The 72089-nt window shown below is 40.4% G+C and overlaps 1 protein-coding gene across 1 annotated transcript; it reads left to right on the top strand.

Annotated features, from left to right (window-relative positions):
* Positions 1-12509: 12509 nt before the first annotated feature.
* Positions 12510-32306, top strand: LOC148140639 (putative G protein-coupled receptor 139). Its single transcript, XM_087978978.1, has 2 exons — positions 12510-12570; positions 31402-32306. Exons 1-2 carry the CDS (start codon positions 12510-12512, stop codon positions 32304-32306), a joined length of 966 nt encoding a protein of 321 aa, XP_087835104.1.
* Positions 32307-72089: the final 39783 nt, after the last annotated feature.

Raw genomic sequence — 72089 nt, 5'->3', positions numbered from 1 at the left:
CTTAATCACTGAAAGTACAGATGCTGTAAGGACCATCTGTGTTCAAAGTTTAGTAACAAACAACCTTAGGCATTGAAAATAAGTACATCAGTGCACCATAAATCCGCCTCTAATTTCTCCCTTTAAAAACAAAATTTCAGCATTTTAGATGGATCATTCGCCTCAATATCTGAGAACAAGTTTAAAATGCTTTGGACACCAACAGCTCGGCTTGTGTCAATACACCACCCTCTCTTCGCAGTAGCCAGAGTGCCTAGTGAGTTATTAGATTAGATTACTTACAGTGTGGAAACAGGCCCTTTGGCCTAACAAGTCCACACCTATCCACTGAAGCGCAACCCACCCAGACCCATTCCCCTACATTTATCCCTTCACCTAACACTACGGACAATTTAGCATGGCCAATTCACAAAACCTGCACATTTGTGGATTGTGGGAGGAAACCGGAGCTGCCAGAGGAAACCCACGCAGACACGGGGAGAATGTGCAAATTCCACACAGAGAGTCGCCTGAGGCGGGACTTGAACCCGGGTCTCTGGCGCTGTGAGGCAGCAGTGCTAACCAGTGTGCCACAGTGCCACCCCCACATGGCATGCATCACCTTTTTTAAAAATTGGTACAGCTGCTTGCGCCTTTGGCCTGTTAAATCAGTTATGTTGACCTTCAACTTTCGAAACATTCATTTCGCAAAAGTCCATCTTCGACGGACTGTTCTCTAAATGTCTTATTTTTCGTGTTGTGTCTGCTTCAAAACTTGCAATATTTGCTACTCACGTTATCCAATACTCAACTGTCATCACCTTGTCCCTCCCTTCTATTCCTATTCAGTCTAAATGATCTCTTTTTGATCTGAACATTAGTAAAATTCGTATATGCCTATTGAGTTGTGATGCATGCATTGTTTATTTTTCAGTTTAATTGAGGTCGAAAATATACTTCTTTTCCAGAGCAATTCTGAAATATTTTATTTTATCCCAGGAATTGTTTTCTCTCGTATTGTCAATTACTTTCATCTTTGTATTCTAAGACATAGAACATGGAACATTGCAGCACAGTACAGCCCTTCAGACCATAGCCTTACTCCTGTCATTCTTTTATTCTGATATACCTATAGAAAGCCTTCGTGGTTTCCTTGATCTTATCGGCCAATGACTTCTCATGTCCCCACCTGGGTCTTCATAACTCTTTCATTAGGATTTTCCTGGCTAACTTGTAACTCTCAAGCACCCTAACTGAGGCTTCCCATCTCATCCTGAAGTAACCCTTCGTCTTCCACTTGACAAGGCATTCAACTTCCTTAATAAAACACAGCTCCATGGCTCGACAACTTCTTCCCTGACTGACAGGTACATACTTATCAAGGACACTCAGTAGCTGTTCCTTGAATAAGGTCCACGTTTCAATTGGGCCCATCTCCCACAGTTTTCTTTTCACCTTATGCATCTTTAGTCTTGCCTATTCGCAACATCATTGCCTTTTCCCAGATATAACATTTGCACTGGGGTATATACCGTTCCTTTTCCAACGTCAAAGTAAAAATAAGCAAATTGTGGTCACTATCACCAAAGTGCTCACCACCTTCAAATCTAATACCTGGTCGGGTTCATTACCCAGTACAAAATGTAATGTGGCCTCACTCATTGTTGGCCTGTCTACCGGCTGTGTAAGGAAACTCTCCTGCACACATTGGACAAAAATAACCCATCTAAATTGTTTGAACTAGAGCATTCCCAGTCAATGTTGGGAAAGTTAACGTCCCCATAAAACTGCCATGTCACTCGCTCCTATCGAAAATTATCTTTACTCTCCTTTCCTCTATATCTCGGGAACTATTTGGTGGCCGATTTCAAACTTCCAACAGGATGACCTCTCCTTTCCTGCTTCTAACCTCAGCTCATAATAACTCAGTAGATGAGTTCTGAAACTACTTTCTGCAACCATAATATTGTCTTTGACTTGCAATGACACCCTCTTTGCCATTCATTTACAACCTTCTCTCTTCCTTCTGAAACATGTAAATCACAAAAAAAAAAACTGCAACCATCATTTCGGTCCCTGTCCCTCCTGTCTCCCTGAAATGGCCACGACATCGAAATTACAGGTGGTCTTTAACAGCTTTTTCTCCCCTTTCTCTACAATACTTTACAATGTTGGATAAGTATTGGTAATGTTTGTGTTTCTTCCTTGAATTATTTATTTGTGCACCCTTTATTTCTAAAATAACATCTTTGCTGTCATCTAACTTTACCTGATGCATTATTTTGCGATGGACTCTAGATTCATGAAGAAAGATATATGACATGAATGAGAAATTCATCAACACAACCTTCAGAAGATGACAGGTTAAAGTAGCTGATGCATGTTAAATTTATATTTCGCACAGTTCCCTTTTGCCATTAATTCTTATCTACTGCTTATCTTTTGCTTGTTGTTTACCCCCCCTCCCCCACCCACACACACACCCCACGCACCCCCCCCCCCCCACGTTAATCTGTTAGCAATTTTCATTCTATGTAAAAGAAAATGAGGTCTATCTTAATGTATCACGCAATATCTATTGCCCTATGGCAACAGTGGATTTCAAAGTGATCTTTTGCAATGTGATTCTACACAGGATTGCTGCATTATGTTTCTTGATTTTTTTTTCCGATTTACACTTCTGTCTGCAGACTCATTCTATTCCTATCGCCAACTGCCATAGACATTTCTCTCTGGTTCAGTGTTGCTTTTACCTTTGCTCGTTTTGAAGCCATTTGCTGTCAGAGGCTGAAAGCAAAATATTGCACCAAAAAACGGCTACTCGAGTTATCATCACAATGAATATTTTCTTTTGCATAAAAACATATCATGGGCTTCTTGTATATTCCTAATATAACAATTGACAATATACCACGGAGCTGTGTCGAGTCCACTGGGTGCTCCGGTTTCCTCCCACAGTCCAGAGATGAGCAGGTTAGGTGAATTGGCCATGCTAAATTGCCCATAGTGTTAGGTGTAGGGGCATGGGTCTTGGTGGGTTGCTCTTCAGAGGGTCAGTGTGGACTTGTTGGGCCGAAGTGCCTGTCTCCACACTGTAAATAAGTAATCTAATCTTTATTCAATTTTCCAGGATAGCATTTTCTTGGTGAGAACAGCTCTTAAACCCGATTCTTCCATTTGTTTTGATTTTAGACTTTAACGTTCTTGCAGTCAGGTGCATTTTAGTGGCTAATCATGCTTGAAGGAAGCTCCATATCCAAAACAGCAATGGGCAAAAAGAGGGTGACCTTGAAATAAAGAAGCGGAGAAGGTTCGTTCGATTACTTTTTGGAACATCCATTAGTTTGCTCCTCCTGTGGATAACAACAGTTGCATATTTCTTCCATTTTCAAAGACACGATTTTTAAAATCTCCGATTCATATTCAACCCTTTGGAAATTTTTAAAACTGTGGGCACCATGCTACACCTTCTGAGCTCCTGCACAAACAGTGCCATTTATGCTGTGACCCAGAATAGGTTCAGAGAGGAACTCTGGATCAGTGGTGCTGGAAAAGCACAGCAGTTCAGGCAGCATCCGAGAACAGGCAAAATCCGAGGACAGGCAAAATCGACGTTTTGGGCAAAAGCCCTTCATCAGGAATAAAGGCAGAGAGCCTGAAGCGTGCAGGGATAAGCTAGAGGAGGGTGGGGGTGGGGAGAGAGTAGCATAGAGTACAATAGGTGAGTGGGGGAGGAGATGAAGGTGATAGATCAGGGAGGAGAGGGTGGAGTGGGGGCGGAAAAGGAGCTAGGCAGGTCGGACAAGTCCGGACAAGTCAAGGAGACAGTGTTGAGCTGGAGGTTAGAAACTAGAATGAGGTGGGGGAAGAGGAAATGAGGAAGCTGTTGAAGTCCAAAATAATGCCCTGGGGTTGAAATGTTCCGAGGCGGAAGATGAGGCGTTCTTCTTCCATGCGTCTGGTGGTGAGGGAGCGGCGGTGGAGGAGGCCCAGCACCTCCATATCCTCGGCAGAGTGGGAGGGGGGGGGTTGAAATGTTGGGCCACGGGGTGGTTTGGTTGATTTGTACGGATGTCTCGGAGATGTTCCCTAAAGCACTATGCTAGGAGGTGCCCAGTCTCCCCGATGTAGAGGAGACCGCAACGGGAGCAACGGATACAATAAATGATATTAGTGGATGTGCAGGTAAAACTTTGATGGATGTGGAAGGCTCCTTTAGGGCCTTGGATGGAGGTGAGGGAGGAGGTGTGGGCACAGGTTTTACAGTTCCTGCGGTGGCAGGGGAAAGTGCCAGGATGGGAGGGTGGGTCATAGGGGGGCGTGGACCTGACCAGGTAGTCACGGAGGGAGCGGTCTTTGCGGAAGGTGGAGAGGGGTGGGGAGGGAAATATATCCCTGGTGGTGGGGTCTGTTAGGAGGTGGCAGAAATGTCGGCGGATGATTTGGTTTATGCGAAGGTTGGTAGGGTCGAAGGTGAGCACCGGGGCATTCTGTCCTTGTTGCCGTTGGAGGGGTTGGGTCTGAGAGCGGAGGTGCGGGATGTGGACGAGATGCATTGGGGGGCAACTTTAACCACGTGGGAAGGGAAATTGTGGTCTCTAAAGAAGGAGGCCATCTGGTGTGTTCTGTGGTGGAACTCATCCCCCTGGGCGCAGATACGGCGGAGGCAGAGGAATTGGGAATACGGATGGCATTTTTGCAAGAGAAAGGGTGGGAAGAGGTGTAATCCAGGTAGCTGTGGGAGTCGGTGGGTTTATAGAAAATGTCAGTGTCGAGTCGGTCGTCACTGATGGAAATGGAGAGGTCCAGGAAGGGGAGGGAGGTGTCAGAGATGGTCCAGGTAAATTTAAGGTCAGGGTGGAATGTGTTGGTGAAGTTGATGAATTGCTCAACCTCCTCGCGGGAGCACGAGGTGGCGCCAATGCTGACATCAATGTAGCAGAGGAAGAGGTGGGGAGTGATGCCGGTGTAATTACGGAAGATCAACTGTTCTATGTAGCCAACAAAGAGACAGGCATAGCTGGGGCCCATACGTGTCCCACCCTATCTCTTGCAAAAATGCCATCCCGTATTCCCAATCCCTCTGCCTCCGCCGTATCTGCTCCCAGGAGGACCAGTTGCACCACAGAACACACCAGATAGCCTCCTTCTTTCGAGACCGCAATTTCCCTTCCCACGTGGTTAAAGATGCCCTCCAACGCATCTCGTCCACATCCCGCACCTCCGCTCTCAGACCCAACCCCTCCAACTGCAACAAGGACAGAACGCCCCTGGTGCTCACCTTCCACCCTACCAACTGTCGCATAAACCAAATCATCCGCCGACATTTCCGCCACCTCCAAACAGACCCCACCACCAGGGATATATTTCCCTCCCCACCCCTCTCCGCCTTCCGCAAAGACTGCTCCCTCCGTGACTACTTGGTCAGGTCCACGCCCCCCTACGACCCACCCTCCCATCCTGGCACTTCCCATGCCACCGCAAGAAATGTAAAACTTGTGCCCACACCTCCTCCCTCACCTCCATCCAATGCCCTAAAGGAGCCTTCCACATCCATCAAAGTTTTACTTGCACATCCACTAATATCATTTATTGTATCCGTTGCTCCCGATGAGGTCTCCTCTACATTGGGGAGACTGGGCGCCTCCTAGCAGAGCGCTGTAGGGAACATCTCCGAGACATCCGCACCAATCAACCAAACCGCCCCGTGGTCCAACATTTCAACTCCCCCCCCCACTCTGCCGAGGATATGGAGGTGCTGGGCCTCCTCCACCGCCGCTCCCTCACCACCAAACGCATGGAAGAAGAACACATCATCTTCCGCCTCAGAACATTTCAACCCCAGGGCATCAGTGTGGACTTCAACAGCTTCCTCATTTCCCCTTCCCCCACCTCATCCTCGTTTCTAACCTCCAGCTCAACACTGTCTCCTTGGCTTGTCCGGACTTGTCCGACCTGCCTAGCTCCTTTTCCACCTATCCACTCCACCCTCTCCTCCCTGATCTATCACCTTCATCTCCTCCCCCACTCACCTATTGTACTCTATGCTACTCTCTCCCCACCCCCACCATCCTCTAGCTTATCTCTGCACGCTTCAGGCTCTCTGCCTTTATTCCTGATGAAGGGCTTTTGCCCGAAACATCGATTTTGCCTGTCCTCGGATTTTGCCTGTCCTCGGATGCTGCCTGAACTGCTGTGCTTTTCCAGCACCACTGATCCAGAATCTGGTTTCCAGCATCTGCAGTCATTGTTTTTACCTCAATGTCCTGAACTGTCAATTTACTGTGGTTAGTAAAAAAACATCACTGAGAAAAAGTGCTCGAATTAAAATTGAACGGCTCCCCTTAGTTTATCAAACCAATGCCATTTAATATCTATGATGTAATTTTATTAAATGAGTTCCGCTTTCATTATTGCCAAAGAAAACAATCAATTTGCTGTCGCAAAGCAAAAGTAAACATCTGTGCTGAGCACATTACTATTAAAAAAAACACGTTCCTAAACTCTGTACGTATGCAATCATGTTCTCAGCATCTGTGGAGATATTTTTTGTACTAAACTATTTAGGAATCCACAGTAAGTAATATTGTATTTACCTGTAAATGCTATTCAAGCAACTTTTTCAATTGTTTCTAATTGCTGACACAGATCAGAACAAGGATATATTTGCACTTTCAAAAAATTGGAAAGCTATTATAATCCAATTATTCAGTCTGGCATTTTTTTTAAAAAGTGTGCGACGGGGTAAGCCAAAAAAGAGAAATTTCATAGTTGTATCAAGTTACATGACACAGCAATTGTATTTAAACGTTTAAAGAGGAGAACTGAAAGTATCTTCCAGAAAAGAGGAAACAAAACTAAGTTCAGGAGAGTAAATTAAGTTTGGTTGAGCATAAAAGAACACAAAGAACAAAAGTGAAATACATTGCAGGAACAAGCCATTCACCTCACTCAGCCTCTGTCAATCATCATGCTCTAACTAAACTAAAAAAAAACTTCTGACTTATTCTGTCCATGTCCCTCCATTCCTTCCCTGTGCACGGTGGCACAGTGGTTAGCACTGCTGCCTCGCAGCGCCAGAGACCCGGGTTCAATTCCCGACTCATGCGACTGACTGTGTGGAGTTTGCACGTTCTCCCCGTGTCTGCGTGGGTTTCCTCCGGGGGCTCCGGTTTCCTCCCACAGTCCAAAGATGTGCAGGTCAGGTGCACATGCTAAATTGCCCGTAGTGTTAGGTAAAGGGGTAAATGTAGCGGTATGGGTGGGTTACGCTTCGGCGGGTCGGTGTGGACTTGTTGGGCCGAAGGGCCTGTTTCCACACTGTAAGTAATCTAATCTAATATCTCTTAAATGTCGCCAACGGATGTCTCTTAAATGTCGCCAACGTGTCTGCTTCCACCATCCCTTCTGACAGTACATTCCAGCCTCCTACCACTTTCTGGGTGGAAAAATTCCCTCACATTTTCCAACTTGCAGCTTGAGTATCAGAGTTGAACAGCTGACAAAGCAGTAGAAAGAAGTTGATTACTTCTTCGTATCTGTTCAATCAAGGCTGATCTGCTACTTAACTCTTTGCCAGCAAATATTCCAACCTGTATTGGCTAACGTTAGCAAAGTTAACTTTGCAATATTCATTTGATAACTATTATTTGCCACTTCCAGTCGTCTGCCACATTTTCGTGAAGAATATGTGACACTGTAGATTCAGAATTAATAGCTACTCATGAACTGAATGGATCAACAATGATAAAATGTGACACACGAAGGAAGCAGCAATGACTTTGGTTGGAATAATTTATTCTGGAACTAATATAAGTCTTAGGCAGAAGAATTTAATAATGCAATCATTGGAAAGCCGTGTTTTCAAATAGACATCTAACACTGATTGCAACAAGGAACAGATGAGTTACTTGTGATAAGGAAGCAGGCTGCTGACTGAAGGATTCCAGGACAGTATTCAACATGTTAAGTGAATGAATGTAAATGTCAATAGTATCACACCATAAACCTCAAAGAGGAAATTCTGTGTAAAATTTCAATGCGAGAAAAAAATCAGCATAAAAAAAATTTGAAGAATAATATGCACAAGGATCGAACACTGAACATTTGCAGAAATGACATCTTAGCTTGGAAGTGTGGTTAAATTCCTTAGTTCATTGGATAACTACCAAGTTGAGTTATGAGGCTGAACTTGCGAACTTGAGGGGCCTCATTTTGGTTATTACATGTAAGCAGGTAATCAGTACTATTGTCTGGGGTGCTTTGGCTCATTGGTTAACACTGCTGCCTTACAGCACCAGAGACCCAGGTTTGATTTCAACCTCGGGTGACTGTCTGTGTGGAGTTTATACATTCTTGCCGTGTTTGCATGCTGTGTTTCGGTTTCCTCCCACAAACTAAAGATGCACAGGGTCGGTGTATTGACCATGATAAATTGTTCATGGTGTTCAGGGATGTGTGGGTTAGGTGCTTTCGTCAGGGGTGAATGTAGGGTCGGGTTCTGTGTGGCTCACTCTTCAGAGGGGCATTGTGGACGTGTTGGGCCAAAGAGCCTTTCTCCACACTTTCGGGACTCTTCCATGATTTCTCAAGAAGTAGCCAAGTTAAAGGTAACACACGTAGATTTACCACAATAAGCCATTTTGCAGTTTCCCATTGAAAGCTCTGACTCCAGATTTCCACCGATCGTCATGAGTCCTGGAGTCCCCAACAACAGAAATAAAGACACTCTTTCATCCTTCTTATTCTCCTGAATACTTGGAAAGAGATAAGGCCAAGAGATGTAACAGGAGGTTTAAAGTAATCAAGGAGCTGCATAAGTCGCCAGGGAGCAAATGTTCCCACTCTTTAAAGTGTTAAGATCAGAAAGTTACTGATTTCAAATGATTTGCAAAGGATGCACGCGGGAAGTGAGAAATAAAAATCAAGCAAATTGACATATGGACCTGGAACACACCACCTGAAATTGAATGCAGCCAGCTTCAACCAAGTCACTCAAGAGGTCACTGATTGATCGTTTCAATAGATGTTCACTGTTGATCTTGGGAAAACACAAAAAACTGAATGCTCTCTGTCTGCGTCATAACACACTGTGTTAATTAATTTAAAATTGTGTTCTATATTCCATGTACCGTGAGAAAATAGAAACTGCTAATTTAGATTTGACTTAAATGGATGTTGTAAATATGTACACTTCCAATAAATCTCCCTCGTGACTTTCATAACATTCCTCTTCGCATTGTCAACTCCAGAGAATTCACACCATTTCATTAATCTCTGATTACAACGTGAACACTGGTGTTCAAGTCTCATCTCGTAAATAGAGGCAGCCCGAACTGAAAGGCATATTTTTGATAATGTATGGTGCACATAACTGCCCTCATGACTCCAAGTGTCATCTCACCGAGAATTTATACAGCTGTATTATTGTATACCTGGCAAGCAGATATGAGCCAGTTTTGATTATCATGATTGACTTTTCAAGACACTTTGATAATTTATGTATTTTTTTCCACCAGTCTGAGAACCTCTATTATTGTAAGTTTTATAAATATTTAGAATGTAGTCTATTTAACATTCGTTTTATAAAATGTGCTGCACTCTGTATTTGCCTACATTGAAGTTCTTTTTAACAGTAATGTCCATTTCACAAATTGTATTCATAAAAATTTCAATGTAGGTCTACACTCCTTATAATATTGCTGATGTTGTTGTTACATTTATATCTAGCTATTATCTTTCAATCCCAGTAACCAAAGTCATTAATTAACACTATAAAGTTTTCAGCTAATACAGCAGCAGCAATTTCAGCAACAGTTTAAGAACAACTGACCCATACATTTCCTGCAGAGCATATTGATATTGGCTTGCAGAGTAATCGGTTTACCTTATTGTGCAAACAAAAAAAAAACAACTGTGGATGTTGGAAATTAGAAACGGAAACAGAAATTCTTACAAACATTTGGCGTGTCTTGAGGCAGCTGTGGCCAGAAATCAGAGTTAATGGATTCAGTTTCTCTTTTTAAGTTGTACAGAAAAAATGACGGTGTAAAGATCAGTTTGGGGAATGAATAGCTAATAATGGCGATGATTTGCAGCTGACAATAGCGTCTGTGTGTTAGCAGTCAATGTGATGACAAGGCCTAGCCCATGTGATGACAAGGCCTAGTCCATGTGATGACAAGGCCTTGGTTCAGAGCACACGAGTACGTGACACATGTCATAAAGTTCTTCAACTCAATATTCAGTCCGGAAGACTGCAGAGTTGCCAAGAAGAAAATAAGGTGGTTTTCTTCCAGATCGTGTTGGCTGGGTAACACGGTTATGTGTTGGAATTAGATTCAACTGGAAGCTCAAGATCTTCTTTTTTGCGGATACACCAAAAGTGTTCTGCAAAATATTCGCACGTTATTCCCCAGTGTGAGGAGACCATAATGTGAGCATTGAATACAGCAGAGTGCATTGAGTGGAGTTTCTGTCCAAATGTTTTATTTTGGGTTTTATCCCCACTTCCCATTTATCCTATCCCCTTCCCCCACTTCATCTTCTGCAAGGAAATGTTTCTACCTCCTCTTATTTTTGAAAAAGGTTCTCTGGATCCGAAATGTTGACTCTGACTTTTCTTCTCAGATGTTGCCACATCTGCTGAGACTTTTCCAATATTTTCTCCTTCTCTCCTTTGCTTCTTTACTCTTCTTTATCTTCTTCTCTTTTCTCTTTTTTCCCCATAACAAACACATCAGGTCAACTGTTCTGATACTTGATTCCCATCAAATTGTGTCCTCTTGATATCGCATTTATAACAGGCCACCAGAGCTGTTTATCTGAAAGAAAAACTTTCAATGGTGCTTGTACATTGCTTGGTGTTTGTACCATTCTCTGAGTGGTCTCATCGAGTACAAGACAGTGTTCAAAGTATTTGTATTTAGTCCACCAGTTGATCTCGGAGAACAATTCCCAAGGAAGAAAGAAAGTAACTCAGATCGGACACATTTATAGACAGACAAGAAATGTATGATTTCTACAAATTTCAATCCCTTTTACCTGACATGAGCTGTCTTCTAACATTCTGGTCAGTTCAGACTTAGATGTGTATTCAACGCTTACTTAATTGTAGACTGTTAGTTTTCGGGCAGCATACATTGGTCCAATTATTCTAATTCCCTCTGTCATCTATTTCAATGAATGGAATGCTGCAGACCTATGGCAGCGTTGAAAAAGGCCGTTCATAATATGGAATTTGATTCACATGCGTATACTTTGAAGACATCTAATCAGTCATGTTGCTGGGTTGTGTTCTTGTAGACTTGCGAGTTTTTTTCACCCAAATGAATATCCGTTTGAAATTATTAATATTCGACCAGACATAGGCAGATAATTTCAGCTCGATGTTTCACTGCATAAAAAAACTTTCTTGCTTCAATATCACCCACTCACAAACCGTCATTACTTAAACAGTACTTCCAAATGGTGTTTCCCTTGTTCATGTACTATCGTTTGATGGAAGCTGCCAATCCGTATTTATCATTTCTGAATATTATAGGCGTGTACACTTTCATCGAATTTCCCATCAAACACCGTTTCTCCACAAGAATAATAGTAGTTTCCCAAAGATACTTTTTCTGTCATAATTCCCCTGTACCTGAATTTATTCCAGTTGGTATTTTCTTAAAACCTCAATATCCCTCTGAAGGATGTTGTGAAGAATGGAACAGAGCATTTGAGCTTGGAAGAACTTTTATGCACTAAGTTATCACTGAAACATTAAAGTTATAGCAAATCAAATAGACCCCAATACAGAATTAAAAACCATGCATAGAAACGATCCAGTCCTGGGGACCACTCATTCTTTTGTGCCGTTTATTTTTTCATTACTATGGTCTGACTGATGTAAATTTTATTTAATCTCCACCACTATTTAGTACCAATCTTTTGGACGTCTGATATGCTGACTTATTTCTCAACTGGAAATATACTGATGGAATGCATTGCTTTGGCATATGTCCTGTTTTCATGTGAAATGTTTTGAAGGCGCTCACTGCTTATGACCATACTTTCTTCTTACATAATCCGAGTACACATTACACATTGACTTTAATGCACGCAGCAATCTTGCCTGTACTTTGCTTTTTTTGTGGCATTTGTTATATCCAGCGGCGAGCTCTCCATGAGGACATGTAAAGATCTTCTGCACTCAGTGTCTTTGTCTATAAACGAATGTCAAATAGACAAAATGTTCTCCACTATAAGAAAGGAGCTTCTTTTCTGAAGGATGAAAATCTCATGGATCTAAGATAGAAAGAAGATTTTCAACAAACTTTAAAGCATGAATACATTGTGGATGCTGGTGCTCTCAGGCTTTACCCCACTATGATGCAGTGGAAACCATGGAACAACTGCTACCAGGGGAACAACTGCGAAACAGCAACAAAAAAATGAAAAACACAAATCGCTGAACTGATACCATTCCAGTATAACTATTCAGAAATTATATCTGATATCAAAAATCTGTCCCATAACCATATGGTGAAATGGGATCCTCCAAAACCGACGTCAGGAATTTGACTATCGTAATTGTCTTCCAGAAAGACGGTAAGTATTGCTATGGAAACCATCCTCTCTTCCACAGGAGAAAACTTTCAGGACTTTAATCTTCCTGCCGTGTTTACATTTCATGCCTTAATAAAACCATCAAGAGACACGGTATGTATTATCCTTTAAGTTTGTGTAAATCTGGAACTAAAAGATAATTTAATTGCAATTATCTTCAATTGTCAGGAAATAAAAACGTGTCTGTTTCACTGATGTCGTTTACGGAATGAAGTCGATTGTTCATTTCTGGTTGGCCTTACATATGAATCCAAGCGCAAGGAATATTGTTAATTCATAACTGCCTTCTGCAGAAGCTAGCAAAGTCACCAAGTTGCAACAAAGCACTGGAAGTCTAATAAAAGGAATGAAATCACACAGACCACAGAAATTGACCGTGAAACCTTAAATACAATGGCGTTCACAGTCCTCTGACCCTGCAATATCCTCTTTATGATCATTTCTTTCAAAATATTGATAGCTGGCCTCCAGACGTGTTAAGGAACAACAACCTTAAATAATGCTTCTTACGATATTATAACTTGTAGCCACTGTTCCAAGCAGTGTCATCATCATAAATGGGTAAATCCTGACCAAAGTGTGACTGCATGTCGAGATGGAGTTACCCTGAGAGTCCTGAAAATTTCCCACGATTCAATGAAATATCACAGATACAGATGCAACAAACAAGGATTCCCGACCTTGAATTTCACGATCACTCCAATCTCTGCACTCCTTGTTGGAGCGTGTACTAAAATCCACATTAAAACATAAGCTTTTCAGGGATCCAACAAAAGATGTGGTTTCGAAAAAAAATATATAAATCGATTTGGATATGACCTGGACTGGATTCAATTAGTTCCAAGTGTTGATTTATTCAACAAAAGGAAGAACGCATTCTGACTTGAAATCACCAACACAAGCAACAGATGCTTCTGCAAGTGACGGTATCAATATGAAGGTCCACTCGTGGCGACATATCAGCACGCTAAATTGGATAGATTTTGAACTTATCAGGCACCTCACAACTGGGTGTCCATAAGGCCCTGTGGATAATCAGCGTTGGCTGTGAGATACTTTGCCATAATCAGTGACTAATGTGCCCATATGACAACATTCTAACTTGAACAGGGAATCAAGCCCATGGAATCAACCTTGGTTCAATGAGAAATTTACAACTGCATCTGAGGAATATAACCAGGTATTCCTCACAAAAGAGTGACCTCTAATTAAACTACAACACGGGAAGACTTCAATCAAAATGTAGAATGAGTAAGATGTAATGCACAGACACAAGTAATGAATCATGCAGTTGTCTCCTGCTTTCTATTTATATCTTTCGCCTGGATGGGGTTCCTGGGGTTTATGGTGATGTCATTTCCTGTTCGTTTTTGAGGGGTTGATAGATGGCATCTAGATCTATGTGTTTGTTTATGGCGTTGTGGTTGGAGTGCGAGGCCACTAGGAATTCTCTGGTATGTCTTTGCTTAGCCTGTCTCAGGATAGATGTGTTGTCAACCTGAGCTACAAACTTCACAAACCATGCCCTATTTTGTCTTAAGTAACGCTGTGACTATTTTGCTGTTGAATGGTAGTTAATATCGCCAACAGATAGCGCAGCCTCAAATATAAATTAGTATTACTTTCGGGTTCCAAGTGTCTCGTCAGAGACAATGGGAAAACAGGCCCAGAATTTGGTGAGGTTGCATAATGTCATCCGATGTATTGCTTTCAATAGCTGAAGAAGTCAATCCGACGAAGACAATGCATATATCAAACATGATTAATGATCTTGACCGTTGATAGGCTGCGTTGATATTGTTTTCTGGGCTGAGATCTCACTTGAAGTGTCTGAAACCGCGTGTCAAGGAATGAGATGCATTAATGATCACCAAATTCTGGCATTTACTTCTATTGCACAAAGTGCATTTTTCTTAACACAAATTCAGATTTCCAGTCAGATTTCCACTTTACCCCTTTGGCCGAGTGAACCAATGTCACAGTGGTCAGAGCAGAATCTCCAACCGCCTGCCGATCAATGGCTAAAATATAGGGCAGAGAATTTATCCCTGTGAGCCAAACAAATACCATCGCCAAAAGATTACGAGGTAATTCGCTTAATATTAAAATACCCATGGGTAAAACAACCACAGAGAGAGAGGCGAAATGTGGAGGCAAGACATTATAGCACATACTGTCACGTGCAATGAAGAGAAACTAAACTTTGGACTTTGAAACTAACAATTTTTTTTTTTAAAGCAGCATGTTCAGCCAAACATCTATTAACGTCATCCATCAACTCTGAGCATTTCGACATGTTTTGCTGTGCTATAATTGGTGTAATAAACGTTTTTAATCATGCTAAAATGATACATTACGTCAATAGAGTATGACTCGATCGACTGATTAACAATATTAATGAGAAGCCAATCTGATTAACATTCGCAGTGCTTGGTTATGAAGCAGAGGTCATTGGTAAATTGGATGATTTTCAGTTTGGAAGGATATTCTAAAATTATTGCTCCAAGAATTTTATATTCAGAAACTACTCTTTCTAATGTATTACTAGCCTGCAGTTTTGTTAACAAAGAATATTCGATGCTAACAACGACACAGTAGTCAGCCTTAATAAATTATCACAATTTTAATATCAGGTAACGACGGGTACAAGTACAACAACTCGCCTGATTAAACCTAACCGCATGATTAGAAAACAATATACTCTTTTTTGGAATAATGCGCAAAAGCAAAATAAACCAAGTCAAACCGTGAGAGGCTAGTAATACAGATTCATTTAAACTCATGGACATTAGCAACAGAAGTCCATGATTGGATGCTGATCAACAGTTGCCCACCATCCCCATGATAAATAGCCACTGAAATGGGATCAGTCTCTCTTGAGGTGGATGGAGGACGAAGCCATGAAAGGCAAAAAGGTAAAGCAGTATTTGAAGATAAACCAAGTAAGTTCGATAAACTTTGATATTCATGCTCGTTATATATGGCACATTTGAATACAGTGATGCATTTATTTGTCAATTTTCATGTCCATAATGCTTCGAATACTCTACTCAGTCTTTCAGTAATTGTTTGAAACGTTGCTGTTTCTTCCTGAAGTGCTGGTGCAGGTTAGAAAAACGCAATGCAACATTGTAGAACAGATTTTTGCCCATTTCGATCAGAATTGAGGGCTGGTTGCATTGTCAGAGCGTCAGCAGAATCAGCAGTAAAAAGAGTTCTGAACGGTTTGTGGAGCAGTACGAAAAAAAATGAATTGTCCGGGATTAGTGCTTGAATGAGCTCTGCAGTATGAAGGATCAGGGCATTTGTAGTGCCACAGTATTACATTAGACTACTTACAGTATGGAAACAGGCTCTGCGGCCCAACAAGTCCACACCAACCCTCCGAAGAGTAACCCAGCCAGACCCATACCCCCACTCCACATTTACCCCTGACGAATGTGCCTAACACTATGGGCAATTGAGCATGACCGATTCACGTAACCTGCATAATTTTGGATTGTGGGAGGAAACCGGGGCATCCAGAGGAAACCCACGCAACCACAGGGAGAATGTGCAAACCCTACCCAGACAGTCACCCGAGGTTGAAATCAACCTTGGGTCCCTGGTGCTGTGAGGCAGCAGTTCTAACCAATAAGCGAGTGTGCCGCCCCATGGGGTAAGAGTGAGGCAGCACTACACTGGAGGGTGGGAGGACTGAGAGAAGCTTCTGCGATATTGGAACAGCAATGCAAAAGGATTGCTGCACTTGTGAAGATACCTCTTTTCGATTAGATGCCAAAAGAATTATTTTGTTGACTTTCTTTCATGAGGCAAAACTTCCCACGCCACTATTTTGATAAAGGTCGGGCTTATGTTCTGCTGTGGAATGATCAATTTCACAAAAACAAGGTTACCTTGGTATTGTCACAGAACGTCTAAAGGACATTTGCTCTGCACAAATTGGCAGCTTCATTCCTTTTCAACAGATATGCCATTTAAAGTGGTTAATTGGCACTGGAGAAAGTTTGGATGCCCTGTAATCGATTGTAAATGTTCTAACGATCCATTTTTCATGGCATGTAGCAAGGTAATAACATGTTATCCCACCCTAAATGCTCTTATGTCGAATCACTTGCAAGGCAATTTCAGAATGTATTAAATGACAAACCAAGTGTGATATATTGCACACGAGGTAAATACTGCAGATTCCCTTCCTCAAAGCATATGTGAACCAAATTACTTTTAAAATAGCCAATGGCAGTTGCAGAGTTCCCATTTCAAAGACTAGCATTTAAATGAATTGATGTTCCCCTATCTGCCATGGTGAAGTTTGAATACAATTTCTTCGATTGCTAATCTGGCACTCATTGATTCGCAGACAACAATCTATTGTCATTGCACCACTTTATTTTCTTTGTAGGTAAAACAGCCTGTGAATACTATGAAAGCATTAGTGCATAAGAAATCAACACAGAATATCACTTCGTCTTGCTGAGGACTGTTACACACAAATGGAAAGCTGAACTGGCCTGGTGAGGTGGGGAATTTGCGGGCGATCGGCACGGTGTACTCCTGCACCGCCTGTCAAATGTCCTACTCCGACAGCTGGCGTTTTAGCCTCCAGAGCGACCACCTCTCTTCAGGCACTGTCCACCATATTCTTAAAATCACCATTGTGCCGCATTGTTTCCAACCAGTGCTCCAGGTCTGAAAGCCGTTTTGGAGGAGCTGCAGCTGGAGATAGTTTCGACGCAATTTCCAATCCCCAGCACTGGAAATGTTTCTGATTTGCTGTACGAAGTAGGCAGAGGACACCAGGGCCTACCATAACTTGCCCCTTTAAGTCAAAACCATAGTTTATCCTTAAAATCAAATAACTTCAATAACTCTTGGGCTCTTCTCCACATCTCGACTCTGTTGCACTGACGAACTGTAAACAGCTGCCCACTACCTCCATGATACACAGTATCTCAAAGCAGATAGATCTTTCTTACGAAGGGAGAATGTAAGAGGAGGTCATGAGAGGTCAAAAACATAAAGTTATATGTAAGATAAGCCGAGTAAATTCAAAATATTTTGACATCTATGATTGTTATGCTTGGCATCGTTAGGAACAGTGATGTATTTATTTTGTCAGTTTCCCTACCAATAATGTCCTGTTATACCGCAATAAGTCCTTCAGCAATTGTTTCAAATGTTGCTGTTTCTTCCTGAAATACTGGTGCATTTTATAAAATTGCAATGCAACATCATAGAACACATTGTTCTCCATCTCATTAAGATTTGATGGTGGGTTGCATTGCTGGAGCCCAGCAGAAAGAGCGGTGAAGGACTTTTCTGGGGCACTGTTTGTAGGGCAGTAATGACAAAATCACTGGCAGTACTGGCTGGGATTAGTGCAGGAAGAAGCTCTGCTATAGTAGAAGATCAGTCTGTATGTCGTAGTTAGGGTTAGGAATGAACCTTTGGGTGGAAGACGACGAGAAGATTCTGTGCTGTTGAAAGGGCAATGCAAATGGGTTGTTGCATTGTTGAAAATATCTCTTTTTAATGAGATGCCAAAATCGTGATATAGTTATCCTCCGTTGGTGAGGCAAAACTTTCCATACTACTGTTTCGATGAAGATCTGGCTTGTGTTCTACTATACAATTTTCAATTCCCCCCACCACCACCCCCACCCCCCAAAAAAAACAACTCTACATTGTCAGAAAACTCAGTGGGGACACTTGCTTTGTGAAAATTAGCTGCTTCCTTTTTGTTTCAACAGATATATTTAAAACGTAGTTAATTGTCTCTGGAGCACTTTTGGATGATAAAAGTTCTATCCATTGTAATGGCACGTGGCAAAGTAGTAACTTGTTAACACACTTTAAATGTCCTTGTATGAAATGAATTTGCAGGCACTTTCAGACTGTAGTTAGATGTTAAACAAAGTGCTGGAGATTGCAGACGAGGTAGGGATTACAGATTCTATTCCTAAAGAACATCGTGAAACAAATCACTTTTAGAACAATCGATGGCAGTTAATGGGTTATCAGACTAATGTTGAAATAAATTGATGTTCCCCCATCTGCAATGATGACGTTTGAATGCAAATTCCTAAATTGTTAATCTAACACTCCTTGATTCCTAGTTTCGACCATTACAAGTGCACCTTTGTTGTTTGTTTTTTTTTTCAGTCAGACAACCTGTAAATACTATGAAGGACTCAGAATACCTCAGAATCATGCTGTTGGCCATTCCATACGAATGGGAGGCTGAACTTTCCCGTGAGATCAGGAATTTACAAAGGTCCTACCCTGAATGCAGGCGTTTTAGCATGCATAGTGACCACCTCTCTGCAGGCATTATTCACTACACTCTAGGAATTAGTGGTATGCTTCAATTTCCTCAACGACTGTTTCAGCTTTGAAACTCGTGCTAGGAGGGGCTGCACGTTCAGATACTTTTGGCACACTTTTGATGCCCAGAAGTGAAACTATTCCTAATTTGCCACATGGAGAAGGAGAAGCCCGCCAGGGCCTTCCATGATTTACCCCTCTCAGTCAAAATTTTACTTTGTCCTTGAAATCAAATAAAGTCAAAACCTCGAGGGCCTTCTTCTCCACATCAGTGCACGGTTGTTCTGACAAACTGAAAGCTCAAAATAAATATCTTAAAAACCTCAAGCGATGAGAATAGCATATAAACGCACCTTACTGTACATTACTAATTCCTTCCTCCCATTTGCATGGCATTACTTTCTCACACATTTTTAGACTATTTTGCTGTGATGTTCTCTGTAGGAAATTGTTCCCAGACTGTTTTGCTGTGAATCTCAATGCCGAAAACTGTTTTCTGAATGATTCACTATGATGCTGACTGCGGGATACACTTCCCTGGTGGTTTATGCGAAGCTGACTGCAGATATTGTTTCCAGACTGGTTCACTGTGATGACGTAAGATGTACATTGGAGACGACTTTACAGCCTACTGACCACGGGACTCCCTTTCTTGACTAAGTTGCTGATATGCAGACCGTAGGAAACTCTTCCCTCATTACCTATCAGTGATGCTGATTCCAGGGCACTTCACAGTCTATTAACCTGCAAGGCTGACAACGGGACGACCTTCTCAGACAGATGGCTTAATCTTGCTGTGTTTCTCAGTATTCAACTCACTTTCTATTCTGTTATCGTCATAGTATAACTCCCCTTTGTTCGGGTATTTTTCTCTCATGTCCCTAAATGCCTCATTGATAATTGTGTTTGCAACTTCTTACTGTATTTTTCCTTCCAAATATGTTTAAAGGCCAATTAGCAGTTAGATGACAGAGATTTGATCACTATTGTATATTCTCTCTGAAATGAAGTACACATAAACAGAATCATTAAAAAGAACAGCAACAAACATCTTCAATATACATTTCAAAGAAAGAGCTTCAGATAACATTTCTGTTATCCTAAATGTCGCATTGCTTATTTTAGCTTTGAGAAGAAAACAAAACAGAAATCTTATCATGTGGTATTCAACACTTCTCATAAAATAACCGAATTATATCAACAGAAAAACTATGTGTTGCTCAGTTTTCATTAATATGTCACTGCCAGAAATTTGAAAGTCACAACATCAAAATTAAACACTCAATATTTTGTACAGATCTCTGTCTCTCCTAGACCTTTGTTGGTTTCTCTTAACAGTTGGACCTGGCCGAGAAGTTATCTGGGATGATGGCAGTGAGCTGGTGTTCACATTGCTGCATATAGTCTTTTTCTGAACTTGCTTAAATTATTGGATTTCTCAGTCTACTACTTGAACTTATATTGGTAATGCATGAACTTAGAAGAAAACAAAACAGAAATCTTATCATGTGGTATTCAACACTTCTCATAAAATAACCGAATTATATCAACAGAAAAACTATGTGTTGCTCAGTTTTCATTAATATGTCACTGCCAGAAATTTGAAAGTCACACCATCAAAATTAAACACTCAATATTTTGCACAGATCTCTGTCTCTCCTAGACCTTTGTTGGTTTCTCTTAACAGTTGGACCTGGCCGAGAAGTTATCTGGGATGATGGCAGTGAGCTGGTGTTCACATTGCTGCATATAGTCTTTTTCTGAACTTGCTTAAATTATTGGATTTCTCAGTCTACTACTTGAACTTATATTGGTAATGCATGAACTTAGAAGAATCAGTCAAACGTCTGAAAATATTACACTTCCGAGTTTTGTTTTGTTGCAGAGCACAAAAGTATTTTAATAAACACTATTCGACTACTGGACTTAAAGTCTTTTGAGATAACTTGGCAATGCCACTCAATGTTATGACACGGGGTAAACTCTCTTTATTTTAAAACCGGCAACACGGAAAAGATTTACCCAGTGCAGTAATCTGTGAACATTCTCGTGGGCAAGAACAATATAAAATAAAATTAACAACTTTAATTCTTAAAGTATAACAGCGAATAATTAACTAACCACTATTCACAATTTCTTTCTCTAACCTTTTTTTTAACCTTCCATTCTATTATATGGTTTTCAAGGAGCTGGAGTTGGGTGCACTTCCCGAGCTATGGTCGGCAGAGACATGCGCCATGTCTCTCATCTGCCACATTCTGCATAAGGAACATGCAACTGCCCTATCAGCCATAAATCCGCTAATCTGAAAAAAGAAAAAAAGGGAAAACCTGAAAATTTACCGAGATTACAGACTCTTAGTAAGGTTAGAGGAGGTGAGTGATCCTACCAACTTAAAAACTTCCAGGCAGCTCTCGAGGTGAGTCCATTTTGAAGTGGGAACATTTGACTTACCCGGCAGCTTTCGTTTCTCTCCGCCCGCTCTCCTCGCTGCTCTGTTTAAAATGGAGGCCCGACTCTCGAGGTCAGGCACTTTTTTAAGTAGGAAAAACTGACTTACCCGGCAGCCTTCTCTCCACCATCTCTCCTCGTCGCTTTACTCAAGAAAAATAGGCGTTGCTCTCTAAAGAGTCTGGCTCTCTCAACCTGGCTTCAGCAAATCCGAACAATGAAGATGCTGCACAAATGAGCACGAATGTTTAACTGCATTCCACTGTTTCAAGTTAAGCAACTTGACACGCTCTTCAATAAATATTTTCAGCAAACTTCAAAATAATGTTGACAGTGACATCAACATATGAAAAGTATCCGGTACGAGTATCAAGAATGGGAATGGTAGAGAGAGCAGAATAATAGACATTATTGTGAATGTGACCAGAACACATGCCAAGCGATCAAATAGTGCTGTATTACGAGTAAAAATAGTTAATTAGGACCACCCTGGCAATTCTCCTGGCCTTTATAACTACAAGGACTTCATACAACATCATAGTTCTCATGGATTCCTTCTGCTCAATATATGTCCCCAGCATAGTTTGGAACATTGGATACTGGTTCTGTTTTATCAATACTCCCATAACACAGACTGCTTCGCATTTTGCTTTATGACCTTCAAGAAAATGTCCAAGTATCTGCTCCTGTGTTAGTGCAATCAAAAAAAAGTGACAAAATAGGATCTTAGTAAGAATCAAATATAACAGACATCTCCGTAAGTTCCATTCAACAATGTAAGTAAATTGCAAGCCCATTTGGAAAGATTGTGAGTCAAGTAGAGATTTTTACATTCAATATGCAATAATTGTATCCAATGAACTGGTAATATCTATTGTTAAAATGTCTATATTTTATATTAGAAAGTATACATGATTAAACTGAAACGATGTGTAAGAAATTTTGTTGAAGAATGTTAACTTTGCAACCCTCTTTAATAAAGTGAAACATTCAACTGAACTTCTATTGTGTTTGATAAGGGCGAGCTTTTGCTGTATATCTCCATTAGCTTTGAAGTTTAGCTTGTGTAACATTGCAAAGTTCAATTTCCCTTCTATCTGGAGCAGACCCTGTACTCTATCTCTAGTAGAAATAAATGTGAATATTGCAACTGACTATATTGGCAGATCCGTTTTCTGTCACGGGAAAAGATGATGAAACTTCCCGAATTCAGCCAAATCAGAAAAAAGCACATCGTGATTCTGATGAGAGCATTTGTAACAAGTCCATTTGAGCTGCTGCGATTCATATTCTTTTGAGAAATGAATTTGAAGGAAAAGGATAACTTGTATTCGAAACAGTATTCAGTTCCACCGATCGTCTCATAATTTGTATTCAAATCTCTTTTGGTGACAATATAACAATCTTCTTACTCTAATGAATTTCTTATGTGTATCAGCTTTAAACAATTCCTCAAAATTATTTGTACTAGAACATTTTCCCATGCGTGCTGCTCTTTGACTGAATGCATTTTGCTGCATGAGTCATTTGAGGATAGAAACACTTTCATTCAGTTTTTAGGGGTGGCCACTGATTATTGCACAAGGGGTGTACTACTTTTCCAGTTTTCAATTGCAAAACACAGCTTTCTATAATGTAGATACAAAAACTTCGCCGCACTGTAAAGTGGAACCCAACAGTGCTGCAGTGCTGAGTACGATTCTTTCCAAACTATTATCAAAAATGCTGACTCAACTGAGAATTCACGATGCAGGTACTTGATACTTGGACACTGGTTGGCGTCTGTTTGCAGTTTCAGTGCTGATCAAGATATTATTTTTTGGTATGTAGTATGTCCAATTGTGGCTCATGTAAACTAATTAACAAAAAGCTGTCCAGCGAAACAACGTGGATCCACACATTTACAGATAGGAGAGAGTGACATGAGCCACTTTCCAAGCACATGTTGACCTTATTCTCAAACACTCCACCTCACGAGAAACCTGAAGAATAGCAAGATGGTGCAGGTGCCGGAAAAGTCAGAGAAAATAACCAGTGAAGCTACAGCTGGAAGGGGATAACTCCAGAGAAGTGACACGTTACGTGAAGAGAATAGTATATTTGTTAGTTCAAATATTCCCATCCTGTTTGAGACAACCTACGTGGAATAGAAAACGTAAGGAAATTTTATTTTTGTATGGTCCATTGCTGAATGTAATTATTACACTCATCACGATACAAACCTTTATTTCCCAGCTCACGGCTTTCACTACTATCGGCGGTCATCATTGCTAATGAGGCAAGTGCTCTTTCGTAAAACTGACGAAAGGCAACTGTTTTCTTTTGTCAAAGTGCATAACGTTATATTCATTTATAGCCAACACTGCTTGATAGGGGATTGGAAAATCAATGGAATGCAGTTTGTGTATTCGGAATGTCATGCCTTTCCAGCGAGACACTCATTTTTTACAATTTTCATCCTTTCACTTTGATATCCAAGACAACTGCATATTCGATCTTTGCTCAGAATCACAAAACTAGCCAATACCATGACCAACAGCACGGTGCATAACTTCAGTAACACAGAAAGCTGCACAACCGCTTTCTCATCAACTGCATGCCCCACCACAACTACAGATGCAAGAGCATGAAGACTTGGAGCTGAAGTAGACATTTCAGCTCTTCAAGTTTGTTCCATCATTTGGTTGATCTCAATCATACTTGATCTCAATTTGGCCTGCACTCCATTTTCCTGCCTGCAAGCCAAGGCCCTTTAACCCATTACTAAATAAAATTTGGTGACTTCCACAGGTTCATGTCCCTTTGAGAGAAGTAATTCCTCCTCATCTCTGTCTGAAATCTATCACACTTTATTCTCTAATTCTGTATTGTCCCAAAAGGGGGGAAAGCGTCAAGTTTGTCATCGCCTTTAGCATCTTCTATGCATCATTTAGATCTCTGATCATTCTTCTCAACTACGGAGTTGTTTGATGAAAACTGCTCAATATTTCTTCATAAAACAATGTTTGACACTGAGATCGAGCTGAAGGCATCGAGATTCAAAACTCGGGGTACTTATGCAAAGAAGAAAATGTGTGCGAATTCATGTCTTTCCAGGCTCTGAACAAAACATCTCCATTATTATTTCTCTTGCCACTTTGGTTTCAGAACTTGATCTGGTATTGAAATTACATTTAATGTGTTCTTAATCTTTGTATTTGTAACTTCAAGTTCTTGGGGGATGAGCAATCACTTTCCCAATTCAGTCAAGACCTGGATTTCTGAACACGATCGGTTGTTGAGGAATCATCAATGAGAATACTTGAAAGAGCCCTCTGATATCTGCATGCAGTGCTTTATACACTGGGAAAAGGGGGAAAGAAATTATTTTGTGAGGATTGTACTGAAATAAATATTGTGTAGACGGGTGAATAGGGCAGTTAGAAATAAAGAAGGGCAGAAAATGGGCGGCACGGCGGCACAGTGGTGAGCACTGCTGCCTCACAGCGCCGGAGACCCGGGTTCAATTCCCGCCTTAGACAACTGACTGTGTGGAGTTTGCACATTCTCCTCCGGGTGCGACGGTTTCCTCCCACATCCAAAGATGTGCAGGTCAGGTGAATTGGCCATGCTAAATTGTCCGTAGTGTTAGGTAAGGGATAAATGTAGGGGTATGGGTGGTTTGCGCTTCGGCGGGTCGGTGTGGACTTGTTGGGCCAAAGGGCCTGTTTCCACACTGTAAAGTAATCCAAATTGAATGAATTTGGTAAAGGTAAAAGGGTTCGTGGAGGAGGGATGACGGCAAAACAATGTGTCTCAGTACTGCTACTATAGGAAATTGTTTTGAATCGGTCTGTAAAGTGGATACATACTGCAAAAACAGACAAGACAAGTATTACTCATCAAGCCAATACTCATCAAGGCAGGCTGTTAGACAAAATGGAAACAGAACCTTCAGTCTAATGAGTCCATGCCGAATATAGACACAAACTAAACTCGTCTCACTGACCTGTGCATAGCCCCTATCTCTCCAAACATTTCTTATTCATGCACTTATCTAAAAGTCTTTTTAAACGTGGTAACTGTACCTGTATTCAGTACTTCTTCTGGAAGTTGATTCCACTCACGAACCACTCTCCGTGTAAAAACGTTTTCCCTCGTGTTTGTTTTATTTAAATCTTTCTCTTCTTAACTGAAAAATATGCCCTGATTCGTGAAATACCCCAAACGAGTTAAAAGACAACTATCACTTACGTTATCCATATCCATCATAAGGTTCCCCCTCAACATCGTATGCTGCAGTAAAAAAAAGCATTCAGTCTTTCAAGCCTCTCCTTACATTTGAAACACTCCACTCCTGGCAAAATTGTTTTGAGGGGCAACGAATGATTTGTGATAGACAGAATGTTTTCGCGGGAGGGAAATTTTGCCTCACAACATACATTCAGATTTTTTTGAGGATTTAACCAAGAAGATACTGGTTCAGTCCTGTTATTCCTTCCACGTTACCAGCTCCGTCTGCATCTATATATCTGTTCGAAATCTTTTTGTGCTACACCTCTCTCCATTCTTTGCATCCAAAATTCTGATACCTCAACTATTTCTATAAGTGACAGTCACAGCAATATTTACTTTTCCTACTGGTGACAATGATTAACTTTAGGCAGCAACACGGCATTTGACAGAGTGTTGCATCGAAAAGGCTGAGGAAACTTTAAGTCAATATCTCTCACCTGTTTCATTGAGTTAGAGGAAACCCAATTCCATGTTACCTGCAATCAAAAAGGGCCACAGGTAACAGTATATGTAGCTACAAGTAGGTGGAAGTGTGTCATGTTGTGAAGCCTGCCAAAATAAATTCAGAGCAAGATTTGTTTTTACTATGCATAATCAGGGTCATTCAGCAAATGTTGTCCACTCACAGATTCACATCCCACTTCGGATTTTTTTTTTTACAAGCATGTGCTCATGATTGGTGTGTTGGCTATGATTGGTGTTTTGCCTGTTCCAAATTTTTGAACGGTTATGCTGTTTGGCACGATGTATTAGAGCTTTTACATATGTTTGGTTGGAGCAAACTTCAATATTGAAAATGTTGCCTACTGGATATGGCAACGCAGTTTCAGTCAAGTTGGAAAGAACGAGCAACAAATGAAGGGATTATATCTTGGATGGAAGTTGAAACTTAATTCAAAACAACCATTAAGAGCAATTCATTAATTTGCATCAATGGGGTTATTATTGATTTTTTTATGCCACCAACATTTAAAAGATCCATTAACTAAAAATAGTTTTCTCTCTGAGAACATAAATTCACAACAATAAAGAAGACCTGGACAGCTTATGATAGTGAATCGGAAGCAAACTTCCATTCATGCAGCTCTTGTTGTTACCTCAAGATATTGCAATCTATTTTAAATAAAATTGGTGCCAAAGTTTTGCTGTAGTGAAGAAAAGCAAACACAGCAACGGTTTTGTCCACAGGCGTGTCTCAAAAAGTTAGATATTATTTCGTTGATGGTTGAGACTTAAAATTTGGCCTCAAGACTGCAACGATATTCACAATTCTCTTCTTAGAAATTATGCTCGTGGGACATGCCACGTCTTCTAAAGCCACAGTCAGCCTCCCCGTTTGACATCTTATCCAAAAGAGGACGCAGCTGGTCGAATAGTTTTCCTCATAATGTTTCAGACAACATCGGATGAGATCCTGTATTCATGTCTATGCATGGGACGGACTCAGAGGCAGTAGTATACCCATGATAAAAACTGACCACCAAATGAAGTCATTCCGTTCAGTATTTTATGTTTAAACTGTAGTGAAAAAGTCGTAGTTGAGACAATGAATGAGGGAAGCATTGTGACAAAGGGCATACTAGAAGTATGAACTCTGCTTAAATTTACTCACTATGACACAATCGAAAGGATCCCTATTGGTAACTAAAGGTTTAACAAGAGTGTGTAGAACTGCCTCAAGCTGATTGCATTGTGCTAACGGTCAGGATATTTGAAACTTTTACAACATTGTCGAGAGAAGTGGCAAGGATATCCCCAATAAATGAGGGAGCAAGCAGAAAGTAGCAGGAATGGTTAGTTGTGCAGTAAAGAAGACGTATGAGACATTTCTCTTCACAGCATAAATTTATAATGTGGAGTTGCCATTGGTGGAAGTAGGTGGACAATTTCAGAAGTCATGCGATACAGGGGTGTGGTCCACCAGGTTTATTTAAAACCACAAATTTTCAGGCACTGCTTCTTCGTCTAGTGGAAGGAGGAACAGTGCTGCGAAAGCTTAATAATTTATAACAGCAGGGAGCTAAAGTTGTACATAACTGTGGTTAGGCGACAGTTGAAGTTCGTTATGCAGTTCCGATCATGATGTGCTGGTTAGCATATGATTGCACTGGAAGCGCGCAGACTAGGCTCACCATGATGTTACCACAGATGGAGTAATTTAGCTATGAAGAGGGTCTAGATGTGCTCATGCAGCTTTCGTTTGAACAAAAGAACTGTGAGAGGATCAAATTGATGTATTCAACACTATGAGGTGCATTGACAGGTATTGCAGCTGTTCTCCTTGTTGAAGGATGGATAGCGAGGCAGTGTAGATTTCAGGCAAATTGCACAAGGTGTGGAGGTGATTCGATGAAGGAAAATTCATTGCTATATCAATGGGAGTCGGCCTGAGAATATACTTTACGTGAGAAAACTTTAAAAGGTATTTGGATGAGCAGTTGATTTGTCGATCGTCCAGATGTTTGTTTTTATTTGTGCTGCAGATTCATTGAGCCAAAGGGGCATTTTTTGAACCATATCAATCTAAGATTCTGTCATTCTAAAGAAGAGCCCAATGTATACTTGACAACAGTATTGAAACATCATCGATTAAATCGGAATAAAAAGCACGGATTCATTTATAAATGAATGATTTTGTTTTGATTCAAATGTTTTATTACCAAACACGGAAATCTTTCAAGGCTAATTCAGTTGGACTAGTGTCCATACTCTTTAAAAAAAACACATAAAGTATGATGTGAAAATATCATGTCAAAATGTTGGCACGTGAGATGAAATCTATAAAATGGACAGCATGCAAAACGCATTTACTGATGAAATGAAATGATAAATTAGGCAGCGTAGATAAAAGTACGACAATTCAAAAGAAACATTTATATATTAATTGAGATTTGACAAATTAAATTTAAAAATGGCAAACATGAAAACATTCACTGTGGAAAGAAAACCCACAGAACAGAATATTTGTTAAATAGATACTATTTCAAATAGTTGTAGATCAAAGGAAACACTGTCAACATGGCTTTCTTGAATGAAAACCATGCCTATCATACTTCTTGGAACTTTTTTGTGATGTAACTCCTCGAGTATGGCATGGATGATAGTTCAGTGGGTAATGTCACCACATCACTGGACATATTGGTTCTCAACTTGCAACCACTTCTGGTACATTGATGCAGGTGGAAAAACAGAAGTCTGATTCTCTGCCATGCTTATTACAGAGTGGGTCCCTTCAAGCACTGCCATCTACCAACAGGCAAGTGACTTAATCCCGAATATCCAGGCATGAAATCAAGAGCAAGTATGCATATGTGTTCTATGTGGCTGTAGTTGTGGTAGAATAAATAGCAAAGAATTGTATGAGTGTACATGAAGGCATTGGGAATATGCCGACTCATTTGGAACATATATTAGTAGTGAAGTGGACTGGAATAGCAGAAGGTTTAATGCTGAAACACAGTCATTTAGAATAAGCTTTCTTGCATTTAATGATATTAGTTTCTCAAATTCTCTGAAGATGCAAAGCACTGTGACAATGCCATGCATGGATACATGGAGCCCCAAAGAGGAGTGAACAGTACACGTGACAGCACCACAAGGTGATAGATTATACATAGTGTATGAACTGTCAGATTGATCACTTCTACAGGACAACGAAAAAAATACAATATTTGCTCAAATAAGTCAGGTTTTTAATTGTTCAGTACAATGTAGATGTACTCTGAGAAGAAACACAAAGGGTTTCCAACTGATCCATGAATGAAATTGAGAATGTAAATAGCCAGTTGCCTTTTCTTACTGCATGCAGTTTGGAATGAAAAAAAAGTCTTGTATTCATTTTACAAAGTTTTGTTGAGGATGCAGAGAACACACATATTCGTATTTGAGGAAGAATGTCCTTTCTTTGGAAGTGAAACAGCGGATGACATTGCTTCCAAATCGCACCCTGTGAAGAAAAGTTAGAAATGATTGGATGCCATGAGTTTGATACAAACTGACTCAATGGCAGGAAAACATCTTTGTGAGGTAGCCATTGCTGAGTTCTTTCAAAAGACCTGGAGTTTGAAACACAACCACAATCTCTCATCGTGTGCACCCGTAAGCTCATAATTCCCAATTTCACATGCCCTCCTGAATATTTCAAATGCTTTCTCTTTATGTCATACAGTGAAAGAGGTTCAGATGGATTGAGTGAAAATAATTTGAAATGAGAAATGTTGGAAATTGTGAACCAAGCATAGAGAGTTACTAAGAATGACTAAGAATTAAAAATGACAGAGATGTGTACGAGGCTCGTAAAAAAATCACAGACTGGAATTATAAAGGATTTTCTTAGAATTCAAATGAAAATGCCTCATTGATCATCTACGTTCAGATATCGTCTGTTCTTTCTGAAGCAAACTTCTCTTGGCAAGATAATATGTTATTCTTACAAATTACTCCTGTTTCTCCCAAAGGTGCAGATGAACTTTTTAACTTGCCTAATGACTTCATCAAAGAAACTCCAGATGCTGTAAGAACCATCTGTGTTCAAAGATTTGCAATAAACAACCTTCGGCATTGAACATCATTACATCATTCAGAATGCAAAATAAATCAGCTCCTAATTTCGCCTTATATTTAAACAAAACCTCAGCACTTTAGATGGATCGTTCGCCTTGAACAACTTCAATAGCGGAGGACAAGCTTGAAATGTCTTGGACACAAACAGCTCAGCTTGAGGCCATATACTACCCTCTCCTCGCAGTAGCGGGAGTACCTGGTGAGCTATTTTTGTGTATGTATCACATCCTTAAATTGTATGGTTGCTTTTGCCTTTTGCCTGCTAAATCAGTTGCGTTGATCTCTCAGTTGCCATGCACTCACATAGCAATGTCCATCTTTGACTTGGAGATGCCGGTGTTGGCCTGGGGTGTACAGAGTTAAAACTCACACAACATTAGGTTATAGTCCAATCCGTGTAATTGGAAGCACTAGCATTTGGAGCTCCGCTTCTTCATCAGGTGGTTGTGAACCTGATGAAACAACAACCTGATGAAGGAGCGGCACTCCAAAAGTTAGTGTTTCCAAAGAAACCTGTTGGATTAAAACCTGGTGTTCTGTAATTTTTAATTTTGAACTCCATCTTTGACCTTCTCTTCGTTCCTCCCAATTGTAATTTTTCTCTAAAAGTACTTTTATTCCTCGTGTTCCGTTCGCTTGAAAAGTTTCAATCCTTGCTATTTTCGTCCATCCAATACTCAATTATCGTCATCTTCTCACGCTCTTCTGTTCCTATTTAGTCTCTCTTTTTGATCTGAACATTTCTACTATTCTACTGACTTGCGATACATTTTGCCTCTTTTATGTTTATTGACAGTTACAATATAATGCTATTCCCGATTCAGTCTACCATATTTTGTTTTATCCCAGGCATTGCTTTCTCCCATACTGTGAATTACTTCCATTCTTCTATTCCCTATGTTATTACCATCGATTTTTTTAAAAATGTTGATTTTTGTGTTCCTTCATTGCATCATTTGTTAGTGCCCCTTTTATTTCTAAAACTAATATCCTCGGTGCCATAAAATAATAACTGGTGCATTATATTATGATCGACTTTAGATCCATGTAAAAAGATATGTGACATAATTGAGAAACTCTCAAAACAATCTTCAGAAGAAGACAGATTAATGCAAGTGATGAATGTTAAATCTTTACATTAACACAGTTTACTTTGCTGTTAATTATTTTTTGCTGCTTAATTTTTTGTTCCCTCCACAGTTAACCTGATAGCAATTCTCATTCTATCTAAAGGAAAATGTGGTTTATCTAAAGGTATCACTCAGTACCTACTGGCTATGGCAACCGCAGATCTCATGGTGATCTTTTGTAATGTGATTTTACACAGGAGTATTGCACTATATTTCTTGAACTTCTTCCCGATATGCACTTCTGTCTGCAGACTTATTCTATTCCTATCTCCAACTGCCATAGACATTTCTGTCTGGTTCACAGTTGCCTTTACTTTTGATCGTTTTGTAGCCATTTGCTGTCAGAAGCTGAAACCAAAATATTGCACTGAGAAAACTGCTACTCGAGTTATCATCACAATGACTATTTCATTTTGCATAAAAAACATATCGTGGGCTTTCTTGTATATTCCAACTGGAACAATTGACAAAATACCACGGGGCTGTGTCGAGTCACCAGATATCTATTTTCAATTTGCCGGGATAGCATTTTCTTGGTTCGAACAGCTCTTAACCCCGATTCTGCCATTTGTTTTGATTTTAATCTTTAACATTATTACAGTCAAGTGCATTTTCGTGGCCAGTCAAGCCCGACGAAAGCTGCGTATCCACGACAGCAATGGGCAAAAAACACAGGACCTTGAAATGAAGAAGCGGAGAAGGTCCATTCTATTACTTTTTGGAATATCCATTAGTTTTCTTCTCCTGTGGATGACAACAGTTGCAGAATTCTTACATTATCGAATTAAAAGCTATTTTAAACGCAGATTCATATTCAACCCCTTGGATATTTTCAAAAGTGTGGGCATCATGCTGCAGCTTCTGAGCTCCTGCACAAACACCGTCATTTATGCTGTGACGCAGAGTAGGTTCAGAAAGGAACTGTTCACTCTCTTGAAATGTCACTTTATTTCGGTTGATAAAAGGAATAACTAGGAAAATAATGCTGGAATTAAAAATTAACTTCCTCCCTCTGTTGTACAAATCAATGTCATTTAATAATTATTCTGTAATCTGATTAAAAGATTTCAGCTGTGTGATTTATAATGGATTACTTAAATTTCATTTTTTCTGAAGTAAAATATCAATTTCCTGTCGCGAACCAAAAGTTCTGTGCTGAACGTGTTAGTATTTTCAAACAATGTTCCTTCAGTCAGGTATTATATAATCACGTTCTCGACATCCGTGGAGTTATTTTTTCGGAACAAAATATTTTGGAACCAACCAATAATATTGTGCTTCCATGTAAAAGGTATTCTAGCTGCTTTTTCAGTTGGTTGGAATTTCTGATGCAGATCAGAACGTGGAGATATTTGCACTTTCAAATATCTGGAAAGCTTTTATGTGGGGTGCATGTAGGGTAGGGTCTGGGTGGGTTACCCTCCAAAGGGTCGATATGGGCTTGTTGGACCAAATAACCTTTTCCCACACTTTTAGGATTCTTCCATGATTTCTCATTAAGTAGCCAAGTTAAAGGTCACATACAGTGATTTGCCACAACAAGCCATTTCGCAGTTTCCCTTTGCAAGCTCTGGCTCCAGATTTTGGTCGACGATCATGAGTTCTGGAGTCCCCAACAGCAGAAAAAGATTCACTCTTTCATCCTTCTTATTATCTTGTATGCTTGAAGAGAGAAAAGGCCAAGAGGAGATGTAATAGGAATTTCAAAACAATCCAGGAGCTGGATAAAGTAGCGAGAGAGCAAGTTCTCCCACTCGTTAATGTATTAGTAACAGACAGTTATTGATTTTGAATGATTTGCAAAGGATGCGAATGGGAAGCGAGAAATAAAAGTCATGCAAATTGTCATATGCACCTGGAACGCACTACCTGGAATTACATGGAGAGAGATTCAGCTAAGTAAGTCAAATGGTTGATTATTTAAATACATGTTCACTCTGAGAGCTTGAAAAAACACAATGGATCGAATGCTCGCAGTCTGTGTCACACCACACTGTGATTATTAATTTAAAACTGAGTTCTCCATGAGAAAATTGGAAATGCCAAGCTGCATTTTCTTTGTATGGATGTTGCAACCATGTGCACTTCCAATAAATCTCACTTGTGACTTTCGAAGCATTATTTTTTGCATTCTCAACTCCATACAATACGCACTATCTCATTAATCTAATTTAACAACGTGAACCCCGAAGCTCAGTTGCTCATCTAGTAAATAGAGGCAGCCCTAACTGCAAGGCCAATACATTTAAGATAATGTATCATACACATAGATCTCCATGGTACTGCAAGTGTCATCTGACCAAGAATTTATAGAGGTGCATTATTATATTCCAGAGCTTCAGATATGAGGCAGTTTTCCATCTGAATGCTTTGATTATCATCTTTATCTTTACTTCACATTTTGATAATTTATATATTTGGATGCCACCAGTCTAAGAACCTCTAGTATTCTGAGAATTATTAGAATTACATTATGCTCTGTTTAATCCACTTTTTTAAAATATTTACCGACATTGAACTTCACTTCTTTTACGGTTTTGTACATTTTACAAACAGCTTTAGTAGATCTTTCAATGGAGATCTACACACCTCATAATTTGCAGATTTTTTAAACCTTTATATCTTGAGATTATCTTTCAATCCCACCGCTCAAGTAATTTATCTCTCTTTGGGCTTTATCTACACCTCCCATTTATTCTCTCCCCTTCAGCAAACTCATTCTTTAATTTCGCATAATTGCTGCTTCCATATACCTGTCAAATGCCATTTCTACGCCAAATGTTTTGCCAATTCCAGGAGTCTCAAGAGCAGACAACGGCCACTTATGAGGCATATTATCAAATGTTTTCTGGAATGTCATGCACCTGATTATCCATCGATATCTAGCTGAACGTTATTACAGCTATGTCTTAACACATTTGCAAGCATTTAACTCCTTACTGATAGCGATGTATAGTTCTACAATAAAGTTCATTGCTGTCGAAGCTTTTTTTCAGATGAAGGCAGTAAGATAAATTTCAGCAGATATTTAAGAGCAACTGACCCATACACTTTCTGCAGAGCATATTGATATTACCTTGCAGAGTAACCCGTTTCCCTACTTCTGGAAACAAACAAAAATAAATCAAAGAACTGTGGATGCTGGAAATCGGAAAAAGAAATTCTTGAAACATTCGACGGGTCTTGCGGCATCTGTGGACTGAAATCATAGTTAATGAGTTCAGTGATTTATTAAGTTGTAAAGAAAAAGGAGAGTGTAAAGGTCAGACTGAGAAATGAATAGTTAATAATGGCGATGACAAGCAGCTCACAATGTGGAGTGTGTTAGCAGACCATGTGATGACAAAGTCTGGTATGTGGAGTCTGGGGTCAGGACATGGGACTACGTGACATGAGCCATAAAGTTCCTGAACTCAATATTGTGTCCGAAAGGCTGCAGAGCTCCCAAGAAGAAAACAATGTGCTGTTCTTCCAGTTTGCACTGAGCTTTGTTGCAGCACAATTGGCTAGGTAATACGGTTATATGTTGAAGTGACAGGCAACTGGGAGCTCAGGACATGTTTGAGGGGATAAAACGTAGGTGTTCTGCAAAGTAATCACCCAGTCAACGCGTTCTTTCCCCAGTGTGAGGAGAGTATAACATGAGCAGTGAATACAGTAGACTGCATTGAGTAGAGTGTCTGTCTAAATGTTTTCATCTCTCTTTGGGCTTTATCTACACCTCCCATTTATTCTCTCCCCTTCAGCAAACTCATCTTCTGCAAGAAAATTATCTCGCTCCCGTTATTTCTGATAAAGTTCACTGTACCCGAAATTGTAACTCTGATTTATACCCGCAGATGTTGCCACACCTGCTGAGACTCTTCCAACATTTTCTGTTTGTCTCCTTTGCTTCTTTGCTGTTCTTCATTTACTTCGCTTTTCTCTTCCTTCACCATAACAAACATTTCAAGTCAGCTGTTCTTATACTTGATACCCACTAAGTTGTGTACTCTTGGTTTCGCATTGAGAACTATCCAGCTTATATATCACTGCATACACATTAAGTCATAGGCCCCACCATAGCTGTTTATGGGAAAAAACTTTCAATGGTGCTTGCACATTGCCTGGTCATTGTACCACTAATTCGATCCCATTCTCTCAAAGATCTCATCTCATACAAGCCAGTTTTCAAAGCACTTCTTTTTGTTCCACCAGTTGACCTCGTAGAACAGTACACAAGGAAGAAAGAACATAGCTCAGACAGGATATGTTTATACACAGACTGGAAAAAGCATTATTGTTGCAAATTTCAATCCCATTCTACTGATATAAGCTGCCTTCTAGCTTTCTGATCAACGGAAACTGAGATGTGTATTCAAGCTATACTTAATTGTAGACTCTTAGTTTCCTGGCAGCATACGTTGGACCAATTATTCTACTTCCCTCTGTCGTCTTTTTGAATGAATGCATTGCTACAGACCTCTAGCAGCATGTGAAGAAGGTCATTCATGATGTGGAATTAGATTCGCATGTGTATACTTTGGAGACGTCTAATCAGTTGTATTGCTGTGCTCTTGTAGACCGGCAGGATTATTTCACCCAAATGAATATCCCTTTGAAATTATTAATATCTCTGATTTTAAAAGGTACCAGAGTCAGCCGATTAGTTTCAGCTTGTTGCCTTTCTGGGTAAAAAAAACTTCCTTGCCTCAAAACCACCCAATCACAAAACCGACATTACTTAAACAGTACTTCCAAATGATGTTCCCTGGGTTCACGCACTATCATACAATGGAAACAGCCAATCCGTATTTATAACTAAAATTCACATCAAAACATAACCTACTCTGGGATTCAGCAAAATCGGTGTTTTTTAAACAATGACATGAATCGATCTGGACAAGATCTGAAGGACAGGATTCAGACATTTGCAAGTTTTGTTTTATTCAACAAAGTGCGAGAACACATTCTTACTTGATATCTACAATATACTTGCAATAGATTCTTTTGTAAGGGATAGTATCACTATGAGGGTCCACTCGTGGCGATACATCAGCACACGATTTTGAACTAATCAGCCAACGCACAACTGGGCGTCCATAAGGCCCTGTGGATAATCAGTATTAATCTGCTTTACTACGATATGTAATTCATGTGCCAATGTAACAACATTCTACCCTGTACAGGGGATCAAGTAACGGGAACAACTTTGTTACATAGAAAAATTTATAACTGCATCTCAGAAATCTAATCAGGTATTCCTCACTAAATAGTGTCCACCAAATGAAACTACAAAACAGAAAGACTAAGCAAAATGAAGAGTGAGCAAGTTGTAATGTCCAGACCCATGTCCATCCACAAGTAATGCATCATTAAGCCTAACCACATCCAGTCATGAACGGTGGAAAACAATGAACTAAGTAATGGGAGGAGAAGATTCCACTGATATCCACATTTCCACCCAGAGGTTAGCCCTAATATTACATGAAGCATTTGCAAGATTCTTCATTTAAAAGTGTCAAGTTGATTATTAAGTCCATGTGGTATTTTAGGTCAGGGCGAAAAGCATTGGATGCTGCAAAGTCTATGGTCGCTGACAATATACTTAGAATCACACTAAACATCAGAACATTACATTGTTCCAGAAAGCGTCACGTCTGTTGTCAAGCTTTCCCAGTGCAAAAAACTTACTGGCATCTACCTGATAATGTAGAAACATCATATGTCGAGTACAAAAAAGGCAAGGAAACTCCAATCCAATAAATTTCCACCTCATAGGTCTGCACTGAAATATCAACAAAGTGATGGAAGTCATCAATGCTATCACAATGTACTTACATAACTGAAACGTACTCTCTAATACTCAGATTTCGCAGCAGAGAGCGGAGGGAGCTGGGCGGAAGTTCAGGCGGAGCGCAAAGCCGGTCGGGAAGGTAAGTGATTGCTATACAAAGAAATTACCTCGACGCCAACGGTCTTTTCGCAGCAGAGCGCGGCGGGAGCTGGGCGGAAGTTCAGGCGGAACGCAAAGCCGGTCGGGAAGGTAAGTGATTGCTATTAGAGTGGGTGAGTTCTAAACCCCAGGTCCTACAAAGTAGGGTCTCCCTCCCTCCCTCCTCCTCTAAGCTAAATTAAGATTCCACGGACTTGCCACAAAAAGAGGGTCTAAGGAAGTTTGGATCGAAGAGTGAGGCTTCAGCTCAGGAATCTTTGACAAGAGGTTTGAGTGAAGTGATTACACCACAGTTGAAGAGGGTGAAGACATGACTGCCCAGCTGGTTCAGTGCACTACGTGCTTGATGTGGGAGGTCAACGACTCTGATGTGTCTGGCTGGAAAATGTGTGGAAAGTGTGTGCACATTCAGCTATTGACCGAGCATATTGCAGCACTGATGAAAGAACTCGAGGACCTTAGGCTCATCCGAGAGAACGAGATCTTTCTGGACAAGACCTTCAGTGAGGTTATTACACCGACCATACCAGAAGAGAGCAGAAGAGAGCAGACGATGAGGAAGGCAGAGAGGAGACAGGTGTAAAAGACCCAGGAGAAGTACCTGTCAGGAACAAGTTGAAGTTTTTGGAAACAGTAGAGACTGATGACACTGCCAGTTGGCAAGGCGGCCAGGTCTGTCAATCAAAAGTTGGCGCAGAGGCAGAGCGGAAGAGTCGGACATCGCACAGAGCCGTGGTAATAGGGGACTCCATCGTGAGAGGAACTGACCGGGGTTTTTGCGGCAGCAGACGGGATTTAAGGATGGTGTGTTGCCTTCCTGGTGCCAGGGTGAAAGACATTGCGGACAGAGTGCAGGAAATCCTCAAGGACAAGGGTGAAGAGCCAGAGGTGGTGGTACATGTCGGCACAAATGATGTCGGGAAGAAGAGGAGGAACATACTACAACGTGACTTTGGAGAACTAGGAAGAAGGATGAAAAGCAGGACGTCCAAAGTTTGCTCCGGTTTGCTTCCAGGTCCTCATGCTGGTGTGGCCAGAAACAGGGAGATAATGGACCTGAACGTGTGGTTGGGGAACTGGTGCAGGAAGCAAGGATTTAAGTTCTTGGATCACTGGGGTATATTTTGTGGTAAACATAAATTCTACAAGAGAGACGGTTTGCACCTTAATAGGTTAGGGACCAGCATTCTGGCAGGCAGGTTTTCTCCGGCAGCACCGCTACATTTAAACTAAGTAGCGGGGGGGGCGGAACAAATTGGATGTTTAAAAAGGAAATTGAAGGGAAAGTTAGAACAAGAGAAGTCAAGAAAGACAACTGTACCAATGAGGCAGAAAACTCGGAAAGGGATCAAGCTGTGAGGTTGAGTGAAATAGGGGTTGATGGGAAGAGTGAGAGCAGTAACAAATTAAGAATACTATACATGAATGCACGAAGCATTAGACATAAGATGGATGAGCTTGAGGCTCCTTTGGAAATTGGCAGATACGATGTTGTGGGGATAACTGAGACGTGGCTTCAAGTGGACAGGACCTGGGAAATGAATAATCAAGGAGACACGTGCTATCGTAAGGACAGACTGACGGGCAGAGGGGGTGTGGTGGCCTTGTTGGTAAGGGAGGTAATATTCAGTCCCTTGCGCGGGGAGAACTAGAGTCAGGGAATGTAGAGTCAGTGTAGACAGAGCTGCGAAATACTAAGGGTAAAAAAAATCCTCTTGGGAGTCATCTACAGGCCCCCAAACAGTAGTCTGGATGTTGGATGTAAGTTGAATCAGGAGCTGAAATTGGTATGTCGTAAAGATGTTACTACAGTTGTTATGGGGGATTTTAACATGCAGGTAGACTGGGAGAATCAGGATGGTATTGGACCTCAAGAAAGAGACTTTGTGAAGTGCCTCAGAGAAGGATTCTTAGAGCAGCTGGTGCTGGAGGCGACCAGGGAGAAGGCAATTCTGGATCTGGTATTGTGTAACGAACCAGAATTGGTCAGTGACCTCGAAGTGAAAGAGCCATTGGGAAGTAGTGACCATAATACATTAAGCTTCAATCTGCAATTTGAGAGGGAGAGGGTACAGTCACAAGTGACAGTACTTCTGTTGAATAAAGGGAACTATGGAGCTATGAGGGAGGAGCAGGCCAAAGTTCAATGGTGCAATACCTTAGCAGGGATGACCGTGGAGGAATAATGGCGGGGTATTTCTGTGTATCATGCAGAAGTTGCAGGATCAGTTCAGTCCTAAAAGGATGAAAGATCCCAAGAGGGGGCATGGGTGGCCGTGGCTGACAAGGGAAGTTAAGAAACATATAAAGTTAAAAGAGAAAAAGTATAACATAGCAAAGATAAGTGGGAAAACTGAGGACTGGGAAGCCTTTAAAGAGCAACAGAGGATTCCTAAGAAGGAAATACGCAGAGAAAAAATGAGGAACGAAGGTAAATTGGCCAATAATATAAAGGAGGATAGTAAAAGCTTTTTTAGGTATGTGAAAGGCAAAAAAAAATGGTTAGGACTAGAATTGGGCCCTTGAAGACAGAAACAGGGGAATATATTACGGGGAACAAAGAAATGGCAGAGGAATTAAATGGGTACTTCAGATCTGTGTTCACTGGGGAAGACACAAGCAATCTCCCTGAGGTAACAGTGGCTGAAGGACCTGAATGTGAGGGAATTAATATTTGCCAGGATTTGGTGTTGGACAGACTGTTCGGTCTGAAGGTTGAAAAGTCTCCGGGGCCTGATGGTCTGCATCCCAGGGTACGGAAGGAGGTGACTCGGGAAATCGTGGATGCATTGGTGATTATTTTCCAGAGTTCGATAGATTCGGGGTCGGTTCCTGAGGATTGGAGGGTGGCTAATGTTGTACCACTTTTTCAGAAAGGTGGAAGAGAGAAAACAGGAAATTATAGACCAGTTAGTCTGACCTAGGTAGTGGGAAAGATGCTTGAGTCTATTATGAAGGATGAAATTACGGCACATCTTGATCGTAGTAACAGGATAGAACAGAGTCAGCATGGATTTATGAAGGGGAAATCATGCTTGACTAATCTTCTGGAATTTTTTGAGGATGTAACTCTGAAGATGGACGAGGGAGATCCAGTAGATGTAGTGTACCTGGACTTTCAGTAAGTTTTAGATAAAGTCCTACACAGGAGGTTAGTGAGTAAAATTAGGGCGCATGGTATTGGGGGCAAAGTACTAGATTGGATTGAAAATTGGTTGGCAGATAGGAAACACAGGGTAGTGATAAATGGCTCCATTTCGGAATGGCAGGCAGTGACCAGTGGGGTACCGCAGGGATCCGTGCTGATACCGCAGCTTTTTACAATATATGTTAATGGTATAGAAGATGGTATCAGCAATAACATTAGTAAATTTGCTGATGATATAAAGCTGGGTGGCAGGAAAAATGTGATGAGGATGTTAGGAGATTACAGGATGACCTGGACAAGTTAGGTGAGTGGACAGATGCATGGTAGATGCAGTTTAATGTGGATAAATGTATGGTTATCCACTTTGGTGGCAAGAACAGGAAGGCAGATGACTACCTCAATGTAATCAGTTTAGGTAAAGGGGCAGTACAGAGAGATCTGGGTGTTCTTGTACACCAGTCAATGAAGGCAAGCATGCAGGTACAGCAGGTAGTCAAGAAGGCTAATAGCATGCTGGCCTTCATAACAAGAGGAATTGCGTATAGAAGCAAAGAGGTGCTTCTGCAGCTGTACTGGGCCCTGGTGAGACCACACCTGGAGTACTGCGTGCAGTTCTGGTCTACAAATGTGAGGAAAGACATTCTGGCTATTGAGGGAGTGCAGCGTCGGTTCACGAGGTCAATTCCTGGAATGGTGGGATAACCTTACACTGAAAGACTGAAGCGACTGGGCTTGTATACCCTTGAGTTTAGAAGGAGAAAGTGAGGTCTGCAGATGCTGGAGATCACAGCTGAAAATGTGTTGCTGGAAAAGCGCAGCAGGTCAGGCAGCATCCAGGGAACAGGAGAAGCGACATTTCGGGCATAAGCCCTTCTTCAGGAATGAAGAAGACTTGGGTTTAGAAGACTGAGAGGGGATCTGATTGAGACGTATAAGATTATGAAAGGATTGGACACTCTGGCAGCAGGAAACATGTTTCCGCTGATGGGTGAGTGCCGAACCAGAGGACACAGCTTAAAAATACGGGGTAGACCATTTAGGACAGAGATAAGGAGAAACTTCTTCACCCAGAGAGTGGTGGCTGTGTGGAGTGCTCTGCCCCAGAGGGCAGTGGAGGCCCAGTCTCTGGATTCATTTAAGAAAGAGTTGAATAGAGCTCTCAAAGATAGTGGAATCAAGGGTTATGGAGATAAGGCAGGAACAGGATAGTGATTAGGAATGATCAGCCATGATCATGTTGAATGGCGGTGCAGGCTCGAAGGGCTGAATGGCCTACTCCTGCACCTATTGTCTATTGCCTATTGTCTATTTAATTTATCCCACTCGCCCCAGGTCCCATTCAGCCTTATCCAAACAAAGTCCTCCCTTTGCACAAGATTAGACAAATGAATTCTGCCGAAATACCAACGAAGCAAGGATCAAGGGAGAAGGGGAAATGGAATAAGGTTCCCGTGAGCACAACACAATAATAGATAGTAAAATGGACTTGCTTCAAGCCGAAAAATAACCAGGATTTGATAATATATTTCCTATGGCACTAAATGTGGTGACGATGGTAAATGTGCATTTTGCTTTGGTATTTTCCAAAATTCTTGAATGTTTGTGCATAATGAAAAATTGAAAATAGAACAACATCATTTCGGTAAGGAGGGGATTCTTATTAGTTTTCATTCTTATTAGTTTCACACTTCCACTTTCAAAGATTACTTTGAACTCGATCATGCAACAAATGCTATCAGAAAAATTATCATACAGTATTGGATTCCAACCTAATTCTGGCTCAGTACCCACTGTTACATTGAATACATGCTATATTACTGACTTTGGATTTCTGGTATTGGTTGTTCACATGTCAATTAAAAGGATTGCTTGGTCCTGTATGGTGGCAACCTCCTTGAACGTTTTCGCAGTTGGAGTCATTCAAGAAACTGAAGAGCTCTTTGCATCAGACTATTATGTTTTTCCTTGTAAATGATGAATTTATAATAATTGAGGAGACAGGAACTCAGTTGCTATTATATTATACGAGATGCCAAGAAAGATGCCTCGCATTGGAAACTCGATAGACTAGTCAAATCATAGAAACGGGAATCAGAGGCAATACATCCCGTAAATGAGAAGATTATGTAGTGCAGGAATTGTTTCAAACAACCCAGCTTCTGAACTGTTGATACATGTTCATTATTTCGACTTCGAGTCCAATTCAAACTCCTGTCTCTGGTAACTCCAGTATGTTGAAAGTGAGAACTTTTTCGACGCTGAAATATTGACTCTGAAGGTGTAATGGTTCTATCTAATGGAAGCTCCAACTCAGAAACTCACGAACCTGAACAGAGAAAATCTTCAAATATATAGTCACCGACGATGGACATTGCTTGCTTTTCATCCATGACATTAGTTTCACACTTCCACTTTCAAACATTACTTTGAACTCGATCATACAACAAATGCTATTAGAAAAATTATCATACAGTATTGGATTCCAACCTAATTCTGGCTCAGTACCCACTGTTACATTGAATACATGCTATATTACTGACTTTGGATTTCTGGTATTGGTTGTTCACATGTCAATTAAAAGGATTGCTTGGTCCTGTATGGTGGCAACCTCCTTGAACGTTTTCGCAGTTGGAGTTATTCAAGAAACTGAAGAGTTTCGTGCATCACACTATTATGTTTTCCTTGTAAATGGTGAATTTATAATGATTGAGGTGACAGGAACTCAGTTACTATTATATTATACGAGATGCCAAGAAAGATGCCGAGCATTGGAAACTCGATAGGCTTGTCAAATCATGGATAAATGCTGAAATATTTGCTCTACTAAGTCAAAATCAAAGACCAGTCCGTCGCGCATTGTCTTCCACTCTGATTTCACACCGGTTTTTCACCTTCCACATGATGTGATGTTCGAAAAAGGACGTTATCTTCCACAAATCAGATGATGCAGCCCAATCATTTTCAACGGAGCTCTTTCTAATCGTTGTTCTGATATCATTAAACTCTATGTTTTCATTCCACGATGATCATTAATTATCATTCTCTTCTGGCATTTATCTCCTTTGAACAATGTGCGGTTTTCTTAACACAAATACCACCTGAGCTCCAGTCAGATTTCCAATTCACCCCTGTTGCCGACTGCACGAATGTCAGAGCCTGGAAAGTGGCAAGAAAAGAACCCCGAACCAATTAGTGCCTAACAAAAAATAAACAGATTTTGTCGCTGTGAGCAAACAAATACGAGCCACCAAAGATTATTAGGTAATTCACTTATAAGTTAACATTCCCGTGGGTAAAGCAATACAGACAGAGGGGAGAAATGTGGAGGCCAGACTGTATTGCACATACAGTCAGGTGCGATTTTGAGAAAACAAAGTACTTTGGTTTTTGGAGCTAACATTAATTTTTAAAGGAAGCATATTCAGCCATACCTCCATTAACGCCATTCATCAACACTTTGGATTTCCACAGATCATCTTTGCAGTAACTGTTGGAATAAAAATTATTAAGCATGCTAAAACATTCCAATATTTTTAGAAAGTCTAACATGATTGACTGATTAACAAAACTAATGATAAGCCAATTTGATTAACATCCACAGTGCCTGGCTATGAGGCAGAGACGAGTTGTGAATTGGGTGATTTGCAGTTTGGAAGGAAATTTTAAAATTATGACTTCAACAATTATTTATTTCGGAACCACTCTTTCTGATGTATTACTGGCCTGCAGTTTCATTGCCAAAAATATTCATGCTAATAGTAATGCAGCAGTCAATCTTATTAAATGATAATAATTGTAATATCAGGTATCGATGGTTAAAAAGTGCAACCTCTTGCCTGATTAAACCTAACTGACATGACTTAGAAATGTGCCCTTTTGGGAAGATTGAGCAAAAGCAAAATAAACTATATGATAACGTGAGAGGCGAGCAATATAGGATAATTTAAATTCATGGCAACAGCAGTCCAGGCTTGAATGCTGAGCAACAGGAAATAGCAAATAAAAGTGGATAGGTTTCTCTTAAGGTGGATGCATATTTCAAGACAAGCCAAGTAAATTCATTGCACTTTGATATCCATGCTCATTATGTGTGGCACATTTGAGTAAAGTTATGCATTTGTTTTGTCAGTTTTTATTTCAATAATTACTTGTTACACTCTACTCGGTCTTTCAGCAATTGTTCCTCATGTTGCTGTTTCTTTCTGAAGAACTACTGCAGGTTAGCAAAACACAATGCAACATCATAGAACAGATTATTGCCCATCTCGTTAAGAATTGAGTGGAGGTTGCATTGTCAGAACGTCAACAGAAAGAGCAGTAAAAGAGTTCTGAACAGTTTGTGGAGCAGTACTGAAAACATAATGCATGGTCCAGGATTAGTTCTGGAAAAAACCTGCAACATCAAGGGTCAGTGCTTATGTAGCGTCACACTATTGTAAGGGGTAGGAATGTGGCAGCACTGTTGGACGGGAAGATTGACAGAAAGTTCTGCGTTGTTGGAAGGGCAATGCAATTGGAATGCTGCACTGTTGAAGAAGCCTCTTTGAGATGATATGCCAAAAGACAGATCTTGTTGACGTCCGTTCATGAGACAAAAACATCCACGCCGCTATTTCTATAAAGAAAGGGCTTATGGTCTATTGTGTAATGATCAATTTCACAAAAAAAAAAGTTTGTATTGTCACAGAACGCCTAGTGGACAAGTGCTCTGCACAAATTGGCTGCTTCTTTTGAACAGATATCCCATTTAAAATGTAGTTAATTGGCTCTAGAGAATATTTGGATGTCCTGTAATCCATGACGAATGTTCTAACTATACATTTTTCATGGCATGTAACACGTTAATAACTTGATACCCCACCATAAATGCTCTTATGTCGAAACATTTGGAAGGAAATTTCAGGTTGTAGCTAGATGTTAAACAAAGTGTGTTACGTCGCACTTGAGGTAAGTATTTCAGATTCCCTTCATTAATGGACATTGTGACTCAAATTACTTTAAAATAATCGAAGGCAGTTGCAGAGTTCCCATTTCAGAGACTAACATTTAAATGAATTGATGTTCCACCATCTGCTACTTTGAAGTTTGAATGAACAATTCGATTGCAGGAAGGAAAGCAGTGAGTAAATAAATCAGGAAGGCGGCTAAACCCGAGACTCTACAACTGTAGAGTCTCCCACCCGCCCTCCTCCTCTAACCTAGTTAATAAGGACTCTGGTTTGTTAAGGTAAGTATTTTCTATTTCTTTATCAGCGACTGGTTAAAAATGTACTTTTGGTTTATCTATTAATTGTTTTTTAGAAGAAGACTATGGCAGAGAGATATCAGAAAGTATTTTAACTCAAATTTATACAAAGTAATAAAGTTATTAACTAAGCAGAGATGGCTGGGCAGGTGATGTGCTGTAGCTGTATGATGTGGGAGCTGGCTGATCCCATTGTGAATGGCAGTGACCACATCTGCAGCAAGTGTTGGAAGAAATCCGGATCAGAGCTTCAAACACTGCAGCACATCCAGGAGGAGGAGAGTTACCTGGACGCTTTGTTTCAGGAGGCTGTCACACCTGGGAGATTAAGTAATTCACATTCAGTTAGTGATCAGGGACATCAGAGTGTGACTGTAAGTGAGGCAGGTAAGGGGAACCTGAGTTCAGGAATGCAGGAGCCTCATCCCTTGACCTTGTCCAACAGGTATGAGATTCTTGCTCCCTGTACAGATGAGGAAAAGGGCTCTGGACAGGGGGAGCCAGATGACCATGGCGCCATGGTGCAGAAGGCCATTCAAGAGGGGGGAACAAAAAGACATGTAGTTGTTATAGGGGATTCTATAATTAGGGAGACAGATAGCATCCTTTGCAAGCCGGATCGGGAGTCTCGCATGGTGTGTTGCCTGCCCGGTGCCAGGGTGCGAGACATCTCCGACCGGCTTGAAGGGGTATTGGAGCGGGAGGGGGAGGTTCCAGTTGTTGTGGTCCACGCTGGGACTAACAACATAGGTAAAGATAGGGTGGAGGACCTGTTTGGGGATTATCAAGCACTAGGAAGGAAATTGAAGCACAGGTCCTCAAGGGTCATAATCGCCGGATTACTGCCCGAGCCACGTGCCAATTGGTATAGGGATAAGAAAATTAGGGAAATAAACACGTGGCTAAGGGATTGGTGTGGGAAAGAGGGATTCCACTTCATGGGGCATTGGCATCACTTTTGGAACCGGGGGATCTGTACCATTGGGACGATCTCCACCTGAACCGATCAGGTACCAATGTTCTAGCGAAGAGGATAAATAGGGTGGTCAGTTGGACTTTAAACTTCTGAGTTGGGGGTGAAGGGAAAGTGAAAGCGACAGGGAGTATGAAGTTAACTGGAAAGATAAGCAGCAGGATAGCATGTGTGCCAGCGGATTTAAACTTGAGGCAGACTGGGAATGCAGCAAAAAGGAAGGATAACTTTGGACATCTTATGACTTCCAATATCTCTAATGATAAGAGTGTTAGCATTAAGGCACTTTACCTGAATGCTTGTAACATTCATAACAAAGCAGATGAACTAATGGCACAGATCATCGTGAATCACAGAGATGTGGTTGCAGGGGGGTCAGGACTGGCAGTTAAACGTCCAAGGATTTTCAACTTATTGAAAAGACAGGGAGGCGGGTAGAGGGGGCGGGGTTGCCTTGTTCGTTAAGAACAAAATTAAATCTATGGCACTGAATGACATAGCGTCGGATGATGTGCAATCTATGTGGGTGGAATTGAGGAACCACAAACCATAATGGGAGTTATGTACAGACCTCCTAACAGTGGTCAAGACCAGGGGCGCAACATGTACCGGGAAATAGAGAAGGCATGCCAGAAAGGCAAGGTCATGGTGATCATGGGAGACTTCAACATGCAGGTGGACTGGATAAATAATGTTGCCAGTGGATCCAAAGAAAGGGAATTCATGGAATGTTTACAGGATGGCTTTTTGAAGCAGCTTGTCATGGAGCCCACAAGGGAGCAGGCTGTTCTGGACCTAGTGCTATGTAATGAACCAGACTTTATAAAAAATCTTAAAGTAAGGGAATACTTAGGAAGCAGCGATCATAATATGTTAGAGTTCAGTCTGCAGTTTGAAAGAGAGAAGGCAAAATTGGATCTAATGGTGTTACAGTTAAATAAAGGTAATTATGAGGGCATGAGAGAGGAACTGACGAAAATAGACTGGAAGCAGAACCTAGCGGGGAAGACAGTAGAGCAAAAATGGCAGGAGTTTGTGGGTATAATTGAGGACACTGTACAGAGGTTCATCCCCAAGAAAAGAAAGATTATCCGGGGAGGGATCAGACAGCCATGGCTGACAAAGGAAGTCAGGGAATGTATTAAAGAAAAAGAGAGATCCTATAAAGTAGCCAAGAGCACTGGGAAATCAGTAGATTGGGAAGTCTACAAAAACAAACAGAGGATAACAAAGAGAGAAATAAGGGAGGAGAGGATCAAATATGAAGGTAGGCAAGCCAGTAATATTAGAAATGATAGTAAAAGTTTCTTTCAATCCATAAGAAACAAACGACAGGCAAAAGTAGACATTGGGCCACTTCAAACTGATGCTGGAAGTCTTGTGATGGGAGATAAGGAAATAGCTGGAGAACATAACAAGTACTTTGTGTCAGTCTTCACAGAGGAAGACATTAGTAATATCCCAAGAATTAAAGGGAGTCAGGGGGCTGAGTTGAGTATGCCGTTACAAAAGAGAAAGTGCTAGAAAAGCTAAAAGGTCTTAAAATTGATAAATCTCCTGGCCCCGATGGGCTTTATCCTAGAGGCTGAGGAAATAGCGGAGGCGTTGGTTGAGATCTTTCAAAAGTCACTGGAGTCAGGGAAAAGTCATGGATAATTGGAAGATCGCTTTTGTAAGCCCCTTGTTCAAGAAAGGATCAAGACAAAAGATGGAAAATTATAGGCCAATTAGCCTAACCTCGGTTGTTGGTAAAACTCTAGAACCCATCATTAAGGATGAGGTTTCTAAATTCTTGGAAGAGCAGGGTCGGATTAGAACAAGACAACATGGATTTAGTAAGGGGAGGTCGTGCCTGACAAACCTGTTGGAATTCTTTGAAGAGGTGACAAGTAGGTGAGACCAGGGAAACCCAGTGGATGTGGTGTATCTAGAGACTTCCAAAAGGCCTTTGCAAAGGTGCCACACGGGATGCTGCTTAGCAAGGTGAGGGCCCATGGTGTTCGAGGTGAGCTACTGGTATGGATTGAAGATTGGCTGCCTGACAGAAGGCAGAGCGTTGGGATAAAAGGTTCTTTTTCGGAATGGCAGCCAGTGACAACTGGTGTCCCACAGGGTTCAGTGTTGGGGCCGCAGCTGTTCACGTTTTTATTAATGATCTGGATGAAGGGACTGGGGGCATTCTCGCGAAGTTTGCCGATGATACGAAGTTAGGTGGACAGGCAGATAGTACTGAAGAAGTGGGGAGGCTGCAGAACGATCTAGACAGTTTGGGAGAGTGGTCCAGGAAATGGCTGATGGAATTCAATGTGAGCAAATGCGAGGTCTTGCACTTTGGAAAAAGGAATACAAGCATGGACTACTTTCTAAACGGTGAGAAAATTCATAAAGCCAAAGTACAAAGGGATATGGGAGTGCTACTCCAGGATTCTCTAAATGTAAACATGCAGGTTGAGTCCGTGATTAAGAAAGCGAATGCAATGTTATCATTTATCTCAAGAGGGTTGGAATATAAAAGCTCCGTTGTGCTACTGAGACTTTATAAAGCTCTGGTTAAGCTCAATTTGGAGTTCTGTGTCCAGTTTTGGTCCCCACACCTCAGGAAAGACATACTGGCACTGGAGCGTGTCCAGCAGAGATTCACAAGGATGATCCCTGGAATGGTAGGTCTAACATACGAGGAACAGCTGAGGATCCTGGGATTATATTCATTGGAGTTTAGAAGATCAAGGTGGGATCTAATAGAAACTTACAAGATAATACAAGGCTTGGAAAGGGTGGACGCTAGGAAAATGTTTCCGTTAGGTGAGGAGACTAGGACCCGAGGACACAGCCTTAGAATTAGAGGGGGTAAATTCAGAACAGGAATGCGGAGACATTTCTTCAGCCAGAGAGTGGTGGGCCTTTGGAAATCATTGTCACAGAGTGCAGTGGAGGCTGGGACGCTAAATGTCTTCAAGGCAAAGATTGATAAATTCTTGATGTCGCAAGGAATTAAGGGCTACGGGGATAATGCGGGTAAGTGGAGTTGAAATACCCATCAGCCATGATTGAACGGCGGAGTGGAATCGATTGGCCGAATGGCCTTACTTCCACTCCTATGTCTTATGGTCTTATGGTCTTATAGTCTGGCAATCCTCGATTCATAAACAAATCTATTATCAGTTCACCATTTTATTTTACACTGGGGTAAAAAGCCTGTCAATACTATGACCGAATTACGCCATAAGAAAACAACTCAGAATATTGCAGCGTCTTTCTGTGGACCATTACACTCGAATGAAAGGCTGAACTAACCTATGAGATTTGGAATTTGCAGCGGACCAGCCACAGTGGACGTCTGTACTGCCTGTCAAATGTCCTACCCAGATTGTTGGCGTTTCAGCCTGCAGAATGACCATCTCTCTTTCGGCACTGTCCACCATATGCTCAAAATCAGTAATGTGCCACATTGTCTCGAAAACTGCTCCAGTTCTGAAACTTGTGCGAGGAGGAGCTACAGCTGAACATACTTCCGGCAATTTGTCCAATCCCCAGCACTGGAATCGTGCCTGATTTTCCATATTGATTAGGAGGAGCTGAGCAGGGCCTTCTATTATTGTCCCTTCAGGTTAAAACCTTACTTTGTCCGTAAAATCAAATAACTTCAATAACTCTTGGGTTCGTTTGCTCTTCATCTCTGTATTCTTGCTGTGACGAACTGTAAACTCAAAATAAATATCATGCAAGCTGCAAGTGATGAAAATAGCATAAATACTCACCCTACCGTACATTTGCAAATCATTGTTTCTTCTTGCATGGCGTTACTTATTCACACATTTTCCCGAGCACTTCGCTGTGATGTTCACTGCAGGGCATTGTCCCCGGTTGTTAGTGTGATGTTCAATGAAAAAGTTGTTCTTCGACTGATTCACTGTGATGCTCACTGCAGGACACACTTCAGTGACTGTTTTACAGCGAAACTGACTACAGATTTTTGTTTCCAGTATTGTTCACTGTGATGCTGTGAGGTACCCTCTGGAAACGGCTTCACAGCCATGGTAACAGCGAAACACCCTTCCTTGAGTACGTGACGATGATACAGACTGCAGGAAGCTTTTCCCTGACTCCTTCCCAGCGGTGCTGACTGCAGGACAGTATTCACAGATGACTTCAGTGCAATGCTAATTGCGGGACTTTATTCGCAGACATATCGCATGAGCTTCCTCTGTTTCTGAGACTTCATCTCCCTTTCTATATCGCTATTGACTTAATTGATCTCTCCATTGTTCAGGCGTGATGTTTCACTTGTTCTGTCTTTGTCTCTCATATGCCTACTTCTCTTATTGGTAATTGGTTTTGCAACATTTTCTTGCTGCGTTTCCACAAAAACTCACACACGCACCCAGTCATGTGTCTTGTGTCTTCTTCACTTTGCTTTTCACACAGTGAACCAATTTACTCCTTGCAAGACCTTTACTTGCATACTTTCTGCATCTCCATTCTCCTTGATGATCATGAATAACCACGTTTTATATTTGGCAGTAAGAACCCTTGCAGTGTGGCCCACCTGCGCCTCTTCCACACCTGGAACAAGTAGAAGAAAACAGAACTTTCAACTACGTTAAGTTCTGAAGAAAAATCATGTCGGGCTCAAAACGTTAACTTTGTTTCAATCTCCACAGCTGTGACCAGAACTGTTGAGGTTTTCCTGCACTTTCTGTTTTTGTTTTGTTTCAGAATTACAGCATCAGCAGTATTTTGTTTTTAGTTAAGTTCCTAAGTGTTCCTGACAAACAGATGTACACAGAATTGTTTTATTTGATGTAAGAATGCTGAGCTAAAGATCAGTGTTGAAAAATTATGGATCACACATCGAATACAGAGATGAAGTCATTTTAGTTTTCTCTACAAGGGGCAGGACGTTTTCAAACACATTTCATGATGAGGCGTAGGAGCAGAAAACTTCAACGCCTTTAATGTCAAAGCACATTTATTCTTGTGAAGCAAGGATGGAAAACTTATCAATGGCAGGCAGGCATCCAGAATTGAGGTTATAAAAGGATTAGCCATACTATTATTAAATTACAGAATAGGCTTGATAGGCTGAATAACCTACTCTAGTCCCAAGTCATATTTTAGCATCTTTCAGTGCATTAAGAAATGCACCAGAGAATACTTGTTAGCCTTTGTGATATTTCTAACAATCACTTCATAAATGAGGCGGCAGAGTGGTTCAGTGACCTCACAGCACCAGGAACCCGGTGTAGATCCCAGCCTCAGGCAATCCTCAGTGTGGAGTTTGCACATTCTCCCTATGTTTCCTCCCACAATCCAAAGATGTCCACGTTCAGTGAATTGGCTATGCTAAGTTGCCCGGAGTATTAGGTGCATTAGTCAGGGGAAATGTCGAGAAATGAACGAGTGAGTCTGGGTGGGTTACTGTTTAGAGGGTCGGTGTGGACGCGCTGGGCTAAAGAACCTGTTTCCACATTGTAGGGATTCTAAGCTCTAAATTCTAAATGCTATGTTTTAATGCATCATTCCACAAAGAAATTATGCCTTGATAATCCAAAGTTAATTTTTCAACATCTCAATCAAAACACTGCAGACACATTTCTTTTCTGAAGAGGGAAATCCCATCGCATATCAGCTTGCATCTTTTCATTGCCTTTTCTGGATCTGCTCGTGCACCTTTATATGTATCTACTTTATCGCCCTGAATGCAATGACATCATTTCTGTAATGTGATAGTCAGAAATAAACATGGTCCTCAAATTGGGGCAGAACTACTGAACTATACAATTCCAGCTTAACCTTCCTGCTCTTGTAGTTTATACCTCAGATGATATATACAAAGTGCACATATGCATGTTTTAATTCCTATTCAACATTCATTTCCACATTAAGATGGGGGGAGACAAGGGTGATGTGATCAAATCTCTTCATTAGTAATCGAGAGGTCAGGTCAACTTCCTTTGGGTCGGCGTTCCTATGCCACAAAAAGAAAATTCGTAAAGTAAGTTCTTAAATAAGATCTACAAAACTACTATCGAAATGGTGATTACGGGATTATTATAATTTGTCTTAAAATGCCAGTTTTCCGTTTATCTGAAAGTTGCTTGAGTATCTCTCTTCGGTCCACCTCAGCACGACATATGACTGAAAGTGAGATGCAAATACTGAAAGTTGAGGAAACACACATGTAACATAACACTATATAAACATGAAATCTTTAAAGCTTATAAGAACAACTTTTTAAAAAAAAATGTTCGTAGTTGAATTTTAATTCGCAAAAATGTTTTATTTTTAAACTGTAGAACATCTGAAATTTGGTTCCTAACCCTTTGCTTTTCTCCTCTGTACATGCCTTCTACGTGATAATTGCGTATCTAAGGAGACTAATGCCAAATTCAACGCGGACCAATCAATCTCTCAGCAAATTAACAGATTTCTCTGGCAATGGAGGAAGGTGTTTTCACAAAATGATCTAAGTGGTCTGCGTTGTGATTGTGACAGGATCATGAAGTTTGGTGATCATTATCGAAACTTTCTGGTCATAGTTTCTATGAAAGTAAACAGACAATTACGAATTACTAACATATACTTTATCTTCAGGTTAGCCTTTGGCGATTTGATCATTGTTTTATTCTCAATGAATCTATACACCATTTAGATTGTGAATGGATACGGGCCCTTGGATCAAGTGGTATGTGATTTACTGCTTGCTGTAGATTATGTTATCAGTAACACATCTCCCATGAACCACCTTATCATTAGCTTTGACCACTACTTTTGTGTGACAAAGCCCATTACCTACCAAGTGAATAGAGCAACTAAAATAGCAGGGATGGTGGATGCAGCTGCTTGGGTACTGTCTTTTATCCTTTGGGCTCCCGCCATTCACCTATGATAGTTCGTTGCAATGGAGCAGATTGTTCAAGAGGGTGAGTGTTATGTACAATTCTTCTCAAATCCACCTGTCACTTTTGGCACTGTCATAGTTGCCTTCGATGCCCCATTTACCATAATAACGGTTTTGTATCTGCACATATATTGCGCAAGCAAAAGTCGAATGAAGGATTATAAAAATAAATCTGAATTACGTAAAGACAACATTTCTCCAAGTCTAGTGAATGGCAAAGTAATGAAAACAAAAGCACACCAGCAAATACCGATAAGTTGCCATTCAAAGTGAAATCTGACACAATAAGTAATGAAATATCACGTGTTAGTTGGGTTCAAGGAGAGGAGGAGGTACATTCAATAAATATTTTCAGTATATTTGAAAATAATGATGTCTGTGGTATCAAAGTCCGAACAGTATCAGGTATCAAAATCAGGAATTGGAATGACAAAGAGAGCAGAACAACAGATAACGTTATTAATGTGACCAGAACATACGATAAAAGCGGGAAAGGTGCTGCACAAGAAAAAAGAACATAACTAGGACCATTCTGGCGATTCTTCTGGTATTGGCACATTGGATACTGGTTGTGCTATGGCAATAGTATAATTGAAGAGAAAGTCAAGTTGCTTACGCTGAAGTAGTGAAGTGTAGTTAAGCCTGTTCGTTTGAGTAGCACCTTCATTGTTCGCATTTGATTAGGCCAGGCTAAAAACCCTGCCTGTCACACATTGTGCAACATGACTGCAGATCCCGTGAATAGTATTCATGTGGTTTTGTGAACATTATGATGGGCACTTAAGGATGTTTGTGCAAAACGCTTGTATATGGTTGTCAAGTTTAAACAAGGATTTAGACAGAGGAACGTTTCAGAAGATTTTGCGCCACAGTAGAATAGAAGCCACCATCTGTGCACGCTGCGAATCTGTTTTGCAGAATACTAAGGAAAACTTTATGATAGCAAGTCATTTGAGGATGGTTCCATGGTCTGAAATAAAATGGGCATCACGGTTATAATGCTCCACCCTCTGCCACGTTCAGAGGAAATTGAGTTCGTCGACGGACCTCCTTATTTTCATTCTCAAAAAGTTTTGAAAACAATTCGACAGTACGCATCACATTTTCATTGCGCCTTCCAATTGCCTAACAATGGACAGAACTTTTTATTTTAAAAAAAGTAATTCCAAACCGTTAACTCTTGAATAAAGATTAGCCAACGAACCAGTTTCATTTGGATCGCAGGTGACAAACTTCTATTTCCTTGTTGAAACACACCTTGAATTCTCGTCAAAGAACACCAATTCAATGAATCATTACAATGCAATTTATGCTAAGGTTTCCTTGCTGGAGTCAAGTTTGGCTGTGTGGGGAGTCAAGAAATGGGCAAGACAAAAAAAAGTCATGATAGAGAGATAAAAGGAAGACTGAAGTTTGAGTAACGAATTACCATTGTATTACCGCCAAGAAAAGTGAAAATATGTGGTCTCCTTGTATATTTGGTGAGTTAATCAGATCGGAAAAACGATAGATTTCTATCTCCTTCTCATATGTTTAATCAATCACTCCAGGAGTGGAGACTAGGTTTACATCTATACATCATGTTGTAACCTCAGCGAAAACGAAATTGCAGGAAAACAAACAAACTGGAGTGCCTGCTGAATAGCTGAAGCAAGTCAACAGAAATTCCAAAACAAGTCATATTAGGTATAGCTTTATGTGGAATTCAGAGTCCAACTGCCAGTCAGCGTGTTTGATGAAATTACATTTCCAAAGCTTGGTCAAGATCCATATCAGTCTTTGTTCTAAGAAAGCATTGCTCAGACTCAAGCAAAGTTGTGTTGTCGTCCTCATCAGACATTCTAAATATTTCTGACTATGAAGATGTTATCCTCTTCGAAATGTGAAGTGAATGATCCCCCTTGACTTATGAATCAATAAGAATAAATCAAGAAGGGTATAATGTTTGCGTTGGTAATCAAATTTATATTTATGCCACGATGGGAAAAAAGTGTTTCACATGGGAAATATATATTAAAATCCAGCGAAATCATACAGAGAAAACTAAATGTTGTAGATCTTCGATGTAAAAACAATGGAGAGGTCAGTGATGTGCCAAAATCGAACAGCAAACTCAGTTCCGGCCAGATAAGAAGTTAAATGTCAAAGCAGAATCAGAGTCCAGTTCCAATTGCATGCCTCTCATGTCAGATTGGCAGAAACTAAATTTTGCTCTCTCACTCGCTTTTGAATGTATCGACGAGTATGATATCAAAGCATTTGCACAACAGATACGCAACACATTCAAGTGTCATTAAGTGGCATTTATCCCAGTTTAAGTCCGCTTTTAATCATGTCAGTTTATATTTTCGGTAGATAAAATGAACAACTACAAGTGTGATGTCACATTGCGTCACATTTATTTGCAGCTTCTAAAAACTTCACTTCTATATATGGAATAATCTGTCTTCGACATTTCGTATAATTATCATTTCAGTTGCGATTCCATTGTCAGTACTTGAACTGTTGTCCAATTTACTTTACTCTCTTCTCAATCCTTATACCTACAAATTCGGAATCCTTAGGCAATGTGCAATCACGTTCCTTGTTCAGTTAAGTTCTGGATTTCTGATCAGGATTGGTCGCTGAGGAAACATCAGTGAGAATATTTAAAATAATTCTCTGATAACTGCATGCGACAGTGTTTTATTATACTGGAAGAAAGGGCGAAGGGAATATTTCATGAAGATTGTACTGAAATGGAAATGTTGTAGACTGGTGAAAAAGAGCAGTAGGAAATAAGAAAGGGTGGTAATATTTCAGGGATATATGTGGAAAAGTTCGGGAAACGTTAATGTTGAAGGTTAGTCATCACGTGAAGGAACCAGTTTTGGACCAGCATGGACAAAGTTGAAAATCACACAGCAACAGATTTATTTGGAAGCACTGGTTTTCAGAGCGTTGCTCCTTCATCAGGTAGCTGTGCTATTTGGAACAACTAGCTTTTGCAGCGCTGCTCCTTCACCAGGCAGAATTGATGCTCATGCTTCCAAATAAACCTGTTGGACTATAACCTGGCATTGTGTGATTTTTAACTTTGAAGTAAAGTGGAGAATGTTGAGTTGGTGAAGGGGAATGTGAGAAGAAATTGGGGAATGGTAAAGTTGCTGTAAGAATGGGAAAATGAGAGACATGCTTCAATTAGAAATTAATAAAATAGGTGCTGGGCGTTGGGAATGTGGAAGCGGCGAGACAGTGGGAAGAGAATGAGGTAGGAAGAAAAATGTAAAATGTGGAGATGAGAGTAAATACGGATGTGGAGAATTCAAACAAGTATGCAATGTGGAGGGTTAAATGGGAAGGTGTAAGTGGGGAAGGGATGATGGTAAATAAAGCTGTCTTTCTGTATTGCTACATAGGAAATTGTTTTGAATAAATATTTACATTGGACACATACTGGGGAAATAGGCAAGGATTATTTACTTATGATCTTTCAAAGACAAAACTCATCAAGTCACAGAGTCATGAAATATGGAAAGAGTCTAACAGTCCCACTGACCCGTGCATGGTCCATATCCCTCCAAATATTTTTTATTCATGTACTTACTCAAATTTATTTAAAAAGTTGTAACTGTATTCGCATCCAGGAACTTCATCTGGAAATTGATTACGCTCATGAACCACTCTGTGTAAAGAAAATTCCCTTGCGTCTTTCTTCAAAAATCATTTTTGTCAACTTAAAATATGCCTCCTCAGACTTGAAATACCCCACCCGCGTGAAAAGACAGTTCCCGTTCACTTTGTATGCAACTCTCATGATTATATACACTTCCATAAGGTTGGTCCTCCACATTGTATGCTCCAGTGAAAAAAAAAATCTTCCAGACTATCCAGCCTTTCCTTGTAACTCAAACCCTTCACTCCTGGCAACATCCTTCAGAGGTAATGCATGACTAGGGATAGTCACGAGAGAAAAATTGTGTCTCATAGATTTGATTGAGTTTTTTTGAGCAAGTAACCAAGAATATACTCACTTGGTCCCATTATTTCCTCCACGTTACTAGCTCCTACTACATCACCATATCTCTCTAAAATCCTCCTACATTTCAACTCTCTCTAGTTCTTTACCTCAAAACTTCCGATCCTTTAACTCTATCTATAAATGATAGTCACAGAAATGTTTACTTTCCCATTTTCCAGCTCCCTTGGCCTGATATAATCCTCACTATATTGGCCAACTCCTTCATACCTGAAATGTCTCTATAATTCTGCAACCTGCTTCAGCTTCAAACTTTTCTCTGTCTCATTAATTTGCCTCAATCAATTCAAACTTGCCCAACCGGCTTTATGTTGGTTGCCACTTTCGGGCATTACAACAGAATCTACATTACTGACTATGATTGACTTTTGACAGCAAGACAGCATTTGACAGAGTGTAGGATCTAGACAGCTGAAGAAACTTGAAGTCAATTTACGTCACCTATTTTGTAAAACTAAAGGAGGCCTTCTTTGAAGTATACTTCGATTTTAAATGGAATATAAAAGGCCACGTTAAACAATATATGTAGTATGGGTAATTATGCCATGGTGTCAACGCTGCTAAACTAAATTGAAAATGAGATTTATTAAAAACAATTGCATAATCAGAATTATTCAGCAAATATTGTCCAATGACAGACCAACATCCCAATTTGGATTTTGTTTTAAAGTAACATACTAGTTAGTTATGATTGATAGTTTGTCTGTTCCAAATTCATGAATGGTTATCCTGTTGACACGATGTATATGAGAGCATTTTCTTGTGTCAATATTTGAAATATTGCCGACTGCGAATGGCATCAGAGGGTTTCAGTTAAGTTGGAAGGAAAGAGCAACATTTGGAGGGATTGGAGCTTCGGTGGAGTGCAAATTTTAAGGCAAAGCACGCTTCAGATGCATTCAATAATTTGCATATACGTGATAAAAACAAATTAATTTGATTATTGATTTATTTTTAGGCCCATCACTTGAAAGTTTCATTCATTAAAATTAGTTTTTTTTTCTCTGGGAACATAAAGTCAAAACAATAAAGAAGGTCTTGACAGTTGATAATAGTGAATACATAGCAAACATACATTCACACAACTCTTTTTTATTATTTCAAGAAATTGCAATGTCGTTAAACTTCTAGTGTTGCTAACGTTTTCATGTGGTTGTGCAAAAGTAAACACAGCAACTATATTGTCTGCCGGAATGTCTCAAACTGTCCGATTTTATTTTACAGTGATTGGATGTAGGTTTGCTCGCTGAGCTACAGGGTTCATTTCCAGATGTTTAATTACCCTATTTGGTAACATCTTCAGTGGACCTCATGCAAAGCAATGCTGAAAATTCTTGCTTTCTATTTATATAAATAGAAAGATGGGGTGACCATGTTGGTAAGGGATGATATTCAGTCCGCTGCGCGGGGGGACCTAGAATCACGGGATGAAGAGTCAGTGTGGATAGAGCTGAGAAATGCTAAGGGTAAAAAGACGCTCTTGCGAGTTATCTACAGGCCCCCAAACAGTAGTCTGGATGTCGGATGTAAGTTAAATCAGGAGCTGAAATTGGCCTGTCGCAAAGATGTTACTACAGTTGTTATGGGGGATTTCAACATGCAGGTAGACTGGGAGAATCAGGATGGTATTGGACCTCAAGAAAGAGACTTTGTGGAGTGCCTCAGAGATGGATTCTTAGAACAGCTGGTGCTGGAGCCGACCAGGGAGAAGGCAATTCTGGATCTGCAATTGTTCAACGAACCAGAATTGGTCAGGGATCTCGAAGTGAAGGAGCCATTGGGAAATAGTGACCATAATACAATAAGCTTCAATCTGCAATTTGAGAGGGAGAGGGTACAATCGGAAGTGACAATATTTCTGTTGAATAAAGGGAACTATAGAGTTTTGAGGGAGGAGCTGGCCAAAGTTCAATGTGCAATACCTTAACAGGGATGACAGTGGAGGAACAATGGCGGATATTTCTGTGTATAATGCAGAAGTTGCAGGATCAGTTCATTCCAAAAAGGAAGAAAGATCCTAGGAGGAGGCATGGGTGGCCGTGGCTGACGAGGAAAGTTAAGAAACATGTAAAGTTAAAAGAGAAAAAGTATAACATAGCAAAGATACGTGGGAAAATGGAGGACTGGGAGGCTTTTAAAGAACAGAGGATTACTAAGAAGGAAATACGCACAGAAAAAATGAGGTACGAAGGTAAACTGGCAATAATATAAAGGAGGATAGTAAAAGCTTTTTTAGGTATGTGAAAGGCAAAAAAATTGTTAAGACTAAAATTGGACCCTTGAAGGCAGAAACAGGGGAATATATTACGGGGAACAAAGAAATGGCAGAAGAATTGAATTGGTACTTCAGATCTGTGTTCACTGGGGAAGACACAAGCAATCTCCCTGAGGTAACAGTGGCTGAAGGACCTGAACTTAAAGAAATTTATATTTGCCAAGAATTGGTGTTGGAGAGACTGTTAGGTCTGAAGGTTGATAAGTCCCTGGGGCCTGATGGTCTACATCCCAGTGTACTGAAGGTGGTGGCTCGAGAAATCGTGGATGCGTTGATGATTATTTTCCAGAATACGATAGATTCGGGATCAGTTCCTGTGAATTGGAGGGTGGCTAATGTTGTACCACTTTTTAAGAAAGGTGGAAGAGAGAAAACAGGAAATTATAGACCAGTTAGTCTGACCTAGGTGGTGGGAAAGATGCTAGAGTCTATTATAAAGGATGAAATTACGACACATCTGGATATTAGTAACAGGATAGGTCAGAATCTGCATGGATTTATGAAGGGGGAATCAGCTTGACTAATTTTCTCGAATTTTTTGAGGATGTAACTCTGAAGATGGACGAGGGAGATCCAGTAGATGTAGCGTACCTGGACTTTCAGAAAGCTTTTGATAAAGTCCCACATAGGAGGTCAGTGAGTAAAATTAGGGTGCATGGTATTGGGGGCAAAGTACTAACTTGGATTGAAAGTTGAATGGCTGATAGGAAATAAAGAGTAGTGAGAAACGGCTCCATTTCGGAATGGCAGGCAGTGACCAGTGGGGTACCACAGGGATCAGTACTGGGACCGCAGCTTTTTACAATATATGTTAATGATATAGAAGATGGTATTAGCAATAACATTAGCAAATTTGCTGATGATACTAAGCTGGGTGGCAGGGTGAAATGTAATGAGATGTTAGGAGATCACAGGGTGACCTGGAGAAGTTAGGTGAGTGGGCAGATGCATGGCAGATGCAGTTTAATGTGGATAAATGTATGGTTTGGCGGCAAGAACAGGAAGGCAGATTACTACCTCAATGGAATCAATTTAGGTAAAGGGGCAGTACAGAGAGATCTGGGTGTTCTTGTGCAGCAGTCAATGAAGGTAAGCGTGCAGGTACAACAGGTAGTGAATAAGGCGAATAGCATGCTGGCCTTCATAACAAGAGGAATTGAGTATAGAAGCAAAGAGGTTCTTCGCAGCTGTACAGGGCCCTGGTGAGACCACACCTGGAGTACTGTGTGCAGTTCTGGCCTCCAAATTTGAGGAAAGACATTCTGGCAGTTGAGGGAGTGCAGCATAGGTTCACGAGATCAATTCCTGGAATGGCGGGATTACCTTACATTGAAAGACTGGAGTGACTGGGCTTGTATACCCTTGAGTTTAGAAGACTGAGAGGGGATCTGATTGAGACATATAAGGTTATTAAAGGATTGGACACTCTGGAGGCAGGAAACATATTTCCACTGATGGGTGAGTGCCGAACCAGAGGACACAGCTTAAAAATACGGGGTAGACCATTTAGGACAGAGATAAGGAGAAACCTCTTCACCCAGAGAGTGGTGGCTGTGTGGAATGCTCTGCTCCAGAGGGCAGTGGAGGCCCAGTCTCTGGATTCATTTAAGAAAGAATTGGATAGAGCTCTCAAGGATTGTGGATTCAAGGGTTATTGAGATAAGGCAGGAACAGGAAATTATTAAGGATGATCAGCCATGATCATATTGAATGGTGGTGCAGGCTCGAAGGGCAGAATGGCATTTATACTGTGAACCAACGTAGTTTCAGAAAGAAATTGTTCATTGTCCTCAATGGTCAAATTGCTATTTTTGGGAAATGGGAAAACTGATCAAAAATGCTGGAATTATACTTGAACTTTGTAGCAGTTGTTAAAATGAATGTCATTTTGTAAATATTATGCAATTTTATCAAAGAATTTAAGCTTTCTAATTTATAATGGTTTACTTAAATTTTATTCTTCCCAAAGAAAAGTTTCGATTTAGTCACGCACCAAAAATAAACAGCTTGGCTGAACATTGTAATGTTATCAAAACATGTTTTTTAACTCAGACAATTTTTAATCATGTCTCAGCATCTGTGGAGTTATTTCTCGTGTCAAAATATGTTGGAATCTCTTAAAAAGAAAAAAGTGTGCGAAAGAGTTTGCCAAAATAGTGAAATTTCACCTTTATTGTAGTGAATTGAAAGTACCTGCTGGAAAAGAGGAAAGAAAATAGCGTTCACTAACGCAAAGTCTTTTTTTTTAGCATAAGAGCAAAATTAGCAAAGAGAAATATAAGGCAGAAACAGCCCCTTCGTCCCTCCTTGTTTATGCCAAGCATCAAGCCCTAACTAAACGAAAATAGCAAACCTTCATCATTTAGTCCATATCCTTCTAACCCCTCCTTGTTCATGTAACCAACTAGATGCCTCTTAATGTCTCCAAAGTGCCTGCTTCCATCATCTCATCTGGCATTTTTTTATAGGTTCTTCTCACTCTCTGCATGAAAAACTTCCCTCACACATCTCCCTTAAACTTTCCTTCTTTCATTTTCAATATCTTGGCAGGACAGGGAACAGAGCAGCAGGAAGAGGTTGATCAGTCGCTCACATCTCTTCAATCAATGCTGATCAGCTGCTTTACTCTTTGCAATTTTTTTTTCAAACGCTTCCTGGTACCTGAATAGGCAAAAATCAGCAGAGTTAAATTTGCAATAATCAATTGATGACTATTACTTGCAACGTCCAAACTCTGTCATACTTCAGTGACGAATCTGTGACCTTGTGGAATTCAGAATTTAATAACTGTTAATGAACTGAATGCATCAACAAAGATTAATTGTGACACACGAAGGAAGCAGCAATAACCTTGTCTAAAATAAGTTATGATGGGTCTAAGACAAACGTATGCCGGAATCAAAAGCAAGGACTCCGAAACGGTATTCAATATTTTGGATGAATGAATATCAAAATCTTCAATAATATCACACCGTAAAATTGAAAGACAAAAATCAGTATAAATTTTCAATGCCAGAAAAATTCAGCAGCAGATGGTCGAAGAATAATACTAGACCAGGATCGAAATTTGGAGACTTGTAGAAACAAACAAACTTGCATAGAATTGTAGCCAAATTCCATCATGAATTAGTTAATAGCGAAGCTGGGTTTTGACGCTAAGCTTGCAACCTTGACGGATCTTTGGCTGCAAGTGTAATCAGATTTAAATCATGGTTTCATTACTTGATTGTCTGCCAGATTTCTTAGTAAGTAGCCACATCAAAGGTACTATGCAGTGACTAACCCGTAACAAGCACTTTCGCAGTTTTTCTCTGAAAGTTCCGACTCAAGATTCTAGTCTATGTTTATGAGTTCTGGAGTCCTAAACAACAGAAATAGATTCACTTTTTCATCCTTCTTATTATCTTGAATGCTTGGAGAGAGGAAAGGCCAAATGCAGATTTTATAGAAGTTGCAACATAACCGAGGAGCTGGATAAAGTAGCCACGGCACGATGCTCCCAGTCGTGAAAGGATTAAGTGCAGGAAGTTACTGATTTCAAATGTTTTTCAAAGGATGCACACGGGAAGTGAGAGAAAAAAGTTTCGCAAGCAGACACTTTTGAACCTCGAATACACTACCCGGAAATACATGGAGCCATGTTCAATCAAGTCTGTCAAGAGGTCACTGATTGATTAGTTGAATAGATTTTCACTCTGAGATCTTGGGCATTCACAATAGATTGAATGCCCTCATTCTGTGTCATAGCACTCTGTGATTATTATTTTCAAACTGTGCCCCCATTCCATGTACCCTGAGGAAAGTCCCATGAGTTAGTTAGAAGGGTCACGGAACCCAAAATCTTACGATGATTTCCCTCCACAGAGGCTGACAGACGCGCTGAGATTATCCAGCAATTTCTGTTAAATGCTTCTTTATTCTTATTGTCTGCTAAAGTTTTTCTCTTTCTTCACCGCAGCAAACACACTGTGACAACTTTTCTTATTCTTAATGCCGATCAAATTCTGTCCCCTTGGTCTCCATTTCGAACGATATGCCTTACAGATCACGATATAGACATAAGGTCATAAGGTCATTGACATAGGTACGTAATGCGAGCAACTTTTGATAGTGCATGTGCATTCCTTTGTGATTGCACGGCCCTCTGGATTCCATTACCTCAGTGTTTTCTAATCTAGTACAAGCCAGTTTTTCAAGCGTTTTTATACATTCTACCATCGAACCTATAATACAATACACCAGGAAGAAAATCCATAGTTCATGCAGGACATGCTTGTTCACAGAAGAAAAAAAGAGAATATACTTGTCTATGACAATATCTTCTGGCCTATTCGATCAATTTAAACTTAGGTGTACATTCAAACTGATCTTAGTTTTAGACTATTAGTTTCTTGACAGCACATTTGAGCCAAATACTTCCCTCACCTTTTTTGAATTTTTGGAATGCTGAAGACCTTCAGCAGCACGTTAAGAAGGCTATTCATGTTCCATTCAAATAAGTGGACATTTGAGAAATCTACTCAATTATATTGCTTGATTGTGTTCTTGAAGATCTGCAGGTTTATTTCACTCAACCGCATATTCTTTTCAAATCAGTAATGTCTCTGATTCTCCGGGTATCACAGAATCATTAAATTCCAGGCCATTGCATCTGCATAGAAAGAATCATCCTCTCTTCAATGTCCCCCACCTACGTACCCACATCCTTTGTCCATTGCTTTCAAATGGTGGTCCCCTAAACCATGCAACAGCAGTTAATGGAAGCAGGCATTGTATATTGATATCTTAAGTGAACATATTATAATCATTTGCACTTCCATCAAATCTAATCTCGAGCATAATTTCTTCACAAGACTAGCTAAGTTATCCCAAAGATAACCTTTCATCTTAATTCGCTTAACCCTGATCGTCTTCTGGTAAATATGATCTGTATCCTGATAAAGACCCCATATCCTTCTGGAAGTTGGTGAGAACACAGCATTCCAGTTGGAAGGACCAGTTTATAAACCCAGGCTAACGCCTCAAATGGACTCAGCGACATAATTAAATACCTCTGATTCAAATAATCCCAAAATGTTGGGATCTGCAACATTTTAGTGCCATTAGGTTTTCCATTGCTGTCGTCTGACAGATGTAAATTTATTTCATCAATACCGCTATCCATAAATAACATGCTTTTGGTATCAGTTGTGCTGACCTCCTCCTCAACCGTTAATACACAGATGGGATGCAAAATTTTGGTGTATACCCTAGTTTCATATAACATATTTTGAGGGCTATCCCTGCTTTTCACCATATTTTATTTTCATATAAATGGAGCTGATTTTACATCGACTTTAATGCCCATGTCTGCCGTCTTCTTGTGTGTGTGTGTTGTTTTTTAGCATTGCAAGACATGCAAATTGTTTTTTTTTCAGTCAACAATATTGAATGGACAAAATGTTTTCGATTCAATGAATGAAGTTTCTTTTCTTTTACTTAAAAGTTCCATGCATCAAAGCTGAAGAAAACATTTTCAACAGTTCCTCAAACATGTCGATGCTCGTACACTGCAGACTTGCCCCGAACTACTACAACACTGTAGAAATCACGGGTGAAATACAACCAGTGCAATAAATACAAAAGTTTGAAAATCAAATGAAACAAAAACAAAGCCTGCAGAGTTAATGATATTCCAGCTGAGGCACTCAAATTTATTGGTGATATTTCAGCTCAACACTGTCCACATGACCTGTCCTACCTGCCAATCTGTCTTCCCACCTATCCGCTCCACCCTCCCTTCTAACCTATCAACTTCATCCCCACCTCCATCCGCCCATTGTACTCTTTGCTAACTTCCCCCACCCTCCTCTCTGACCTATCACCTCAATCCCCATGCCCATTCACCTATTGTACTCTTTGCTACATTCTGCCCAGCCCCCAACCCCCACCCCACCCCCATTTATCTCTCTACCCTGGAGCCTCCCTGCCTCCATTTCTGATGAAGGGCTTTTACCCGAAACGACGATTTTCCTGCTCCTCAGACGCTGCCTGACCTGCTGTGATTTTCCAGCACCACTCTAATCTAAACTCTGGTTTCCAGCATCTGCAGTCCTCACTTTTGTCTACTCAAATTTAATTCTGATATCAAGTCTGCATACCATAACCATATGATGTTCGGAGGACAAATGGCTCCTTTCCACCTGAATTTAGTAATTTGTCTATTGTAATTTTCAACAGCAAAGAAGATAAATCGTGTTATAGAAAGCATCGAGGCATTTCCATTTTTCAAATAGTAGAAAATATCCTGACCCGCATTTTCTTAAAGCACCCACATTCTTTGCATTAATAAATCCCTGCAATCCCTCATAAGTTTGTGTAATTCTTTATCTAAAAGTTAATTTGAAACAAATGTTATCAATTATCTTAAAAAAAGCTGCCTGTTTCACTGGAGAACTTTGGGGAATTAAGTCAATTGTTCATTCCTGGTCGGACCTGCACGTGAATCCATATAATCAGCAATATCTTTGATTCTTTACTGCGCTCTGCAATAGCAGACACAGTCAACTAATATTAGCAAAATACGAGACTGATATAAGGTTAAAAAATGAATGGAACACGCAAATCAACTGAAGCAATTGTAATACAATGGCACACACAGTCCGCCAAACCTGTGAAGTCCTCTTTACGAGCATTTATGTCAAATTTGTCACAGCTGGTTCACAGGTGACTCAAGGAAGTACCCAAAATAATCATTCTCATGGTGTCATACGGTGGAGACAATGCTATTAAGGTAATCAGATAAATTCAATTCAGTTGGTTATCCATGTTCGTTATGAATGGGATATTTAAGAAGAGTGATGCATTTATTTTGTCAATTTTTCTTTCAATAATGTCTTGTTATACTCTACCCGATCTTTCAACAGTTGTTTTGAAACTTACATTTGCTGACTGAAGAACTGGTGTTGGTGAGCGAACCGAAATGCAATGTGTTAGAACATGTTACGCCCATCCTTGTAAGAATTGAGAGAAGGTTTGCACTGTCAGAGCGTCAGCAGAAAGAGCAGTACAGGGGTGGTACACTGTTAGTGGGGAAGGTCTGAAAGAATAATGTACTGTCCTGGAGTTAGGGCTGAAAAAAAACTGAGCAATATCAGAGAGTGAATATTTATGCATTGGTGCACTATTGTTGCAGTAAGAATGAGGCAGCAGCAATGAACTGCTGTATAAACTGAGTTGAGAGAAATTTCTGCCCTGTTGGTAGGGCAACGCAATAGTGAGCTACACTGTTGGGGATAATTATTTTAGATGAGATAGTAAAATGAGGATTTTGTTGAGCTCCTATGATGAGGCAAAAGTTTTGATGCCATTGTGTCAATGAAGATCTGGCTATTTATTTTTCTTCTTGGGCATGGTCAAATTTACAGGATTAGATACTCGACCATTACCACTTTTTTGTGTGTGGGGGGGAGCGAGCTCTGCACAAACACGCTGCTTACTTTTCTTTTACAAAGGATGTGTCATTTAAAATATGTTAATTGGATCTGGAGCACTTTTGATACGTCCAGTAGCCCATGACAAATATTCTAACTATCCATTTTATTTTACTGGATGTGGCAAGGTAATCATTTCTTACCCTACCCTAAATGTCCTTGAAGGAAATCACTTGCAATGAAATTTCAGAAGGTTTTTAGATGTTAAACACAGCACAGTAGATCGCACTCGAAAGAAGGACTTCAGATTTCCTTCTTTAAAATATATTCGTGAACCAAATACCTTTTATAATGAACAAAGACAATTTCATAGATATCATCGTGAGATCAACATTTGAATGATTTGATTTTCCACGATTTACCATGGTGAAGTTTTAATGCAAATTCCATGATTGCCAGTATAGTCCATTACCAGTACGCCATTAATTTGTTGATTAGACGCCCGATCAATGATATGGTAGAATCATCTCACAAGCGAGCAACTCAGAGAAACACAGACCTTTGTCGTTAGCCATTGCACTCGAATAGTTTGCTGAACTGAACTGAAATCAAGACTTCGAAAGGGAACGGCCACAGAGGACTACTGAGCTGCCTGACTCTCCTCCCACCGTCCCTGGAGTCTTAGTTTGCGGAGTTACCACCTCACTGAAGGCACTATCCAACATACTTTTAGAACTCAGCGATGCTCCTCAATGTCCCCAAACACTACCCCAACTCTGAATCTCGGTCTTCGAGGACCTGCAACTGAAAATACGGTCTGTATAATTTTCGACACCCAGCTATTGAACTATGCCCAATTGCCATATGGAGTATACAGAGCATACTAGTGTATGGACCTCACTTTCCATGATTTATCCCTTTATTTGTCCTGGAAATCAAACAATATCAATTACTCTCGGGTCCTTCCTCTTCAGATCTCTATACTACTGCTCTGACAAACTAAATTCAAAATAAATACTTCATAACCTGCAAGCAATGAAACAGTAAAAAATACTCACCCGACCTTACTTTCTCAATTATTTGCTTCCCCTTGCAGGGTATCATTTTTTGACATATTTTTAAGACCACATCAATGTGAGCAGCACAGCAGAAAACTGCCCCGAGACTCCTTCACTGCCATAGTCACCATGGGAAACTGTTTTCAGACTGTTTTGCTGTGATGCCTCAGTGCGGAGAGTGGTTTCCACACTGCTTCAATGCCATGCTGACTGCACGACGCATTTCTCACACTGTTTCCCTGCCATGCTGAGGTCCGACACTTTTCCAGTACTGCTTCACTGCCATTCTGACTACACCAGTTCATGATTATTTGGCAGAATCTGTCACAATTTCCATTCTGACAAGTTGCCTCTGATCAGGAAAATTGACATTGTGTATTTTGCCATGAAGAAAACACGACGAATATTATCTAAAAGCGGAGAAGTTGCAACCGACTTCTGATGTATTATTGTCATTTGGGTATCTCGTGTTTGAATCGCCAATGTTACTCTGCAGGTCCAAAAACGAATTGGGGAAGCTACCAAAGTTGCAATTGACGATGACGTGAATGGGATGTAAAATTGGGAGATTAACCTTCCGCTCTGCAAAGTATTGGCGTAATATCTGTCTTCAAACTTTCTCAAAAAGGTAGAGCACACCTAAACTTTGCGAGTTGTTTTAAGCAGGTATGCAGTGGATATTCCAGGAAAGAATCAGTTGGTCAAACCACTTACTTTTAATCAAAAGACAATTTATCTAAAAGATTACTAAATGAAACACAACAATGAATACAGAACAACCTTACCTATCCGAAAACCCAACAGATCATCTCAATTTAATGATGCTGTTCCAAATACTTTAAACAATCCCCATAAACACCTCTTGACACAAAAGGTAAAATCATACTCTGGTTCTTACACCAAAGAAGTCAGAGAGAACGTGCACCAGCCTGGGCCTCTGATCAGCAGTTTTTTTTCCACACCGTGAAAACTAAACCAAACCAGAGATATTCTGAGCTGGGAGAACTGGCCATTCCCCTTTCATTGTACAAGTATTTCGTTTTAAAAAATAAAAGCATCTGCCTGAGGCAGTGTGTGTTAATTATTATCAGACTTTTCGGAGTCAGTGTCATTCACGACATCACTGAAAAAAAGGGTAAAGACTGCGTAACCTTGTTAAAGGAGCAGCTTTGTCATACTGCATCTGAAGTATGGTGTACAGCATTGCTTATGAATGAATGAGTCAAACGTTAAGGAGGCAGCTCTTAGAAGGATCATTGGACCAATGCGTCCCAAAGGGGAAGGCAGTACCATTGCATCCTGTAGCACTCGAGCTCCCTCCACCCCTGCCTAAAGTATAAAAAACAGATTTTTAAAATTATTTTCAGTTTTGAAGAAAAATATTTCAGGCTCAAAACGTCTCGGTTTCAAACTCCACAAACATTACCAGAACTGTTCAGCGTTTACATAATTTCTTGTTTTCATTTTCATTAAAGTCCTGAAACTTCTTAACAGGATTGATGCACAGACAATGTTTTATGTAAAACTCCTTAGCTAAAGATCTTTGTTGAAAAATTAGGGATCACTCATTCAATACAGACATGAAGTGATTTTAGTTCTCTCTTAGAGCGACATGGGTTTTTGGAACTCATCTTCTGATGAGGCGTTAGGAGCAGAAAACTTGAATACTTTGTATTTTCAAAATGCATAAATTATAGTTAAGGAAAAATGTAAACGTTTATCAAGGAATTTATAAACTTGACTTTACAGAAGGATCAGCCATGAAGTTATTGAATGGCAGAGCAATTTTGCCTGGAGCAATGGCTTCCTCCTCCTCCTAAATCATATTTTCGCAATTTTTCTGTCTTCAGACATGCACCAGAGAATACCAGTCAGCCATTGTGGTCTTTCTAACAATCACTTTATAAATGTGCTCTGATATTGTATAATTGTACCAAAAGGAATTGTGTCTTGATGGTAATTAAATGTTGAATTTTCAACATCTCAATCAAACATTGCAATCACTGTCTCTTCCAAAGTGAAAAATCCCAATTCATCTAATCTTGCCTGTATTCACCACCTTTCTTTTGGTTCTGTCAGTACCCTCATATATATGCCGTGCATCTACCTTACTGACATGACATACTTCCTGTAAGGAGATGATCAAAATGGGAAATGCTACACAAATTGCTGCAGAACTAGTGAGATATACAATTCTAGATTCATCTTCCTGCACTTTTAATTTATACCTCGGATGACAAAAGTGCAAAGTGGACATATGTATGTTTCAATGCCTCTTCAACATTGATTGCCACGTTCAGATGGGGATGGGTGGGGGAGACCAGGACCATGTGTTTAATCAATTAAATTAGTAATCCAGATTCCAGTTAAATTCTTTTGAGTTGGCACACATATACCATAAGAAGTAAAGGTGAAAATGAACTTTATAAATAGACTTTAAAATTAACCTCAACATGCTGATAAAAAAGTTCATCAAATGTTGTTAAATGTCAGTTTTCCAGTCATAGAGTCATAGAGATGTACAGCATGGAAATGGTCCAACCCGTCCATGCCGACCAGATATCCCAACCCAATCTAGTCCCACCTGCCAGCACCTGGCTCATATCCCTCCAAACCCTTCCTATTCATATACCCATCCAAATGTCTCTTAGATGTTGCAATTGTACCATCCTCCACCACATCCTCTGACAGCTCATTCCATACACGTACCACCCCCTGCGTGAAAACGTTGCCCCTTAGGTTTCTGAATATCTCTCTTATATTAATGTACAACTCATTAATACGTTCAACTAAAAGTGAGGTCCAAGTAGTGAACTCTGTCGAATCACATATACAAGATGATACCATATCAAAGCCAAATCCTTCCTGGAAAAGATATTAAAACTTATAAGAGCACCTTTTAAAAGCCTTCCCTCGTAAAATTCGATTTGCAAATGCTTTTTTGTTCCTGCCACACATCTACACTTTGGTTCCTAATACTTTGCTTCTCTTCTCTGCATTTATGTCGTCTTAGTGCTAAATACACATCAGAGTGAAGTAATGGCAGCAGAGGCAAATCAATATTTCAGCAATTTAATAGACTTGTCTGGTACTGGGGAAGGATGTTCTTGCAAAACCTTTGCAGTGCACTGCATTGTGATTAGGACAGGATCATGAAGTTCGTTGACCATTATTGGAAGCATTCTGATCATAGTTTTTCTCAAAGTAAACAAACAAATACAACTGCTTTAATTTTAAAGTAACCTGCACTGAATTGCTCATTGCTGTGTTCTCTGTGAATCTACACACCATTTACATTCTAAATGAATACTGGCGTCTGGGTCCAGTGGTATGTTATTTATGGCTTGCTGTAGATTATGTTGTCAGTAACACCTCTGCCATGAGATTTGTTATCAAGCGTTTTGTCCACTACTTCTGCGTGAAAATTCTTTTATGTACCCAGTGAAGAAAGCAACTTAGATGGCAGAGTTGACGATTGTAGCTGCTTAGGTACAGTCTTTATCCCTCTGGGCTCCTACCATTCCTTTCCGGCAGTACACTGTTCGGGAGCAGATTGTCAAAGACGGTCAGTATTATGTGCAGTCCCTCTTAAATCCAGCTGTCACTTCTGGTACTGCTATAGTTGCCTTCTATACCTCGGTTATAACAACGATAATTTTATATCTCTCATTTCTCATGCCAGCAAGTGAATCTGATTCATGTAAGACCATCGTTTCCCCCAGTCTAGTAAACGGTAAAGTAATGAAACCAAATTATAACAAAGCAGCAATTGCTGTTGATGAGTTGCCACATA

This window comes from Chiloscyllium plagiosum, unplaced genomic scaffold, assembly GCF_037043375.1.
Source record: "Chiloscyllium plagiosum isolate Xiang-an unplaced genomic scaffold, Cpla_swu_hap1 HiC_scaffold_35, whole genome shotgun sequence".
Taxonomy (NCBI): domain Eukaryota; kingdom Metazoa; phylum Chordata; class Chondrichthyes; order Orectolobiformes; family Hemiscylliidae; genus Chiloscyllium; species Chiloscyllium plagiosum.
The sequence above is the reverse complement of the archived record's forward strand: the minus strand, read 5'-3'. Positions and strand labels throughout refer to the sequence as shown.

What these genes read in the sequence shown, in the direction of transcription:
- LOC148140639 (XM_087978978.1), top strand. Translation starts at nt 12,510, where the DNA reads ATGGGATCCTCCAAAACCGACGTCAGGAATTTGACTATCGTAATTGTC. An exon ending in AATTGTCTTCCAGAAAGACG is followed by an intron (nt 12,571 to 31,401) that starts GTAAGTATTGCT and finishes TTCCCTCCACAG; the next exon opens with TTAACCTGATAGCAATTCTC.